Source organism: Polyodon spathula, chromosome 24, assembly GCF_017654505.1.
Source record: "Polyodon spathula isolate WHYD16114869_AA chromosome 24, ASM1765450v1, whole genome shotgun sequence".
Classification (NCBI taxonomy): Eukaryota; Metazoa; Chordata; class Actinopteri; order Acipenseriformes; family Polyodontidae; genus Polyodon; species Polyodon spathula.
This window is the reverse complement of record NC_054557.1, coordinates 18,288,292-18,355,973: the sequence shown is the minus strand read 5'-3', so window position 1 is coordinate 18,355,973 and position 67,682 is coordinate 18,288,292. Positions and strand designations below refer to the sequence as shown.

General features: G+C 54.4%; 7 protein-coding genes across 7 annotated transcripts; 5 read left to right on the top strand and 2 right to left on the bottom strand.

Moving 5' to 3' along the window:
• Positions 1–2,629: 2,629 nt before the first annotated feature.
• Positions 2,630–7,062, bottom strand: LOC121298565 (myb-related transcription factor, partner of profilin-like). The gene is made up of 5 exons (XM_041225692.1): positions 7,003–7,062; positions 5,304–5,887; positions 4,606–5,084; positions 4,216–4,277; positions 2,630–3,613 (listed from the first exon to the last, which is right to left on the bottom strand). Exons 2-5 carry the CDS (start codon positions 5,848–5,850, stop codon positions 3,004–3,006), a joined length of 1,698 nt encoding a protein of 565 aa, XP_041081626.1. The 5' UTR covers positions 5,851–5,887; positions 7,003–7,062; the 3' UTR covers positions 2,630–3,003.
• Positions 7,063–7,428: 366 nt separating this feature from the next.
• On the bottom strand, positions 7,429–11,962 carry LOC121298992. The gene is made up of 9 exons (XM_041226412.1): positions 11,876–11,962; positions 11,379–11,517; positions 10,733–10,923; positions 10,229–10,279; positions 9,497–9,950; positions 8,847–9,174; positions 8,554–8,624; positions 8,152–8,442; positions 7,429–8,011 (listed from the first exon to the last, which is right to left on the bottom strand). The coding sequence occupies exons 2-9, from the start codon at positions 11,509–11,511 to the stop codon at positions 7,710–7,712; spliced, it is 1,821 nt and encodes a 606-aa protein (XP_041082346.1). The 5' UTR covers positions 11,512–11,517; positions 11,876–11,962; the 3' UTR covers positions 7,429–7,709.
• A 641-nt stretch (positions 11,963–12,603) lies between these two features.
• LOC121298991 (zinc finger protein 2-like) lies at positions 12,604–16,449 on the top strand. The gene is made up of 3 exons (XM_041226411.1): positions 12,604–12,727; positions 13,957–14,156; positions 14,473–16,449. The coding sequence occupies exons 2-3, from the start codon at positions 13,970–13,972 to the stop codon at positions 16,179–16,181; spliced, it is 1,896 nt and encodes a 631-aa protein (XP_041082345.1). The 5' UTR covers positions 12,604–12,727; positions 13,957–13,969; the 3' UTR covers positions 16,182–16,449.
• Positions 16,450–21,939: 5,490 nt separating this feature from the next.
• On the top strand, positions 21,940–24,403 carry LOC121298993 (zinc finger protein 345-like). Its single transcript, XM_041226414.1, has one exon. It carries the CDS (start codon positions 21,940–21,942, stop codon positions 23,743–23,745), a length of 1,806 nt encoding a protein of 601 aa, XP_041082348.1. The 3' UTR covers positions 23,746–24,403.
• Positions 24,404–25,952: 1,549 nt separating this feature from the next.
• On the top strand, positions 25,953–40,507 carry LOC121299007. Its single transcript, XM_041226433.1, is given in 4 exon segments — positions 25,953–26,093; positions 30,752–30,812; positions 31,608–38,084; positions 38,087–40,507. Coding segments are annotated over 2 exon segments (8,598 nt in total). The 5' UTR covers positions 25,953–26,093; positions 30,752–30,812; positions 31,608–31,637; the 3' UTR covers positions 40,238–40,507.
• Positions 40,508–47,053: 6,546 nt separating this feature from the next.
• On the top strand, positions 47,054–57,042 carry LOC121298563. Its single transcript, XM_041225688.1, has 9 exons — positions 47,054–47,135; positions 47,228–47,376; positions 48,425–48,579; positions 49,874–50,090; positions 51,049–51,352; positions 51,720–51,779; positions 52,141–52,527; positions 52,894–53,043; positions 56,645–57,042. The coding sequence occupies exons 1-9, from the start codon at positions 47,054–47,056 to the stop codon at positions 56,893–56,895; spliced, it is 1,755 nt and encodes a 584-aa protein (XP_041081622.1). The 3' UTR covers positions 56,896–57,042.
• Positions 57,043–63,819: 6,777 nt separating this feature from the next.
• LOC121298562 (zinc finger protein 358-like) lies at positions 63,820–65,140 on the top strand. The gene is made up of 3 exons (XM_041225687.1): positions 63,820–63,853; positions 64,149–64,364; positions 64,593–65,140. The coding sequence occupies exons 2-3, from the start codon at positions 64,211–64,213 to the stop codon at positions 65,138–65,140; spliced, it is 702 nt and encodes a 233-aa protein (XP_041081621.1). The 5' UTR covers positions 63,820–63,853; positions 64,149–64,210.
• Positions 65,141–67,682: the final 2,542 nt, after the last annotated feature.

Genomic DNA, 67,682 nt, shown 5'->3' with positions numbered 1-67,682 from the left:
TGCTTGTGTTATTATGGGAGCGATGCTTGTATTATGGGAGCGATGCTTGTATTATGGGAGCGATGCTTGTATTATGGGAGCGATGATCGTGTATTATGGGAGCGATGCTTGTATTATGGGAGCGATGCTTGTATTATGGGAGCGATGCTTGTATTATGGGAGCGATGCTTGTATTATGGGAGCGATGCTTGTATTATGGGAGCGATGTTTGTATTATGGGAGCGATGTTTGTATTATGGGAGCGATGCTTGTATTATGGGAGCGATGCTTGTATTATGGGAGCGATGCTTGTATTATGGGAGCGATGCTTGTATTATGGGAGCGATGCTTGTATTATGGGAGCGATGATCGTGTTACTGGAGCGATGCTTGTATTATGGGAGCGATGTTTGTATTATGGGAGCGATGCTTGTATTATGGGAGCGATGCTTGTATTATGGGAGCGATGCTTGTATTATGGGAGCGATGTTTGTATTATGGGAGCGATGATCGTGTTACTGGAGCGATGCTTGTATTATGGGAGCGATGATCGTGTTACTGGAGCGATGCTTGTATTATGGGAGCGATGCTTGTATTATGGGAGCGATGCTTGATGGGAGCGATGTTTGTATTATGGGAGCGATGTTTGTATTATGGGAGCGATGATCGTGTTACTGGAGCGATGCTTGTATTATGGGAGCGATGATCGTGTTACTGGAGCGATGCTTGTATTATGGGAGCGATGCTTGTATTATGGGAGCGATGCTTGTATTATGGGAGCGATGCTTGTATTATGGGAGCGATGCTTGTATTATGGGAGCGATGTTTGTATTATGGGAGCGATGATCGTGTTACTGGAGCGATGCTTGTATTATGGGAGCGATGATCGTGTTACTGGAGCGATGCTTGTATTATGGGAGCGATGCTTGTATTATGGGAGCGATGCTTGTATTATGGGAGCGATGCTTGTATTATGGGAGCGATGCTTGTCGGTTGTTGTATTGCGAAGGCGATGCACTCCGCTAATTAAATAATTTGAGGACAGGCTGCTTTCATTAGAGAAAAATGTTTCTCTTTAGCTATATTGTCATGATAACTGACCACGGTTTTAAAGTTCATAACTAGAAACAAAAACCAAACAAACATTACTGTATTTAATAAACTACATAACACGAGTCATTCATTCTGTTATCAAGTCAAATAAAAACACAAACAAACAACCCCATGGTCACGCCCACCCTGGGAGCGTCACCAGTCCGAGCCACGCCCCCTCACACAGGACCGGCGCTTCCATCCGCGACCAGCAGGGGGCAGTCGGGCACCGCAGAGAGACTTTGAGAAGCCGGATCCCCGATTCCGATTGGCTCTTTCTGAGGTTGAGAAAATACAGAATATTCAGATGCTCCAAAAAGAAAAAGTCCTAAATCAGAGTTTTGGTTTTTTTGTCGCTGTTGCGCTCCTCGGCTGTGGATCTCAGGGTGAAACATTGGATTATTTTAGAAATCTAAAATTGATTTATTATTATTATTATTATTATTATTATTATTATTATATTATTATTATTATTATATTTATAATATGCACAAATGAAGTGCTGTTGTGAACTTTGTGGCACGACCTGCATCCTTTGGACAGGCGCGTGGGTCTTCAGACGTTTAACGAAACAGGCTTGTAACCAGCAGGACCCTGATTCAAATCCCAGCACCCGCCATCGACTCCCCTGTGTGGACACACCTGAGTCTGAAGACAAGGCTTCCCGTTCTAGGACCCCTAAGCAAGGCTCCCCGTGTGGGACCCTAAGCACAAGGCTCCCTGTGTGGGACACCCGCAAGACTTCCCTGTGCGTACCCTGAGCAAGACTCGCTCCGATGGCACACCCTGGACTCGTTCCGAGCAAGGCACGCTGGATTCGGACCCTGAGCACAGTTCTCCCTGTGTGGACCCGTTGAGCAAGACTCCCTGTGTGGGACCCTGAGGCTGTGTGGGACCCTGAGCAAGACTCCCTGTGTGGGACCCTGAGCAAGGCTCCCTGTGTGGGACCCTGAGCAAGGCTCCCTGTGTGGGACCCTGAGCAAGACTCCCTGTGTGGGACCCTGAGCAAGACTCGCTGAGCGGGACCCTGAGCCTGCTGTGGGACCCTGAGCAAGGCTCCCTGTGTGGGACCCTGAGCAAGACTCCCTGTGTGGGACCCTGAGCAAGACTCCCTGTGTGGGACCCTGAGCAAGACTCGCTGGGCGGGACCCTGAGCAAGGCTCCCTGTGTGGGACCCTGAGCAAGACTCCCTGTGTGGGACCCTGAGCGAGCCACTGAACCTCCTTGTGCTGCGTCTTTGGGGTGAGGCGTTGTTGTGAGTGACTCTGCAGCTGATAGCTCACACACCCTAGTCTCCTATCTTGTAAAGCGCTTTGTGATGGTGCTCCACTGTGAAAGACACTATATAAAAATAAAGATGATTTAACAATAACCATTAAATACAAGGAAAAAAAAGAGGCACAGCACAGTTTCTAAACTCACTGGAATAGAAATCCAAACACATTTATTGTTCAAACAGTTAAATTAATGCAACATGAAGCCTCAAACTGAACTGTACAGCACAGGCTGCTCTGACAGGCGGGGAAATCACAAAGCGATCGTTCTCTCTGCACAGGGGGGGGGTTGGGGGGGGGGGGGGGGGGGGCTGGTCACTGCGGTCCATCGCTTCTGATTTACCGCTCGGAGCGAATTCAGAAACAGCCACTGGGGTTTGTGGCGATCGATCGATCGCTTTTCATAAAGACTCCGCCGAGGAGAACAGCGATCCTCACAACCCCCCCTCCCCCCTCCCCCCCAGCGGCCATTTCGCCTGGAGCGGAAAACCTGCCCCCGATCAACAGCAGCGAAGACCCTCCCCCCACGGAGACCTCAATCTGGAACAAATCGAAAACAAAATCTATTCTTACAAAGGAATTGGAATTGTTTACATATACAAAAAAAAACAACACACACACACACAAAGGAATCCCCCCCCAACTAGACTAAATCTCCGCTAGAGTCTGCCGAGCCTCCCAGCTCCGGGCTGTGAGGAGAGGGAGGCGTAGGGGAAGGAGGGAGGGGGGAGGGGCGGTGAGGGCAGAGCTGGGTAGGAGGGAGGAGCGGGCGGTGGGGGGAGCAGCGGCTGCAGCTTCCTCTCCCAGTACTGCTCCTTGTGTCTCAGCACCCTCATCCTGGCACGGTGCTCCTCCTCCGCCAGCTCCCCCGCTCTCCGGAGCTGCTGCTTCTTCACCCCGTGGAGCTCCACCGCCTGTCTGATCTGCAGCCGGACCAGGGAGAGCTGGAGCTGATCCTCCCTGCGAGGGGGGGCCGCACCGGGGGGGCCCAGGCCCCTGCCCAGACCTTTCCTCTTGCCCCTGGCCCCCTCCGGTCTCCCTGCGTCCGGGGCGGGGCTGGTGAAGAGGTGGGGCGGTGGGGGCAGGGGCTGGTTCCCAGTTTCTCTTCTGCTGCTGCTCCCTGCCTCACCCGGTCTGGCCATGGGGAGAGCCGGGGGAGAGGAGGAGGAGGAGGAGGGGGCCGAGGACCCCCCCTGAGGCTGGGGGGTCTGGGGGTCCTTTTCTTCAGCTCTGAGACACCACATTCCTCCTTGCAGAGATCCACCACTTCTAGAGAGAGGGAGAGAGAGAGAAGGAGGGAGAGGGAGAGAGAGACACAGAGAGTCATTTTTTTTTTTTTATTCAGTAGTCAGCAATTGTTATAATTTATTATTATTTTCTCCCAGTTTAGAAAATCCCATTATTTTTAGGCTCACTGCTACCCCCCCCGCGCTGCCCTCCGAAGCGTGTGCTGTCAGCTGCCCGCTTCTTTACACACTGCAGACTCACCCTGCAGCCACCCAGAGACAACGCAGCCCTGGGCAGCTTACAGGTCAAGCCCGCAGTCGCCTGCCAGCCTACAGGGGGCGCTGCTTGGCAGTGGAATAGCCTGGACTCGAACCGGCGACCTCCAGGCTACAGGGCGCATCCTGCACGCCACGCGGAGCGCGTTTACCGGGATCGCCAGGAGCCCCGAGAGAATCAAACAATTTAACATAATGCTAGGTGTTTAATGCAACAAGCCCCTTGCTTTTTAAAAATGAAAGGCTTTCGGTCAGTGTGTGTGATTGTTATGCTGCTGAGCCCGGGGTCCAATAATTCACTATTGCCTCTGCAAGGCTGTCTAAGACGTGTTGTTAATTACCGCATCACAGCCTCACGTGATCTCTTACCTTCCCCCAAGCTGCATCGCTGCTGACTGGCCGAGCCGGGCTCCTGCGTTGAGGCGCCGGCGCTGAGAGAAAGTGGGGGGGCCCCATTCACGCTCCTCTGCGGTTTCAGGGTGTCGGTCGACTCCGGCCCAGCTCCCAGAGGATCCCCTCCCCTTAACGCCAACCCAACCCCGAGCCTCGACCCCCTTTGAACCCCTGCACCGCTCCAGCCAGGGGCCCTCAAGCCCCAATCACGCTCCTCCCCCAACCCGTTGGGGTTGAGAGAGAGGGGGAGGAGGAGGGAGGTGGGAGGACCTGGCCGCGAGGAGTCATGTCTCAGACGCTGGGGACCGCTGGACGAGCCCGGGGCTGTGGATGAGGGGAAGTGGGGGGGGGGGCCTTGGGCGGAACCTTCCCCTCCCCAGGCTCCCCCTTTCCCCTCGGCCCCGGCTCCCTGCTCTCCTGCTTCCCCTTGGCTCCTGTCTCCCCTCCTCCCCCGGCCCCAGCCTTGGCTCTCCTCGCCTGGGCGGAGGAGCGGGCGGTCTTCTTGGCCCGGGCCTTGATGTTCTCCCAGCACTTGCGCAGCTGCTTGGCGTCGCGGTGGAAGACACAGGGGTGCCCGTTGAACTCGGCTCCCAGCTGCTGCCACGTGCGCTGCTTGCGCAGGACGGTCCCCGCGTCGCCCTTGCGGCTCTCCAGCACCGAGCGGTGTCTCTCGATCAGCCCCAGCAGCACCCTCTTCTCCAGCTCCGAGAAGTGACGGGAGGCCCTGGAGCAGGGGGGGGAGGAGCCCGTGGAGGGGTGGGGGGGAGGATGGGCTGCTGCCCAGACCTGCCCCCCCCCCCCCCCCCCCCGCTGCTGAGAAATCAGACTGCTCCCACACGGCCCTTCTGTACAGGGGAGACAAGGACAGCAGGGACGGGAATCAGACTCCTATTGCACAGCAGCGTCACCCAGGCCAGGTTTGATCAGCCCACAGTGTGTCTAGATAACAAGCTCAGGTGTGTCTGATTATTAAACAGTAAAAAACAGGACTGGACCGGACTGCTCTGCAGTAGGAGTCCTACTGACATCCCTGGATGACTCCTAGACAGTGATATTGCACTCACCTGTGCCTGACCCTGAGTTGCTCCCCTGGGGTACCTCCTCTCTCGCTGCGGGGTGCTGGAACTGCGTGCAGCCTTCATCGCCTGGCACCGCGAAGAGGGGGGCCCCCATCTCCCCCATTTCTCCCATCTCTCCGATCTCCCGCATCTCCCCCATCTCTCCGATCTCTCGCATCTCCCCCATCTCTCCCCCCATTTCGGGGTAGAAGGGGTAAACGTTCCCCTCCCTGCCTCCTTCCTCCTGGGGCAGCTTCGCAGTCCACGCTGCTTTGCGCTTCCGGGACCCTGTGAGGAGCGCGGCCCCCGCCTCACAGCCGCTCCCCGCAGCTCCGTTCGGAAACAGCTGCCCCTCCGTACCCCAGGGGTCACCCTCCTGCACCCCCGCTCCCTGGAGGCTGGACTCAACGAGCTCTGCCTCCTGCTCCTCCTCCTGTTTGATGACGGTGGTCTCCCACTCCCAGTCCTCCTCCTCCGGCTTCACCTCCCCAGGAACGAAGCTCTCCGGCTGGGCGAGGGCCAGCGCCGCCCCCGTGCCGGGATCCAGCTCCATCCCCGCGGTCCCTGGAAGCACAGCCGGGCTCGCCTGCCTGTCAGGGTCGGGGGCAGGTGGTCAGTTACACTGAAAAGCAGGGGTGCCTGCCCAGTCAGTCCTGGGCTTGCTCCAAATCACCCAAGCAAGCAATGCTAATCACAGGCACTACAAACACAGAAACACACGGCTCAGAACTGTATTATTATTATTATTATTATTATTATTACATGATAGGATCATCAAAAGAGGTTGAAAATACAAGAGTAACGATCGCATCACAAACAATTAATGATCAATGATAATGATGTCATCAATTACACAGGCGTGCCAGGATTCAATTGCAATTACATTAGAGCTGGAATTAATTATCGAATAGCACGGCTACAGCTGTGACAGACCCCCAGGTCTGGTGCCTGTGGTTTAGAGTAAGGGTGGCAACTAGACTCCCATTGCACAGCAGTGTGATCCAGTCCAGGTTTTACTACCAGCCTGATCAGCCACCAGTGTGTCTTATTATTAAACTACCAGTGAAACCAGGAATGGATCACACACTGCTGTGCAGCGGGAGTCTTATTCCCATCCCCGTGGAGTTTGTACAGCAGACAGTGAGCGGCTGGGTTCACTCGCCAGCAGTGTTACTCCGAGGTTAGCGCGAATCGGGTCTGTGAAACCAGCCTTATAGGGTTAGGGGTTCGTCTTCACGTTATGTGCGATACGGGCGCTACAGATCTATCAATTCGGGCCGCTTGCATCGCCAGGGATGAGACTAGCGAGCAGAAGCATACTGTCTGGAAATTACAAATCAAATTAAATATTTTTAAAAACCGCTCAGGCGTTTCTATGCGCTCGTCCGCTCCTCCTAGCGCAGCGCGGTAGATTTGTACTGTCGGGACTGCAACTCTTACACGAAGGGATGATTATTATTTATTTATTTATTTATTTATTTATACTCATGAAAGGAAACTCACAACAAACCGCGGCGTTTTTAACATTTTCATTTGAGATCAAATTATTTAAAAAGTTTTCCTTGGGAAATACACTCGCACACAGCGCAGTTCAGGGTCTGTTATTGCTAGATTATTATCGTTATTATCGTTATTATTATTATTGTTATTGTTATTATTATTATTGTACCGTTGTTTAAAATAAATAAATAAAATTCAGCGTTACCTTTTATTTATCCGTTCTTCCCGTCTTTAGCTGTAAAAAGCGTCGCACAATGATGCGCTGTTACTCCACAAAGGCTGCTGGGAATTGTAGTCCCATGGCGGTTATCGCTAGTCAGTTTTTAGTCCAAGTCTTTATATATTTATGTATTTAGTTATTGATTTATTTATTTATTATTACTACCAAATTTCTATTGGCACTAAGGCAAGTAGCTGCACAAAAGTACATGGATTTAACTTTCTCTAAACTAATGACTTTATATAAAATAATGACAACTGGGGCTCAGCACAGAACTCTTTATTCAAAAAGCACCACAATCATTTTATTTCACTTTGTGCACCTCAAACATACACACACACACACACACACACACACACACACAGGGATGGGAATCAGACTCCTGCTGCACAGCGGTTTGATCCATTCCTGGTTTCACTAGGAGTTTAACAATAAGACACACCTGAGCTTGTTAGCTAGACACACTGGGGGCTGATCACTAGGAGTCTGACTTCCATCCCTGTATGTATGTATATACAGTGAAGAGGAGTGGTAATGGAGACACTGATTGCAAGACAGCAAGACAAGCACCAAACCCTCCTCTGACTGAGACAACGTCCTCCCCACTGGGGGTGGGGCCTGCTGGGGGGTGGGGCTGAGTCCCAGGGGGCGTGGCCTTCCATTACTACAAGGTTCTGTGGGTGGGTGTGGCTTCAGGCTGAGTTCTGGCGGTGGGGGTGGCCTCTGCTTGTGGTCTGTGTTCCAGTGTGTGTGACTCCTCCTCCTCCTCTTTTGCCGGGGGGCGGGGCCTCCGGTGTGGCCACCCCCCCCTGCAGCTGCCTCAGCAGGGTGATGCTCTGCTCCTGTGTGCGTGCCGTCCGCTCCAGTGCGGCTCTCAGCTCTCTCTGTTCCTGCAGCAGTTGTGCATGGAAGCTGCGCTGCTCCTGCAGAAAGTCTGACAGCAGCGACAGCACCCTCTCCTGGAAGCCAGCGGTACAGCCCTCGGGCGGGGGAGCTGCGAGGGTGGGAGAAACATGCGGTAAAACAATCAATCAATCTCGCATGGACTAGGAATCGGACAAGGTGTAACTGTTGCTGGTTGATTTCTTAATTGTGATTATTAATAATAATAATAATAGCAGTATGAACACAAACCGGGCCCCTGGCTGTGTGAATCCATCTCTGTTTTTCCACTGTAGGGGAGTGAGGTTGTGGGATCCCCTGTGTCCAGCAGGGGGGGTTGGAGAGCAGACTGTCCCCTGCCCGTGCTCTCCCTCGCCCCGTCCCCCTCAGTGTCTCTCTGGGCGTCTGACCCCCAGTCCCGCTCTTTCGCGAATGGGGAGGAGTCCAGAGAGGAAGGGGAGGAGCCAGGGTCCGGGATGGGGCGGGGCAGGGGGTGGGGAGGAGAGGGGGGCACGAGGCCGGGGAGCGAGGGGGAGCCTGAGCCTGAGAGAGCGAGAAATCGACACGTCAACACCATGAACCTCACTAAAATAAATGAAAAACTGGGTTAGCAGAGACCCACCCCTCACCCCTCACCCCCCACCTCAGACTCACCGGAGGAGCTGTCCTCGCCCCGCGGCTCCCGGGGGGTCCTGGTCAGCAGGACATCCATCGTCTTGAAGAACCTGCTGAGGACAAGCAAGAGACGAGGTGAGTGTGCGACAGAGCAGGGCTCAGGTACAGTGTAACTGCAATTCAGAGCGGGGCTGTAATTGTAATTGTAAATGTAATTGAATCCTGGCACCCTTGTGTAATTGGTATTATAATTACTCCACATCACTGATCCACTCCAGTTCAGCTGTGGGTTTGCTTGTCGTTTGACGCCCCCCTTTAAGAGTCACACCCACCTGCTGTTGCTGCCTGTCGCTCCACACTGCCTCCTCCTGGCCTTCTCCTTCCAGTACATCTGCTTGAGCGCGCTCCAGCGGGAGCGGATGAGCCCCACCTCTCTCGGGACCCCGCGCTCCGCCAGGGCCAGCCGCACCCTCTCCCAGAGTCCCACGCTGCTCCGACACTTCCTGTCCAGCTGGCGGGCCATGCCCAGCCGCGCCACCACGGACAGCATGGCGAGCGTGTCTTCATCAGACCACCGGGCGTGGGACCGCTGGAGACTGCGGGATGCCAGGACCCCCTCCGTCGCGGGACCCCTGAGCCGGTCAGCATCAGAGAGAAAACCTGCAATGAGAAGAGAGGAGCCCGTCATCATCATCATTATCATTATTATTCTTATTCTTATTCTTATTCTTATTATTTTTATTGTTATTATGAGTTTACTGGGTGGCACACAGGTGTCACAGGGCAGCGCAGGGTTACAGTGCGAGATTCAGATTGAAACACAGTGTCGTTTACAGCCAGTGCAGTTATTATACTGCTGAAATACAATATGAACTAGGATGTAACCGGACAGGATTACAGAGAGTTCTAGGGTCAAACTGAATGCGCTATGCAGTTCCATGCTGTGCCGCCCACAACAGTCCCCATCACTCCCAGTACCTACCAGCTCTGCTACCAGCCCCTGCACACCAGTCCCCATCACTTCCAGTGCCAGCCTGCCTCCCAGCCCCCTCTGGCCCGGCAGCGGGGCCCGTGACAGGGTCGCTGTGCTGCTCCGGCTCCTGGTCCCGCTCCAGCTTCGGGTCAGCCTCCATGTAACTCTCGCGGGACTCGTGTTTGAACCCCCCCTCTCCCTCTTCTTCCTCCTCCTCCTGCTCCTGCTGCTCCTCCTCCTCCTCCTCCTTCACGCTCAGAGCGCTGGGGCTAGAGACGATGATGACCCTGAGGTGCCCCTCTGTGGCTGGGGTGAGAGTGTCGCAGTCCCCCCCTTCTCCCTCCCGGCTCTCTCCCTCGCCCTGCCACTGCCTCCAGGGAGCGCTCTCGCCGGCCGTGACGGGATCCAGCTGAGGGCTCTGCGGGTTACTGTGTCTGGGCAGCACGGCGCCTGGATAACAGAGCTGTGTGAATGTCAGTGTCAGGGGTGGGTGTGTGTGTGTGGGTGGGTGGGTGTGTGTGTGTGTGGGAGGGAGTAAACAGAAAGCGATTAATACAAACCCACTCCTCATGCGTGCTGTACCAGTTTCAATGCAAAGTTCAAATTAACTTGAACTTAAGAAGAGTCTGCTAATTGAATCAACACAAAGCGGGCAGGTTTAAGACCTCGGGGTGATCAGGGGGCACACAGAGCTCCAGACCTCGGGGTGATCAGGGGGCACATGCACTGAAGAGCTCTTACCCTGAGACTCTGCAATCTCCGAGCTGCGCGGCACTTCTCACACCTCTCCACCTGCAGTATCAACACAGGGCACGTCAACAGCAGAGCGGGAATGCATGCTGACCCAGTCTCAGCCTCCTCCTGCTGTCAAAGCCTCACGCAGTCACCCTCCCTTTGCAAACGCCTATCCCTGCCTTTGTGTATATTCACTGTGCATAGAGATTGCACACACATGTGTGTTTGTGTTTGTTTTGCATTTTTACTGCCTGTAACGCAGATAGTTTTTTACATTTAATTTTCTGCAATTTGCTTTGGATAAAAGCATCTGCTAAATAATTAAACAATGAATAATAATTAAATACATATGGAAATTACATGAAAATGTATTTTTATATATATATATATAAATACACACACTCACATATAAGAATCACCTATCAAACATAAGAAATAACCAACATTCTAACCCTAACCCTAACCCAATGACGTCACAAAGACGCCGATAATGCCAGCTGTGTGACGTACCATGTCCTCGATGTCCTTCGACATCCCGGGCCAGTAGAACAGGGAGGAGATGGCCTCTCTGGTTTTGACGATGCCATTGTGATTGCCCGCTGCAGACGCGTGGTGAAACTCGTTAAACACGGCTTGCGTCTCCAGCAGCGTCCTGACCACCCTGCGCTTCTTACCTTTAGAGTAGTGATAAAGCGTCCCATCTGAGAAACGCAAAAAACAATAAAAAAAATTTAAATTAATAAACAGAGCTTGTATTTAACAACTAGAAGGCTTGGTGGGGGTCCAGCGGCCAAAGAAAAGGGCTCGATAGCAGGAGGTTCAAATCCCGGCTCAGCCCGACTCCCTCTGTGTGTGTGTGTGTGTGTGTGTGAGACTGTAAGCAAGTCACTTCACCTGCTTGTGCTCCATCCTTCGGCTGAGACGCAAAACAAACGCGGTCCTATTGGAAGCGACTCTGCAGCAGCAGCAGCAGTTGATGATGATGCAGAGTTCACCCTCCTGGTCTCTGCAAGTCGCTTTGTGTAAAAGCGTCTGCTGAATGACTCATATATAATAATTGTAGTAATAACCCTGCCACTGTTTAAAGGCTCTTGCCTCAGCCCCAGCAGGGCAGCCCCTCTCTGGAGAGCCGCGGCGCTGTGGGAACGATACTCACCGATCAGAGAGAACTTGCTGCTCAGATGGCGGAGGTTTTGTTTCTGTGAGCTGGAGTAATTTTGAGGATAGGTTCGTTTTGAAAGATAGTTACAAATTCGGGAAATTTTTTCCTCCATCGGGGTGGTAAACATCCAACTCTGGAAAAAGAAAAGATAATCAGTTAATAAATTCGAAAAATTAATATAGAACATTGAATCATTTTTAGTACAAGCAAAATACCATGACTGCAACATTTTTATTCCTGTGTGTCAGTGTGTGTGATTGTGTGTGTGTTTGCAGCCAGCTCGCATGAGGCTTGCTATTAATCTTCCACGTGTCCTCTCTTCTCGCCCCCCCCCCAGCAGAGTTTGTTGCGAGTCTCCTCGCAGGACACGGTCTCGCGTGTTTGTCTCGACTCTCGCACACACAGTGCGGTGCTGCTAACACAGCTTTGCGAAAGAAAAGCATCCGAGCATAACCTGCATTTAACGCACACGGCTACGGAGAAACGCTTACCTGAAAAACCCCGAGACTCCGCTCCGAAGCACTTTCGCTGTCTACCAGCTTGCAATGGGCGTTTCCTGTAGTCGGACACCAAACAGATTGTGCGCATGTGCGGCTCAGTAAGTGGGCAAGCGCAGTAGTTTGTCTACCACATTCTGACGTATACCACAAAATGACACGACGCCGTTTAAACTCCCCCCCCCCCGCCCCCTCCCTGAGGAGAGTCGCTTTAACTTACCGATTCAGAGTAAACAGATTAAAAATAATAATCACTGTATTGATATCTGTATTGCTTATAGTTGTATCGCTTTAGTTAGTCCTCGTCTGCGGGTGCTGTGTAATATTTTACACTGTTTGCGATTAAGCACCTTGACAGTACATTAAAACAAATACACGCCTGGATCGCTTTGCAGCGCAAGATGCGTCGCCTTTATCGATTATGACAGGATTTCATCATTTATCATTATTATAAACTTATAGGTCAGTCTCACTTTATAACTTTTGCCTTGTGAATTATATATAAACTCTTAAACCCGACACCTCTCCCCCAACCACCATTAATAATAATAATAATAATAATAATAATAATAATAATAATAATAATAACTCTCTCGATGGCCTCTGGTTGGCATGGCAACAACCTCTGCTGCTTGACAACACTGCCCGCCCAGTGTCGTGACATCATAACTGCTAGCCCGTTGTGGATCTTCTCAAATCAGCGACTCTGCAAAACCGTGAGTACATCGATCAGTCGATCGATCGATCTGTTAATCTGTCTGTATCGATCTACATACCAGCGGTTTGTGCAGCGCAAGCAGATAAAGCCTGCGCTGGGAGGGCGAATGGAAACCGTCGTGTTAAAGAGTTGAGTTTTATTTTGACAAAATGCGGGGGGGGGGCATCAATACCAAGAGAGCAGCACCCACCCCTCGAGTGGAGCCCAACAAAGCGCTGCGTGAAATGCAAGAACTGTATTACATATACATCTCATATATATAGATAGAAATACACACAGGACCTGGAGACCCGAGCGGCGTGAACCACAGGCTCAGCGAAGCGAAATCACGGGGATTACTGGAGATCAGACACCCGCAGGGGCAGCGTTGTCGTTGTTGTGTTGTTGTTGTTGTTGTTGTTGTTGTTAATGCTAGCGCCGGCGGCACTGTGCTGTGTTTGTTAGTCACGGTTCGCCTGTTCCTTAAGGGCGAGGCTATGTTGTTATTTCAACACATGAATTCAAAACGAACCTCTTTGTAAGCGGGACCGGAACGTGTCGGGTCTGGCGGCAGTCTGTACAATCTGTGCATTGAAAACATGAAGACCCCCCCCCCCCCCCTAGATAGCAAAGCAGCGAATAAACCCTCCCACCTTTACAACAGCCCTCCGTGCACCTGTGCAGGTAAACCCACGACTCCAGCGCGCTTCGTGTGCTTTACCAGCGTCAACACGTTGAGAGTGCTGGACACGGACACCAGTGTTTTTTAGATATTTGTAAACGGTTTGTGTGAACTCTGGAGTTCGGGCAGCTGCCCTGCCGAAACTCTGAAGAAAAATAAAATAATTATACAAATACACGCAGGTAGGAAACATAACGAGGTACAGCAGGGCTAGTGTGAGTTACTAACCCTGCTCAAACTCAATATTAATAATACTAGACTTCATTGAGGGGAGCTCTGAACCCCAGGACTGGGTGCAGCAGCAGCAGGGCTAGGGTGAGATCCATCGCGCGGTCTGAGCGAGGGCTGACTTTGAGGCATCCTCAGTACAGGTCCCTCGCGCAGTCTGAGCGAAGGCTGACTTTGAGGCATCCTCAGTACAGGTCCCTCGCGCGGTCTGAGCGAGGGCTGACTTTGAGGCATCCTCAGTACAGGTCCCTCGCGCGGTCTGAGCGAGGGCTGACTTTGAGGCATCCTCAGTACAGGTCCCTCGCGCGGTCTGAGCGAGGGCTGACTTTGAGGCATCCTCAGTACAGGTCCCTCGCGCGGTCTGAGCGAGGGCTGACTTTGAGGCATCCTCAGTACAGGTCCCTCGCGAGGGCTGACTTTGAGGCATCCTCAGTACAGGTCCCTCACACGGTTGTTTTGTTTTTGCAGAGAAAGGGGGGGCATGTCCGGGTCCGAATCCACGAGCTTCAAACAGGAACCCCTGGACCTGACGATGGAGGCCTGCATGCAGAACCGGGGGGGCACCGAGGAGGGGGCCCCGACCCCAGAGCCCGACCCTGGAGACGAAGAGCAAGACACTTCCGACGAGGCAGAGGAGCCAGCTGAGCTACGCCAGCAAGAGCCTGCTGGTGAGTAAAAACACGAGCCCTGCTGCTGCTGCACCCAGTCCCGGGGCTCAGAGCTCCCCTCAATGAAGTCTATTATTATTAATATTGCAATGATCAGGAGCCAGGAGTTTGAGCAGGGTTAGAAACTCACACTAGCCCTGCTGCTGCTGCACCCAGTCCTGGGGTTCAGAGCTCCCCTCAATGAAGTCTGTCTCCAGATCATTTCAATAATAATAATAATAATAATAGACTCCATGGAGGGGAGCTCTGAACCCCAGCGTGAGTTTCAAGACATGCATCTTCACGTAACCCTGCTGCTGTGTTTGTGCCTCGGTAGGTCTCGGAGCTGGAGAAGGTGAAGATGTATCGGGATTGGGAGGAGGAGGGGGAGGGGGGGGAGGTCTCCACGCCTGCCCTCTCTGTGGCAAGTGTTTCAGCACGCCGTGGGTCCTGAAACTCCACCAGGAACGCCACGGCCCGCTCCCCTACAGCTGCCCCGACTGCGGGAAGAGCTTCGCTCGGCGCGGCAGTGGCAGCTACTCCCTGCACCTCGAGTCCTGCTCCTGCCCGCGCGCCTCCCCCTCCCCCTACCGCTGCGCCGACTGCGGCCGCAGCTTCAAGGACTTCACCTACTTCACCAACCACCAGAAGATCCACCGCGGGCTCAGCCCCTTCTGGTGCCAGGTGTGCGGCAAGAACTTCGCCAAAGCCTCTCACCTCACCTCCCACCAGAGCACCCATTGCTCCCTTCGGCTGTACTCCTGCAAGGGCTGCGGGGAGAGCTTCCGGACCCCCTCGCTGATGGGGGAGCACCAGTGCAAGGCTGGGAACAGGGCTGAGAAGGGAGGAGGTGGGGATGGGGATGGGGAGGGGGCGCTGTACAGGTGCCCCGACTGCGACTCCCTGTTCGGTTCCCTCCCCAGCCTGGTTTCCCACCAGCAGTTGATCCACCAGCTCTCGGATGAGCTGCCCTACCACTGTGAGACCTGCGGGGAACGCTTCGCCGGGGCCAAGGAGCTGGGGCGCCACGGCAAGACCCACAAGGCCAAGCGCCACGCCTGCGGGCAGTGCGGCAAGAGCTTCAGCTACTTCGCCAACTACTACACCCACCAGCAGCTCCACAACGGCCGGCCAGACCTGGAGAGCAAGGGGCGCTGGCGATACCGCTGCCGGGACTGCGACAGGATATTCTGGGATGCCCAGGAGCTCAGGGAGCACAGGAAGGTCCACGGGGAGGCTGGGGGGCAGCAGCAGCAGCAGGAGGAGGAGGAGGAGCAGCAGCTGGAGGGGGAGGGAGGATCAGAGAGGAGGAGGAGGAGGAGGACCAATGATAAGAAGGGGAAGGTAGCTCCCAAAGCAGCCAGCTTGGACAGCGGCAACAGCAAGGGGAGAGAGGAGCCGGGGATGGGAGGAGAGGAGGAGGAGAGGCAGGACCGAGGAGGAGATGCAGCAGCTGGTAATGATGCTGACGAAATGGAAGAGGCGCAGGAAGAGGAGGAGGAGGAGGAGAAGGAGGTGAAGAACAAGAGAGAAGGGAGGAAGCCGCTGAACGAGGGGCAGCACAGGTGCAGCTTCTGTGGCCTGAGGTTCAAGAAGAAGTGCCACCTGGAGGACCACCTGCTCTTCCACAGCGGCCAGAAGCCTTACGTGTGCAGCGAGTGTGGCAAGATCTTCAGCCACTACCCGTACTTCAAGAGCCACCTGGCGGTGCACCGGGGCGCCCGCCCCTTCGAGTGCCCGCACTGCGGGAAGGTTTTCTGCGTGGTCTCGCAGCTGAACCGCCACGCGCGCATCCACACGGGGGAGAAGCCCTACAGCTGCAAGGTGTGCGGCAAGAGCTTCGCCGACAGCACCAACTGCAAGAGGCACCAGCGGTCGCACCTCAAGGACAAGCAGCTGGCACAGCGGCCCCCGAGCCAGACGCAGCTGCACCGCGCCGGCAGGAGGAGGGGAGAGGGGGCCCCTGCTGTGCCCATGCTGCCGTCTAAGAGGGGCCGCCCATCGCGCTCCAAGAAGGGAGCGGTAGAGCCCCCCCTCCCCCAGTGAGACATCCCCCTCGTGGAAGGGGAGGGGAGCTGCAGGTGTGAGAGGTTGAGTCCGAGGACTCTGTGCTGACACAGAGGGGGTGTGATGTGTAAATATCTATAGAATAGCCTTTTTTTTTTTTAATCAGCTGTTATGTTTTTGCTCAGATAACCCAGCTTCCCAATGTTTCAGTGTGTTTGAAAACAAACAACAGAAACGTATTTATTATTCTCTTAAAAAAGACACCCCCTAGCAAATCAGACACGTGGTTTCAGACGAAGAGATGATACAATAGATCTTTTAAGCCCCCCTCTCTCCTCCCCCCCCCCCCTCTCCCTCCCCCTTCCCCTGATAACTAACTCTGTCTCTCCCCCTCTCCCTCCTCTCCCCTCTCTCGTGTGTGTGTGCTGCTGTGTGGTTAGATGATTGTAAAGCGCTATGATCCCTCTCTCTCCCCTCTCTCGTGTGTGTGCTGCTGTGTGGTTGGATGATTGTAAAGCGCTATGATCCCTCTCTCTCCCCTCTCTCGTGTGTGTGCTGCTGTGTGGTTGGATGATTGTAAAGCGCTATGATCCCTCTCTCTCCCCTCTCTCGTGTGTGTGCTGCTGTGTGGTTGGATGATTGTAAAGCGCTATGATCCCTCTCTCTCCCCTCTCTCGTGTGTGTGCTGCTGTGTGGTTGGATGATTGTAAAGCGCTATGATCCCTCTCTCTCCCCTCTCTCGTGTGTGTGCTGCTGTGTGGTTAGATGATTGTAAAGCGCTATGATCCCTCTCTCTCCCCTCTCTCGTGTGTGTGCTGCTGTGTGGTTGGATGATTGTAAAGCGCTATGATCCCTCTCTCTCCCCTCTCTCGTGTCTGTGCTGCTGTGTGTTTGGATGATTGTAAAGCGCTGTGATCCCTCTCTCTCCCCTCTCTCGTGTGTGTGCTGCTGTGTGTTTAGATGATTGTAAAGCGCTGTGATCCCTCTCTCTCCCCTCTCTCGTGTCTGTGCTGCTGTGTGGTTGGATGATTGTAAAGCGCTGTGATCCCTCTCTCTCCCCTCTCTCGTGTCTGTGCTGCTGTGTGGTTGGATGATTGTAAAGCGCTATGATCCCTCTCTCTCCCCTCTCTCGTGTGTGTGCTGCTGTGTGGTTAGATGATTGTAAAGCGCTATGATCCCTCTCTCTCCCCTCTCTCGTGTGTGTGCTGCTGTGTGGTTGGATGATTGTAAAGCGCTATGATCCCTCTCTCTCCCCTCTCTCGTGTGTGTGCTGCTGTGTGGTTAGATGATTGTAAAGCGCTGTGATCCCTCTCTCTCCCCTCTCTCGTGTCTGTGCTGCTGTGTGGTTGGATGATTGTAAAGCGCTATGATCCCTCTCTCTCCCCTCTCTCGTGTGTGTGCTGCTGTGTGGTTAGATGATTGTAAAGCACTATGATGAAATGTCTGTCTGGATGCATTGAAAGACTGACTGGCCACTGCTGGACTGTGCTAATAAAAATATCAGCTGTTACTGGGTCTCTCTGCCCTCCTTCTTCTGGGACCTGCCTGCAGGATTCGGGGGGGGGGGTTCCATTAAAACAGAGCTGCTCCGTGCCGGGCTTCAAACGAACGCAGCTGAAAAAATAAATAAAAACCTCATTAATATATATATATATAAGTATATATATAAATATATATGAGATATATATATTAATATATAATAAAAAATAGTTTTATTTTGTTTAATTTTTTCAAATAAAAAGGAATTTTTTAATTGCTTTTGTTTTGAATGTGTTGAAAATGATTAAAAAGCGAAGGGGAATTTGGAATTGCTTTTAAAAATGGATTTGAAACCCCCCCATACAGCCCCTTAGGATAGATGTGATTATTATTATTATTATGAAGAAGAAGAAGAAGAAGAAGAGAAGACTTGACTAGTATTACACATGCATTGCATGCCCGCAGTCCTTGCATCGTTATGAAGCGGGTCAGACCCTGGTGAGCCCAGTCGGCAGCCGAACCCCACGTTTAAAAAAACAAAAAACAAACGGGGGTGGGGGGCTTTACCCGGACCCACAACCCTGCTGCCCCTGCCCGTCTGCCTGTCACTTGTCAGCAGCCTTTACTCGAAGCTGTATTGCACGCTGCGTGCAGCTCCCGGTGCGGGTTTGCCAATGCATTTCACCGTAATTAACCCGTGACGAGCTCCCGGTCCGCCTGTTCCTTTTATTTTACACCGGGGGTTTGCAAACGTCATCACCGTGCACCCGCTTTTTTTTTTTTTTTTTTTTTTTTTTTTTAAATGTTGTTATTCCTTTGCAAGAAAAAAAAAAAAAAAAAAAAAAACGCAGCGTCCGGCTATCGGTGCGCAGCGGCGTTTCTTCAGCATTGCACACACTCTAACCCAATAAACATGTGTGTTAAAGCATCGACGGTAACACCGTGCTGTAAGTGCAATTATTATTATTATTATTATTATTATTATTATTGTTTAAACAATAATCAAACTATACTTTGTGCCGACTTAACGTAACGTAAATTAAAGCAACGTTTCGCCTGCGCAGCCCGTTGACCTTATTTAAAACCGAATAAAGCTAGCGCAGATTTTACAATAAATAATAAATAAAAACGCAATTTTAATAATTAAAGAAACAAAAAACAAATTTCTTTGTTTTTTGTTTATTATTCTGGTAACAGGAAGACTTTCGGTCCCTTCAATAAGCTAAGACTATATATATATTATATATATATATATATATATATATATATATATATATATATATATTTATATATTTTTTTTTTTTTTTTTTTTTGTGGATGGCAAGAAGCGGCGCGGTGCGGTTCCACAGTGTCTGAAGTCAATCATTCTCCTATAGATTATATTACACAGAAACGATCCCCACGCAATGCAGCGCCACTGCCCACGCTGGCAGTGCCAGGGCTGGTGCCCTCCTGTCGTGTAATAATCACGGAAAGGACACCGGTTGCAGTGTTTGGTCTCTTGTGCCTGCACAGCTGTCTCTTCAAGCCGCTATGAGCAACTGCAATTAGCGATATAATACCGAGAGGCGTGTCCTTCGTTAATGAATTACTAATAATAATACTGTTAATAATGATAAATACACAAATAACTGAAGACAGGGACGCGTGGGTACCCGCCTGCAGCCGGACCTGTTTCGCTGTTGCGCTCCTCGGCTGTGGATCTGTATTCCGGTTCATATCGTCTCTGAGCAGGGTGAAACATTGGATTATTTTAGAAATCTAAAATTGAAAACATTATTATTGTTATTATTATTATTATTATTATTATGGGCGTGAAGGGAGGGCGCTATATTAAAACGCATTTGTATTGCGTTGTGTTGTACTGTATTGTGGGTGTTTTGTTACCGCTTATTTCAAAACATTAATTTAAAACCGACTGTAGGCAATTTTGTAATGAATCTCTGTACAGTAAATTACAATGGATTAAAAATGTACAAATTATTTACAGAAAATGTTCTAATGAATACAGCGGCTCATTGTCATCTCTCTCTCTCTCTCTCTCTCTCTCTCTCTCTCTCTCTCTCTCTCTATATATATATATATACACATCCAGTGGTTAAAAACAATGAAGTAAATAATATAGTAACCGTAATTCTGTCTTTAATTTCCGGTAATAATTACATTATTGTAATAGTTGTTTAAATGCATCCGTAACTTCAAAACTCTATCAGAATCAGAAGATAAAACTGCAAGAAACTCGAGTCAGGTAGACTGAAACTTCAGCTAGTGGTGCCGTCATCAGCTTTACTGAAACTAAACCGAGTCAAGCAGACCAGCGTTTGGGCTCTAGTGCCTTCATCAGTGTCAGTTAATCTCACAGCTCTGGGGGTCGTGGGGTGAACATGTTTCACTTGTTTGTAAAACCAGGACTTGTTTTTTTTTCCCCTCTCTGTTGTTTCAGTACCTGCTGTGCAAAATCTCCACCCCTGACAGCGCAGATCACAGACAGGGTGCAGCAAATTCACACCAGGGACCAGATTCACCCCCCCTTCAACCACCCCACCTTAAAACAAGGACCAAAGAGCCCAGACCTGTCTGACCAGGACAGGACAGAATCCTGCATCCTCGGAACCAGGCTCTCCAGGACAGGACAGAATCCTGCATCCTCGGAACCAGGCTCTCCAGACAGGACAGAATCCTGCATCCTCGGAACCAGGCTCTCCAGACAGGACAGAATCCTGCATCCTCGGAACCAGGCTCTCCAGACAGGACAGAATCCTGCATCCTCGGAACCAGGCTCTCCAGACAGGACAGAATCCTGCATCCTCGGAACCAGGCTCTCCAGACAGGACAGAATCCTGCATCCTCGGAACCAGGCTCTCCAGACAGGACAGAATCCTGCATCCTCGGAACCAGGCTCTCCAGACAGGACAGAATCCTGCATCCTCGGAACCAGGCTCTCCAGACAGGACAGAATCCTGCATCCTCGGAACCAGGCTCTCCAGACAGGACAGAATCCTGCATCCTCGGAACCAGGCTCTCCAGACAGGACAGAATCCTGCATCCTCGGAACCAGGCTCTCCAGACAGGACAGAATCCTGCATCCTCGGAACCAGGCTCTCCAGACAGGACAGAATCCTGCATCCTCGGAACCAGGCTCTCCAGACAGGACAGAATCCTGCATCCTCGGAACCAGGCTCTCCAGACAGGACAGAATCCTGCATCCTCGGAACCAGGCTCTCCAGACAGGACAGAATCCTGCATCCTCGGAACCAGGCTCTCCAGACAGGACAGAATCCTGCATCCTCGGAACCAGGCTCTCCAGGACAGGACAGAATCCTGCATCCTCGGAACCAGGCTCTCCAGACAGGACAGAATCCTGCATCCTCGGAACCAGGCTCTCCAGACAGGACAGAATCCTGCATCCTCGGAACCAGGCTCTCCAGACAGGACAGAATCCTGCATCCTCGGAACCAGGCTCTCCAGACAGGACAGAATCCTGCATCCTCGGAACCAGGCTCTCCAGACAGGACAGAATCCTGCATCCTCGGAACCAGGCTCTCCAGACAGGACAGAATCCTGCATCCTCGGAACCAGGCTCTCCAGACAGGACAGAATCCTGCATCCTCGGAACCAGGCTCTCCAGACAGGACAGAATCCTGCATCCTCGGAACCAGGCTCTCTAGACAGGACAGAATCCTGCATCCTCGGAACCAGGCTCTCCAGACAGGACAGAATCCTGCATCCTCGGAACCAGGCTCTCCAGACAGGACAGAATCCTGCATCCTCGGAACCAGGCTCTCCAGACAGGACAGAATCCTGCATCCTCGGAACCAGGCTCTCCAGACAGGACAGAATCCTGCATCCTCGGAACCAGGCTCTCCAGACAGGACAGGATCCTGCATCCTCGGAACCAGGCTCTCCAGACAGGACAGGATCCTGCATCCTCGGAACCAGGCTCTCCAGACAGGACAGAATCCTGCATCCTCAGAACCAGGCGATCCAGGACAGGACAGAATCCTGCATCCTCGCTGCAGGAAGCGATTGATGGGAAATCGCTTTAACCATTGTGAGAATTCAACCCTGTCTTGTCGGAGGAATATTCCAGGAACCCTTAATTTCCGATCGAATTCAAATCGCCTCTCTCTCTCTCTCTCTCTCTCTCTCTCTCTCTCTCTCTCTCTCTGTATTGTCTTTTTAAAAGCCCACCCCCCCCAGCCTTGTTTTGTTTGTTTGAAATGAACTCCAGCGATTCTACTGCATGTGAAAGCAGACTGCTAATAATTCTCGTGGCACCTTCTAACTAACGGACAGAAATTAAGCCCGGTCTCCAGCCATGGACCACTCTCTAAACATCAATGGTTACCCCGGCTCCCATTCGCAGCAAGGGCTGGCGGACTGTACCAACAGTGCCGAGGGGGGCGCCTACATTTGTACAGAGTGCGGGGAGGGGTTTGGGGTTTACGCGCGGCTGCAGGATCACATGACCGCGCACGGGCAGGAGCAGCTGGCCCTGCAGTATGGCGGCTTTGTCCTCCCACCCCCGGCGCTGCAGCGCGAGTACGACAGCGCCTTGTCCTACGCCCGGCCCATGGAGCTCGCGCTGCAGGAGAACGGTACGCTGGCGATAGTGGAGAGGCCGGCGCCGCATGAACCCTGCAGACCGCAGGCAGAGAGCTGGGCGCCACAAACGACCGTGCAACACCTGGAAGAAAGCGCAAAGCAAGCAGTGGAGAACGGGAGAGGAGGAGTGGGCGGGGCAGTGGGCGGAGAGTTGGGCGTGGCAGTGGTTGCCCCGCCCAGGTTTTCCTGCGAGGTCTGCGGGCGGCTCTTCAATACCTCCCAGGGCCTCCAGAGGCACCAGAGATTCCACACCTCGGAGCGCAGGTTCAAGTGCACGGTGTGCTGCCAGAGCTTCTCCCAGCGGGGTGAGCTGCGGGCCCACCTGCCCGCGCATGCCAACCTGCGCTCATACGGCTGCGGCCGCTGCGGGAAGCGCTTCACCCAGGCGGAGGGGCTGCAGGCTCACCGGGAAACACACGGCCCCCAGTCGGGCTCCCCGGAACGCTCCTACCCCTGCAGGGACTGCGGGCTCCGCTTCTTCTGGCTGTCGGACCTTCAGAGCCACGGCCGCAGCCACCACGCGGCCCCCCTTCCCGGGAAGAAGTTCACGGAGCTCTTCGTGGACCCCCAGACCAGGCAGATCCAGGTGCGGGAGCGGAGCCTGCAGTGCGAGGTGTGCGCCAAGGGGTTCAGCCAGCCTTCCGACCTCAAGAGGCACACGGCCACCCACGCGGGCGACCGGCCCTTCCGCTGTGGCCTGTGCGGGCGACGCTTCACCCAGGCGTCCGACCTGAAGCGGCACCAGAGGGTGCATCTCGGGCAACCCCAGGACCCGCCAAACTGGGCACAGGGGCTCCCCAGTAACGCAGACGGGAGTAGGAAGATGACGCCGCTGCAGCAGCAGCAGTCCTTCCCTTGCCACGTGTGCGGCCGCAGCTTCTTCCACTCCAGCAGCCTCTCCCGGCACCAGCGGTACCACACTGGGGACAAGCCGCACCGGTGCCGGCAGTGCGGGAAGGGTTTCGTGCAGCGCTCCGACCTCCTGAAACATGAGACCGTCCACGTGGCGGTCAGGAGGAGAGAGGAGGAGGAGGAGGAGGAGGAGGGCGGCGGGACCCACCAGGACGGCAGCAGCTGGCTCCCGTGCCCTGACTGTGGGAAGGTCTTCGTCCAGGCGGCCCGTTTGCAGAACCACCGGCTGACCCATGCCGTGGGGCCCCGACCGCCGAGCTACCGCTGCCCCCACTGCAGGAAGGGCTTCAGCCTGCTGAGCGTCCTGCGCAGACACCAGCGCTATCACGCCAAGGAGAGGGCCTTCCGCTGCCCCGAGTGCCCGCGCGGCTTCCGCCAGTCCTCCGATCTGAACAGGCACCTGCAGACTCACGCGAGGAGGAGGAAGAGGAGGAGGTGGAGGTGGAAGGGGGAGGCGGAGACCCCCGTTCCTCCCCAGCGAGGGGAGGGGGGTCCCGAGGAAGCGGGGCAGGTTCTGTACGAATGCCCCGATTGCGAGGAGACCTTTGCCTGCCTGCAGAGTTTCCTTCAGCACCAGAGCTGCCACGTGAGGAGCGAAGCTCAGTAGAGTCAGAGGGACGGACCCCCAACCCCCCAGGTTTTCTAAGCATAGTTAAAATAATCCCATGTGTAACTCTGTAGCACTGGATGTAGAAAAGTTTAAAGAAGCCTTTTGAATGAAATTCAACTGGTAACATTTTCTGGTAGACTTTGACTGGGTCGAGCTGGACCGGAAGCTGGTTGGGTTGGGGGGGGGACCCCCGGTCCTGAGCTGGTAAAGTGGACCAATGAGACCGAAACCTGGTGCTAAATTAATGTATTTATCTGTAACCCCCCACCCCCTCGAGTGGAATGGTTCAACCCAGAAACAGCCCGTCCTCTTACAGGACCCGTGTCAAGTTCTGTCCCAGAGGAGTGTTATAAAAACAAGCAACAATCGCGAAAGGAAATCGGATCTCAGAAGGGGTGGAGCGCACTCAGTCAAGCCGAGCCCTGCCCCATTCCACCCCACCCCCCCGAGCCACTCCGAGGGGCACAGTCGCCAATGCAGAGACCCCCCCATTCAAGATGGGCAGGAGCATCAGGCTTTGTGCTCATCCTGCCTTTGCTCCGAACCCCCCCGCGGGTGACTTTGGGGACGCAGTGAGATGGGAGGGTGCGGGTTTGTAAAGACATCAGCGCTTCTGTTACCGTTCAACAAAAAAATCAATCAATCAATAAATACATAGAATAGAAAAGATTTGAGTATTCCCATTTTGTTGTGCGTGCCTGCCCGTGTGTGCGTGCGTGCCCGTGTGTGCGTGCCTGCCCGTGTGTGCGTGCGTGCCCGTGTGTGCGTGCCTGCCCGTGTGTGCGTGTGTGTATATGTTTGAAATCCCTGTGGGAATCCTGCTCTCCAGTAACCATGCTGTTGTTTCGTATAAAAGGCTGTGGGTACAGTCTGGTTGCTGCCAGGCTGGTATTGACTGCAGGAAGCGCCTGGTTCTGTGTGTGAAGCAGTCTCGTCACTGTCAGAAAACTCCAAAACATCTGCATGACAACATCTCCTCCGTACTGTCTGCGCTCCAGCAGGACTACACTTCCCAGAATGCACTGGGGCCCTTGTGCACATGGGAGTCACATGATAACCCTAAGTCGACCCCAGCGCTTCTCAACCCCGGTCCTGGGGGAGCCCCTGTGGCTGCTGGTTTTCATTCCAACCGAGCCCTTAGTTACTGAAGCAAGCCCTTCATTGAACTTGTTTTCAGCTCTGAAACAGCTCTGTAACATTTTAGAACTTGGTAGGGTCTGAGAACAAGTGAAAAGGTCTAAGGGGTCTCGGTCAGTAATTGAGAGCTCTGCTGGAACGAAAGCCAGTCGATACAGGAGGGGGTCCCCCGGGATCGGGGCTCTACCCGCTCACTACAGCTCCACAGGCTTTCCTCCTCGTTGTCCTCGCTCTGATGGTCAGAGGCTGAGAGGAAGCCTGGACCTGCTTCAAGGTCTGGGGTGGGGGGGTTCAGTGAACCGATGCAGAACACAGCTGGGTCAAACACCAAGACTGGAGGCACACTCTTGAGTCGGAGGCGAGGATCACCATGCTGTAGCACAGGGCTGGCCAGTCCCGATCCTGGAGGGGGATTCCACTCAAGGCAGGTTTAACATGGGCAGCGAGATCTCAGACGACTTCAGGGTCTGGACTGGACCGAGGTTTAATCGATTCAATTAAACAATTTAGAACCGGGGAACAGAGACCAGGAGTGGGAGGGCTGGTTCACCATGATAGGGCTTTTAACACACACCCACACAGGGCTACAGCAATGCATTCTGGTGCTAGTTGTAGTCCTGCGTTGTTACACGTTACCAGAATGCACAAAAACCCTGAACGTTTCCAAAGATCTCTTGAAACTCAATTCTGAATCTCCCCCCCAAAAATATATATATATATATATATTTTAAGTTAAACAAAAATACATTAACAAATATACCATATACACACACACCTTATGCTTCGGTTATATAGTATAGAGAGCCCTTACCTACACTAAGACAAATACTTATATAACAGTGTCCTTGTTCACTGCAGGTTGCATTGAATATCCGACAACATGCATCCCTTCATCTTCTCAGTGCATGAAACATATTATAGACACGAAAACACCGGGACGGGGAGGTGGGGGGAGGAAGACCCGCCCGATTCCTCTTAAAAATCATCCCCTGTTGGCTCAGGCTAGGTCACGTCATCAAAACGAGCAAGGGTATTTTTTTTTTTTGGGCAGAAACAGTGCCTCGCAAACACAGAGTGCGCCTGGACGGTGCAGCCCCGCTGCGTGTGGAGTGCATAGAGCAAGGGAACCGGGCTCGGACTGCAGCCACTCAGAAACCGAACCGAGACACGGGCGCGGCGCTGATGAGGGAGCCGGGCTGTGCTGCCAGGTGAGAGGTGTCGATTGCAATGGCACGGAATAAACTAACAGACCCCCCCGCCCCCCCCCCCGCCGGGAATAGACGGCAACACACACCTAAAAAAAAAAAAAAAAAAAAAAAAAAAAAAAAAAAACAGCGCTCCTTTTACACGCGGGCTGGGAGCGGAAGTCTTATGTTTTTTTTTTTTTGTTGTAAAGTCAAGGTGTTTTTTTTTTTTTTTTTTTTTTTAATGCTGTATTCAATTCTTAATCTGCGTTCAAAATGTGATGTGATGTGATGTGTGTGTTTTTTGTTTTTTTGCACGGCGCGTAGCGTGCTGTCTCAAAATCGCGTAAAATAACAACGGGGCCTACGTGAAATCTTACACAGAAAAATACCCCCCAACCCCCCCAACCCCCCCACCACACTGTGTATTCAAACCGAGCGTGCATATAGACATGGCAGTGACCCCGCCGGCCGTGCAGATTTTTTGGGCAGATTTTTTGGGGAGTTTGGGGGGGGGGGCATTTTTAAACACACGTTTTTAGTTTGTGTGCATTTATTTAAACTTTACTCGTTTTGGAGCTTCAATTAGTATTATTGTTTTTGTGCACAGTGTACCATAGGCAGTCAGTATTGTTATTCATTTATTAGGCAGTACAGGGTTACCATGCGAGATTCACATTTAAACACAGTGCAGTTTACAGTCAGCGCAAATAATAATAATAATAATAATAATAACACCACAAGAATACACTGTGAACGAGGATGCAACACGTTCGGATTTCAGCCTGTCACATCTCCAAAGACACAGTGGTACCCCATTGCCCTCCATCATCTATGCAAGTATTTCCAGTGAATTGAACCATTTGGAAGAGGGGTCACACGCATGCGTTTTAAAATTCTGCGTGCCCCCCCCCCCCCCCCCCCCCCCCCCCCCCACGTGGGTGAAGCGTGACACTCACAAGGGTCTTGTTGGAGGAGAATGCCAGCCCCCCCCCCCCCCTGCGGATGCTCCACTTGCGAGGGGCATGCTTTATCGAGGTCTGTGCACTGTGCACCCGTTCATATTGATCTTTATTTAGTAATGTTTTTGTGGAAGCTACACTAATGGCAAGGGCGCTTTCTTTACACCCTGGAGTGCTCCTGCTTGACTGGGTCTCTCTTATTCTCTGCCGCCTGTCCTGTGTTGGCCGCTCTGTGTTGTCACAGCGCTCCCCCCACCCCCCCGGGCACGGAATATTCTGGCAGAGTGCGTCCGGGGAAGAACCCGAATGCGGAGTGAAGACTTAAGAGCTTGTTTATTTTAACGAGCGGTTTCGCGAGAGCTGCTGAAAGTGTCAGTGTTTCTGCTTCCAGATTGCACGCCTGCTGTCGTCTTTTAGAGGGATGTTGTGGTTGCTTGTGGGTTTTTAATGATGAAGTGACCGCTCTGTCTGTCTGTGTGCCTGCCTGTCTGTCTACGTGTAAGTGTGTCTCTCTGTCTTTCTTTCTGTCTGCCTGTGTGTCTGTCGCTGGTCACCTTGCCGGGACACTCTTGTAAACAAGTCCTCTGTCTCGATGGGGTTATTCTTGGTTTAAGAATTGAACTGATAGATCAATAAATAACATGTTGTGTTGATATGTGTTGAGGCCGGGCGCGCTCCAGCGACCCCGCGCACCGCGGAACCCTGTTCGTTCTATCCACGTAGAGCGTGTTTGCGCAGTTCCTAAGCGTTGGGGTTTGTTCCTAGCAGGAGGTGAGGGCTCCTCTTCACACAGTCCGTGTCTACGGGTGTGATTTCATCAGCCTTTTTATTCCAGTTTCTTTTTAAAATCTGTTTCCAATTCCAATTCCAGTCCCTTTTTTTAATCCAATCCTTCAAACCACACCCAACCTCTGATCAGCCACAGCTGGCTTTCACAGCCCGAATCACATCAACCCTTTATTTTTAGGGCTGATCCCAGGATATCCACGGATCGGTGCTTTGATGCAACCCAGCCTGATCCTTTAGTGCCGTAAAAGGCTCCAAAAAACCCCCAAAAAGTCACCTAAAACAAATCCAGTTGTCTCTTACCCTGGCGAGGGTCCGGACTGGTGCAATCGGCCCCAAAGAGCAAAGCGCTTTGTGTACCGCCTGTGCCCCGGGCCTGGCTGAGATCCAGCCCCGCTGGTGAACCGATCGAGTCGTTCGATGGCTGCACTGCTGAAGATCTGTCACTCCGACACGAACCAAGACTCCGCAGGAGGCTCGGGGGGGGGGGGGGAAGAGAAAGGTTAGAGAAAGGGCTCTGGTTTCCAGGAGGTTCCAGGTTCAATCCCAACTCGCTGTGTGTGTTCGTGACCCTGAGCAAGTCCTATTGGAAGTGACTCTGCAGCAGCAGCGGTTGTTGATGATGCAGAGTTCGCACCTCTAGTCTTTGGATAAAAGCGTCTGCTAAACGACTCCATTAATAGAACACAGTCCTGCCCCCCAGTGTCTCCCCTGGGAAGAGCACTGCCGCGTGGAGTGCAGTCAAGGAGATTGGGTTTTGAGGAGGAGATGGGCGAAGGTCCGCTTCTTTTATATAGTTTAGTCTTCGCACAAACTCCCCCCAAATTCTTCTTTGTCCTAGGGGTGTCAAACTCAGTTCCTGGAGGGGTCTTCGGTCTCTTCCGGCTTTTCGTTCAACCCCCTCCCTGACCTCGCCGTGATTTTAATTTGGTCAAATTATTCTATTAATCGGGTAAATGTAAAAATGTAACCCTCCTCTCCCAGGCCTGAAAATATTTTGTAGCTTGTGTACCTTGAGTGGAGAGTTTGTTTTTTGTTATTTTTAAATCAACTTTAAAAGACCTTAGCAAAATACGAAATGTCTAAGTGAACACTTGGTTGCAAAGAAAACCAGAAGACCCCCTGTGCCCCCCCCCTCTTCCTCGGGGACCGGAGTTTGACACTCCTCTGTTCCAGGCTGAGCAGGAGTGCTGCCGTCAATTCTCTTGATGAGAGGAAAATTCTGTCAGTTTTGCGGCGCCGTGACTTCCTTTATATGCGGCGAAGCGGGGGCTCCCTGCCGGCAAAGCGGGGGCACCCTGCCGGCGAAGCGGGGGCTCCCTGCCGGCGAAGTGGGGGCTCCCTGGCGTCTCGCTTTCGTTCCGTGTGAGGAGACGGCACTTCAGTAATTAAGCAGCGAGGGGTGCATCCAGTAAGAGTTCTCCGTGAGGAGTGTCTGATGCGCCCTATAGCCTGGGCGTCGCCGGTCTGAGTCCAGGCTTTGCTGACCGTGACCGGGGGTTCCCAGGGGGTGGTGCACAGGGGAATCCGCTGTTCACCGCGCACCAGCGCCTCCTATGGTCGATTGGGATCAGATCTGTCTTGTCCCCCGGCACTGTAGGTGGCCTCACTGTGGAGCCAATCCAGCCTCCGTTTCCCGAGTGGGGGGGGGGGGGGGGGGGGGGTTTGCAGCGGTGGGGTTCGGAAGGGGCTCAGTAAATTCAGACAGACAGAGACCCAGCGGACTGCGGATCTCGAGGGCCGAGACAGAGCACAGACACAACAAACAGCAAACAAGAAGAAGAAGAAGAAGAAGAAGAAAGACCATTTCAAAATCAGTTAGTCATTGTAATACTGATGAAGACCTAGCTAGCCAGAGGTAGAAACATCAGGAGCTTCTGAAGCTGAAATGATCAGATACAAGCCTGGACTTGTCAGACCTTCTTTGTTTTTGAGAATGCAGCGATATCCCTTTAAGGAAAAAAAAAAAAAAAAAGACTTCACTCGTCTTGAATAGAGTGTGACATGGTGCATATCTGCTGTGCTGATTGGAGGAGGTGAGGGGGGGGGTTCTGATTCCATGGTAACAGTGATCACATGGCCCTGTGCTCAGTGTGAGACTGCAGGACCAAGGGCTTGTCTGGCAGCCAGCGGGCGTTCCTGACTCGCTGGCAGAGGAAGCCGTGGGAGCAGGCCGCAGTGCTGATGAGCTTGTGTTGTCAAAGCAGGCCTTCATTTTGCAGCTGCTGTAAGTAAGACTGGTGCGCCAGGCCTTGCTCTCAGAAAAACCTGCTTTGTTTGCGTGCGTGTTTGTTTATTTATTTTGTATATTTATTTGTTTACTGGCTGTATCAATTGATGTTTTGCGAAAGCAGGCTAATCGACTGTGTTTTTTTTTTCTCTCATGTGAACCTGAAGCTAGAAGAGATTTATTGAGAGTGCTTTTTTTTTTGCTTTTGCTTTCTCACTGTGTGACCATATGGGAGTGGAAAATCTGTGAGTGTGTAAGTTTCCTGTCTCTCTCTCTGTCGTTCTGTCTGGTTGAGTAGCGTTCGTCTCATGAACGGGCGCCCCCTCCGAACCCTAAACCGTTCCTGGTGCTCCATTAACAAATCCTGAAGGAAACGTTTCCACTAGAAAGTCTTCAGTGTGAATTCTGGCACGTTTCCACTAGAAGTCTTTCTCAGCGTCTTCAGTGTAAATTCAATGGCAAACGTTTCCACTAGAAGTCTTTTTAAAAATGTCTTTTTAATGTTTTAGTCCATTTTAGATAATTATATACAAATACAACAAAAAAAAGACAGCAGCTGAGTATTTGCAATAAGAATGATTTGATAAACCTGATGGGACAGGAAAAAAATATAGTTTGGCACTACTGTCTATTACAGTGCATTGGGACTTGTGTTTGCATGTGCGTCCGTTTCTTACCTTCCTTGCTTCTGTGTTTTCTTGCAGCTCTCCTGCACACACCTGCTTGCCGGGACTCTAGCAGGCTAGTGCTGGCCCGTTTCAAAAGGTTGGTTCAGAGTCTCTGTTTGTTTTTTAAGTCACCCTGTTGGTACCCGTAGAGGGCAGGGGGCGGCTGCGGTTTTGATCTGGGAGAGGGGTTATTGGCAGGGAAGCTTGGAATCTGTTCTGGAGTCTGTGGGAGGTCGGGAGTGGATTCGTATCCTTGTGTGCAATGTGTGTTTTAATAATTTTTTTATTATATTTTATTTTTTTTTATAATGAAAGTGCACACGCAGGAGTTGTATTTGTTCACGTTCCCCGAAGGAAGTTTGACCTCCGGGGCCACGAGTCTTGTCAATCTGTAACAATCTCTTATCGAGAGAGAGAGAGAGATGTGAATGAAAGGGTGGTCTCCAATCTGGAGGAAGACGACCATTGCTCTCTAGAGGGTTCCATCCTGAAAGTCTGTGGGGAAAAAAAAAACCTCATTGTGGTATCAAGCAGGCCAAAGTGCCCCCCTGCGGTGCTTTTTAAATTGTGTGTCTGTTTTGGGGGGGGGGGGAGTGTTTTCTGTCCTGTCTTGTGTAGCCTGCTTGGATTTGTCTGTCAGGGGTCTCCAGCCCTGGTCCTGGAGAGTGGCTGCGGAGTCGTCATTTGAGCTGAGCTCTTGGTTACTTTGATTAAAACAGTTGTCTTTAGCGGAGATTGCCGTGCGTTCAGACCTTTTTGCTGCCGGCGATGTAAAGACACCTATAAAACCAGCTGGACTGGGGCTCTCTGGGACCAGGGCTGGAGGAAAAATAAATGCAGAAATCTAAAGTCAAGTTGCTGATACTTCCCTTCTGATTCCTTCTCTTCGCAGAGGTCAGTGATCACCCCCCTTCCCCGGTCGATGGCACGCGGCGCGGGAACCGATTCAACCTGGCAGGCGAACGCCGTGATGGGAGAGGAGTCCACATCCAGCGGCTCTCCCCAGAACCTGCCACCGATCTGCAGCCCTGACGAGGACCTGACCCGGCACATCGAGAACCTGATTGCGATCGAGCTGGGCGCCTGCTGCCTGTCCGACCTGGAGAACTCCGTCGACTTCTGCGACCCAAGCCTGGGGGTCGAGGACTATCCTTCCACTGGGGAGATGGAAAAAACCCTCACCGTGGCCACGGATGGCTTGTCACAACTTTCTCGCCCTGCTGATGCTCCCGGCTTGCCTGGGGAAAGCGTGGACGGTAAATCGAACAGCGGCGTGTCTTCTTCGACCACGTGGCTCGCTGCCAGCTTGCTGGACCCGGCTTCCTCCTCGGCAGGCTGCTGTCCCGGGAAAGGAATCGTCCCGGGTCTGACCGGCCACTTAATAAACTTTGCGGAGCAGAGCGGAGGGGAGTTTCCCGCGGGACAGAGGGACGCGCCCCCCCACAACGACGCGGTGGGCTTCCCCTCCTGGCACGCCAGCGTGCTGGAGCCGTATTCCGATGTCAGCAGCTGCTCTGGGGATGAAGCGCAGGATATAGAGGCCGGGCGAGACGGGAGTCTGACGAGGGAGGGGTGGGATTCCAGCCCCCCCTCCCCGGAAGACGGCGGAAGAGGTGGAAGAACCGGGGGCGACTCGCCGGCTTTTGACGCCGATAACGAGGAGGAGTCTGACGGCAGCGGCTCTCCGGCGAATCCCGCCACTCCTCGCACGGCTGACGGAGGCGGCTTTCCATGCCAGCAACAGGAAAAAAACGATGCCGTGAAACCACAGGACTCTGAGAGCTCCCCAGATAGTGAGGCTCACCCAGAAGGGGGTTCGTCCTCCGAAAGCAGAGACAGATTGTCGGAGCCGCAGCAGAACGATCGTCACACGGGGGGCGGTATACTGGAAGAGTATTCGAACATCGGCAGCCCTGTGGAGGATGTGGCTGAACCGTCCGCTCCCTGTAATATAGACGGTGTACGGGACAATCAAACACAACAGATACTGGTGCCTGTCTCCAATCACGTCGCCATCTCCTCGGAGATAGAAATAGAAACAGCCAGCGGCCCAGGGCACACTCCCATCCAGGCTACGCAAGGACTCCAGGAAGCTGAATTGAATGCAAGCAAGTTGTGGGACAAGCCACCCGCACACGCCGAAAACTCTCTGCACCACTCACCCATGCGTGAAGCGACTGCAGCCCCAGATGATGCAGGACTCCTTGCTGCTGCTGCTACAGCAGAGCTGCCGGGACGCTACTCGGATGTGAGCAGCTGTTCAGAGGACGAGACGGGCAGCCCAACCCACCGTGCCGCAGAGGACGATCCGCCCCAGCAGCGCGGAGAAAACCCGGCCAGGGAAACTGACTCGGGACCCCGTACCGGAGAAGGTCCGACAGCTTCGAACGCAGAAGATCCAGTTCCATGTGACGGACCACTGGGTTGGGGCTGGAATGCACCCGGCTCTCCAGAGGCAGCGTCCGACGCAGATCCCAGCAGTCCGCTCCTGCATGATGGAAGTTTACCAGATCAGGAATTGGAGGAGCCAGAGCTCAAGGAAAGCTTGGCGGAGACCAGCGAGTCGCAGGAGCCGAAAGAGATGGAAGACTGGAATGCCTGTCTGCTGGAGGGGGAGCCCGAGCGGGAATCGGAGGACTCTGCAGCCGGCGTGATGTCCGAAGAGAAGGAGGCGTACAGCCGGAGAGGCTCTGAGGAGAAAGTCGGTGGCTCTCAATACATGGACCTGGCTTCCTCCCTGAGCATGGGGAGGATTCTCTTTCCCGTTGTCGCGCTGAAAAGACCCCGCGGCCCCGGCACCCAGGAATCCTACGACTGCGACGCGTGTGGGGAGAGTTTCAACAACGCGGAGGCCGTCATCGCACACCACCACGGAGCCCACACCGAGCAGCGGCTGTACAACTGCCGGGAGTGCGCCGGCTTCTTCACCAGCAAGAGCTTCGTGGAGAGTCACCGGTGCAGGGAACCACCGGACTCCGGACCGCCGCCCGGCTTCTCCTCCGGGAAGAAGTCTGACAGCACGAGAGAGCACCTGAAGAAGTGCCGTATGGCAGACGGACGCTACAAGTGTAGCCACTGCAGCGAGACCTTCGTGAAGACCTACGACCTGTACAGCCACGAGCGGAAGCACACAGGGACCACGCCTTTCCGCTGCCAGGACTGCGGACGCTATTTCTCCCAGGTGCCCAATCTCAAACGGCACATCGAGACCGCCAGGGCAGGGGGGCGGAAGACCGGGTGCGTCATGGGAAACGGAACGAAGAAACCGGACGAGGCGCCTGTGAAAAAAAGGCGTCCTGGCCCCAGGTCTTTCCAGGAGTCGCAGCAGCGGCTCCTGGCAGAGACAACGGCGAAGAATGACCTCTACGAGAATTGCTCCCGCTGCTATGTCAGGCTGGTCGATTTCAGGAAGCAGAAGGGTCGCAGGAATGCGCAGCAGGCGCTGCAGGGAAGCTGCCCGCTGGCCGGGAAGGGTCCGTACGAGTGCACGGTGTGCGGGCTGAGCTTTCACGTGAGGAACTCGCTGCTCGCGCACAGCCTGGCGCACGGGGACGAGCCTCCCTTCAGGTGCTTCGCCTGCGTCAAGACGTTCGAGACGTCGTCCAACAGAGCGCGGCACGTCGCCATGAACTGCCGGGCCGGGGAGGGCAAGCAGGGGCAGCTGCTGGCGAAGATGAAGCGGGCCAGGGACGTCGACGCCAACCTGGGTCCCTACAAGTGTCCCAGGTGCCCCATGATTTTTAAATACTCCTTCAACCGGATTCGGCACGTGCGGCACCAGTGCCCCTACTCCTTGGCAAACAAGGCGGACCTGGTGGTGCCCAACCCTAACGGCACGGGCGACCTGTATAAGTGCGCCCTGTGCCCCCAGCTCTTCACCCACCCCTCGAACAGGACCCGCCACATGCGCCTGAGCTGCAAGAACGCTCGCGGGAAGCGGGACGGGCAGAAAGCCGGGGCGCAGAAATCCGTGGCCGCGGCTGCAGAACGCATGAGGAGAGCGAAACCGCAGGACAGCTCCGTCTTCCGCACCTCCGGGGACCCCGCCCAGCCGTACGCCTGCGAGTTCTGCCAGAAGAAGTTCCGGACGGGGCAGGAGTGCCGGGTGCACCGCCGCATACACACCGGGGAGCGGCCTTACCGCTGCTCCTTCTGCGGGCTCCGGTTCATCCAGTCGGGCCACTTGAGGGGCCACCTGCGCGTCCACGGCACGAGGTACCAGTGCGACAAGTGCAAGAAGGTGTGCGCCACGCTCGCTGAGCTGTTCAAACACAAGAGGGTGCACCGGAAAGGAGGACCCCAGGGGGACGAGGCGGAGGCGAAGAGGAAGGGGGTCCCCGACGAGGGACAAGGCGAGGACAGGCTGTATGAGTGCGAGACCTGCAAGAAGCGCTTCTCCCTGGCCAGCCACCTGCAGCGCCACTTGCGCTCCCACGCGGGGCAGACCGCGTTCAAGTGCTCGGAGTGCGGCCAGGTTTTCGGCACCGCGCAGTCGCTGAAGCTGCACTGGCACAAGCACCGCTCCTTCAACCTGACGTGCAGGTTCTGCAGCAAAGCGTTCAGCCAGAGAGGGAGCCTGGTCCGGCACATTCGCATCCACACGGGCGAGAAGCCCTTCCCTTGCAGCCGGTGCGGGGAATTCTTCCCGCGCTGGGACGCCCGTAAAGTGCACCAGCTTAAGTGCGCGGGCAGCATGGCGGCAGCGGCAAGCGAGAGCGGCCCTGAGGAAAAAAAAGCGACGACGAAGGGGAAGGAGGCGCGCAGCGGAGCGGTTCGGAAGCTTGCGGGAGCGAGCGATAACAGATGCAAGATCTGTCTGAAGAGCTACAGCAGCTTCCACAGCCTCAGCCGGCACCTCAACACCCACTCCCCTGTCAACCGATACTTCTGCAGCAAGTGCAACAAGGGCTTCTACCGGAAAGACCACCACCTGAGCCACGAGGTGAGGTGCAACGGGGTCCCGAGGAAGCCGCGGGGCTCCCTGAAACCCTTCAAGTGCACCGTCTGCAAGAAGAGCTTGAGCCGGGTCGACTACCTGAAGTGTCACGTGAAGAAGTGCGCCGCTCGCCGGCTCCTCGAGGGAGGGGGGAAGCTGGGGGGCGACTCCGGTGCGTCGGGAGATCAGCCTTCCCGGTCCCAGAACAGCACGACCGGCAGCGGCGGAAAAAACGGGCTGCCACCTCTTCTCCGCGTGAAGAAAGAACCGGTGGACGGAGGCGAAGGTCCCGGGCAGGATGTCGAGCGTCGGCAGCACAAGTGCCCGCACTGCCACGTGACCACGATGAGCCGGCAGAGTTTGGTGAAACACTTGTGTTTGCACGCCGGGGTGAGCCCGTTCCACTGCAGCCGGTGTGGGAGGGGCTACAACCGGAAAGACAGGTGGCGCCTCCACGAGAGTTACTGCACGGGTCAGGGTGGCGCTGCTGCTGCTGCTGGGAGGCAATGGAAAAGAAGTAAAGACGGGCGCTTCATGAAGCAGACGGGCACAGGAGGAGAGCCGCCAGCCGGGCAGTACCAATGCAAGTTCTGCACCAAGAGCTTCCCGGGACCGAAAGGGTTGCGCCGGCACATTCTGACCCACACGGACGTCAAGCCGTACCGCTGCGAGAAGTGCGAGAGCTGCTTCACCCGCTACGACTACCTCAAAGTGCACCTGCTGAGGTGTCGGGGCCAGCGCAGGTGGGCGAGGGCGGTGGAGCGCGGGGCGAGGGAGGAACCCGCCGACAGAACCCGGGAGGAGGAGGAGACGGCAGGACAAAAACCCGGCGACGACCGCCTGCGGAAGAAAGCCCCGGAGGGCAGCGGCGGCAGCAAGGACGGCGAGCCGGTGCGCTGCACCTACTGCCGGAGGACTTTCGACAGGAGGTCGGATTTGGGGAGGCACGTCGCCATGATGCACTTGACCAGCAAACCTTTCAGGTGCACGTGGTGCGCACACACCTTCACGCAGCAGAGAGGCCTCCGCTTCCATCAGAAGACGTGCAAGTCCGTCAAGCCTGTAGCCTCTGCGGCTCCTGCCGCCGGGGGGAAAGTAAACCCGAAACGCGTCGGACTGCGCTCGGCGCAGCAGGAACCTAGGAAAGCGGGATCAGAATCCCCCGGGACGAAAACCACCCCACAGGGGACTGGGGGAAGGGTCGGAGTCGGCAAGACTTGCCGGGAGACCTCCAAGCTCCTGCAGAGGATCCAGACGCACTACGCCAGTCCGTACGAGTGCCAGTTCTGCGCCAAGCGGTGCATAAGCAAAATGGTTCTGATCCGACACCTGCGGATTCACACCGGGGAGAAGCCTTTCGGGTGCGGCCGCTGCGGCCAGCGCTTCATCCGGAAGGACTATCTGAAAAACCACCTGACAAAATGCAGCCTGCGGCGAGAGGGAGCCGGGACCCGGGAGTCCGCGCTCTGTGATAAGTGCGGAGATTTCTTCGCCTCTCAGAGCAGCCTAAAAGCCCATCAGAAAAGCTGCGTGGTGCTGCTGAAGCCCCCGGAGAGCGCGAGCAAAACCGGCGCCAGCGCAGCCGCTGCGGAAATCCAGCAGGTCTTCATCTGCGTGGAGTGCGGGGAGGGCTTTCAGAGTTTCGTTGAACTCCGGAGCCACCTGCAGCACGAGCACTGGAGCCGCGTCCAGTCCGACGAGCCGCCGCAGGGGAGCGAGCGGCAGGCGAAGGTTAACGGGCTTCTCCCCCGCGCCGTGACCGTCAAGCAAGAACCCGAGGACGACGGGTATGAACTGCCGGCGAAGAGCGCTGAAAACGAGCCGAGGAAAGACACGCCCGTCCCGCTCCCCGCTCCCGTTCTCCCTCCCTCCTCGACGCCGAATAAGAGGGCAGCGGCGGCTGCAAACACCACCTGCCCATACTGCTTCATGAAATTCCGTCACAACGGGTCCCTCGTCACCCACATCAGAGTGCACACGGGCGAGAAGCCGTTCGTGTGCGCGTGCTCGACGGCGTTCCACCGCAAGGACTACCTGCTGAAGCACGCCAAGATCTGCAAGGAGGCGAGGCCTTTCCGGTGCGCTAACTGTCACCAGGACTTCAACCGGACGGACTTGCTCAAGAGACACTTGAGGAGATGCGCCGCCCCCACCCCCAAGGGAGGGGCCCCCCGGGCCGAGGGGGGACCGGTGAAGGTGAAGGAGGAGCCGCAGAACGAGGACGACTGGCTGAAGATCTACTCCAAGAACACGGTGCTGGTGATCAACAGCGGCCCCAAAGCCACCGGCACTGGAGTCCTGCAGACACAATTCTCCTGCAAAATCGGGGACCAGCAAAACGGTGAGACAGAGGCCCCCGCTCCTTCCTCCTCTCCTCCTCCTCCTCCTTCTCCTCCTCCTCTGCAGAACCACGGCACTCCCCTCGCCGGGCGGAGAAGCGCTGCGGGCTCGATCTCGCGAGCCCATCGGAGACGCCGAGGAAGAAGCTGGAATGCAACCTGTGTGGCGAGAGCTTCGACTTGCACAAGCAGCTCCAGAGACACAAGCGCGAGCACTCGGGGCTCGGCCCTTACAGGTGCGCGCAGTGCCCCCGGACCTTCCACTACCCCTCCGACTTGAAGCGCCACACCCACATCAGGAGCTTCGGCAAGAGACCCAACAAGGACCCCGCCGAGACGGTGACCCACACCTGCATCTTCTGCGAGAAGCAGTTTTCCAGTCGGAAGCTGCTCTTCAGACACAGGGAGGTCCATCGGCACCAGATCCGGTTCCAGTGCACCCGGTGTGAGAAGAGCTTCACCATCCGGAAGTCTTACCTGCAGCACCGGCGCAAACACCTGTCGGAGGAGGAGGAGGAGGAGAGAGACAAAGGCAAGAGCCGGTCCTACGAAGACGATTCGGATTCCGAGCCTTGCCTCCCGTGCCACGTCTGCGGGAAGAGCTTCGCCTCCGTGGCGGCGTTGGAGGAGCACCAGCGCAGCCACCTGGGCAAGCAGCCCCACGAGTGCGGGCAGTGCGGACAGAGCTTCCTCCAGGAGTCCCAGCTGCGGCATCACCAGCGCAGCCACGAGAGCCCGTTCCAGTGCGGCCCCTGCGGACGGGGGCTCCCGTCCCTGTTGGCACTCCGCAAGCACCAGAAAACCCACAACGTGCAGCGGCCCATCCCCTGCCCGCAGTGCCCCCAGCGCTTCATGTACCAGTCCCACCTGCGCAACCACCTGGAGACGCACTCGGGGGAGCCCTTTCCTTGCGACCTGTGCGGCAGGACCTTCGCCTGGAAGAGCACTCGGGACACTCACCGGAAAACGCACACGCTCCAGGAGACCGGGGCTGACCAACCACGGGAAGAAAGTGCAGCCCCATCTCAACCGCCCCCGCCGTCCGCCACTGCCCCCCCTCCGTCTCCCCCTCCTCCTTCTCCATCATCTAAAGACAGATCGGCCCGAGCCACGGGGGGGCTCCAGAGGGAGCTGGCCCAGCTGCAGCAGCCCGGAAGAGGAGGAGAGGAGTGGAGGTTCTCCTGTCAGATCTGCGGCAAGGGTTTCCGGTACCGGAGCAAGCTGGCTGAGCACCAGGGGCACCACGGCGCCGAGCGACCCTTCACCTGCGTGGACTGCGGCCGCCGCTTCGACCAAGGGTTCCAGCTCCAGGAGCACCGGCTGAGCCACGCGCCCAGGAAACCAGAGCAGAAGGAGGAGGAGGAAAAGGAGAAGCCGTACCAGTGCCACACCTGCAACAAACGCTTCCAGCGCAAGAGCAACTTCACGGTGCACCAGAAGAGCCACGTGGAGCCCACGCTGTACGAGTGCACGGAGTGTGGCGGCGGCTTCCAGGGGATGGGGGCCTTCAAGAAGCACCGGTGCGTCCGCAAGAAGAAGAAGGACTCCTCGCACCGGCAGTCAGCCGGGGTCCAGCTGGGATCGGACTCCGACGAGGAAGGGTTCTCTTCCCGGTTCCCATGCCACGTCTGCGGGAAAAGCTTCTCGACCTTCCGGAAACTGGAGGAGCACCAGCGCTACCACACCGGGGAGCGGCCCTTCGAGTGCCAGGAGTGCGGCAAGCGCTTCTACCAAGCGGGGCACCTGAGCAAACACCGGAAGACCCACGGGCGGCAGCACCAGTGCGAGCAGTGCCCCCGCAGCTTCAGCACGCTGCAGGCCTTCCTGCAGCACCAGGGTCTCCACGACAGCGCGCCCCCGCGCCGCCGCCCCCTCCGCCACCAGTGCCCGCTCTGCCTCAAGTGGTTCGTGTCGCCCTCCGACCTGGCGCGCCACGAGAGGACCCACGCCCCCAAGGGCCAGCCCGTGTTCCAGTGCGACGTGTGCTGGATGACCTTCGGACAGGCTGCACAGCTGAGGGTCCACCGCGAGAGCCACGTGGGCGAGGTGGTGTACGAGTGCCCGGACTGCGATATGGTCTTCGCCTCCTTCCAGCTGCTGGAGCAGCACCAGAGCGTGCATCAGGACGGGGCGGGGGGGTCAAGCCTGAACGGGAGCCCCCCGGACCCCCAGAGCCTCGGCGCGTCGGGCTATCTCTCCGCGGACCACGCCCACGGGGGCGGGGCTGTTGTGATGGCGCAGGTTTGATAAGGAAGGGGTACTTTAATTCCGAGCTGTGAAACGGAAACTCTGCCCCCGTGCCGGTGTCCGCTACCCCGCCTCTGTTTTTAATGATCTAAACGGTGGCGGATCTTAATACCGCCACCCTAAGAGGTGTGTCTACCCGCCATCTTCATTGCACTTTGTTTTTGAGTGTTTTTTCCCCGAAAGTACTGTTGATAAGAATCTGCTTTGCAGCGCGCCCTGGAGACTGCAGCTGTATTCATGCAGAGGTGAAGAGAGACTGTAGAGATGGGATTACATCATTTAAATAACCCCCCCACCCCCTATATATTTAGCAAATAAATCCTGCTGCGGGGCGGGCGGGCCGCCCGCCAGCGCCCCGTGTGTGATTTAAGCAGCGGCCCTGTGTTGGGGGAGGGAAGGATTCTCTGAAAGGGTGGATGGGGTGGGGGAGCAGAGTGTGGAAGGGACCGTTTGCGTTACAACCAGCCAGCAGTTCAGTTCGAAAAACACTTTATTTTTATTTTTTTTTTAAACATTTGTAATGCGTTTTATTTTTCCTGGGAAGGAAAGTATTTGTTCGAGTCGGTGGGGAGGGGAGGGGAGGGGAGGGGGACTTTTGATCCTAAACCAGAGAACTTGTACCTGATGTTATGTTATGCTGTGTTTTGTTTTGTTTTTTTTAATAAATAAATCCTGTGGGAGTAGAAAAGGAAAAAAAAACTAAATCTCTCGTGCTGTTCTGTGTGTGTTTTTTTTTTTTTTTTTTCTTTTAATTCATCATTAGGTACGGGAATCAGACTCCCACTGATCCAGTCCTGGTTTCACTAGGAGTTTAATAATAAGACACACCTGAGCTTGTTCCCTAGACACACTGGGGGCTGATCAAGCTGGTAGCAGTGAAACCTGGACTGGATCACACTGCTGTGCGATAGGAGTCTGATTCCCAGCCCTGTTGATCTCTGTATTATGTTGGATGATCTCTGTATTGTCAGTCTCTCGTAGAAAACCATAGGGAGGGGAATCAGACTCCAGCTGCACAGCAGTATGAACCATTCCTGGTTTCACTAGGAGTTTAATAATAAGACACACCTGAGCTTGTTGCCTAGACACACTGGGACTAATCAAGCACCCCATTAATAATAATAATAATAATAATAATAATAATAATATCACTTTGGTCATTCTCACTCAGATTTATCAGTCATCATCCCTTTGTTTACCCCAATCCACCCTGCCTTCCCTGCTAATTCCCGCCCAGTGTCTCTCCCATATTCTCTAAGCTAGTCCACTCGCGCCTACCACCCCTCCCCTGGCCGCAACACACACCTGCCGTTTCCATCTATTCAACATCTGCAAAATACACCCCTCTGTTTCCCTTTCTGCTACTAAACTCCTGGTCCACTCTCTCATCTTCACCCGTCTTGACTGCTGCAACTCCCTCGTCCTTGGCCATCCCTCCTACGCCTTTACACCATTGCAACAAATTCAAAACGCCTCTGCCGGTATCATATCCAACCTCCCCTCTCCTCCTCCTCCTCCAGCTACACTGTTATCGCTGCCTGTTCAAATTCCTTACCCTTGTGTAGAAATCTCTCCATGGTCTTGCCCCACCTTATCTGGCTGCATTGATTACTCCCTATATTCCCTCACACTCCCAATCCTTACTATCCCTCTCTGTCCCACCCTCCCCCTCTGCCCAATTTCTGTTCCTTTTCCCTTTTTGCACCCCTTCACTGGAATAGACTCCCACTTACTGTAAAACAGTCGTCAACACTGCGTAGTTTCTGTGCCTTCCTGAAAACTCGTCTCCTCTTCCAGCCCACCCTACTGATACTCCTGGCCCCTGACCTCCTGTTACGGCCCTGATTAATCATGATTAACACAGGCTAGGTCAGCTGTGATTTCATTTAATTTTAATTATTTTTTTTTTAATTATTAAGAAAACAAGTGATGAATAAATCAGATGTGTTCTGGAGGTTTCGGACAAAAAAAATAACCAACCAAACCCACAGTCCCTCAGCGATGGAAATACAGACTGTGATGTGATGGAGCGGTCTCTTCCATTGCAAGTAATTAGCAGTGAATCCACCTGCAGCGTTTCTCTGACAGTGCAAATCTCACTCGCGGTCAATGAAAAAGCTTTCTACACAAACTGTTCTAATGTAAACATGAACAATAATAATAATAATAATCTTTATATAGCGCCTTTCATAGTAGAGCACCATCACAAAGCGCTTTACATGATACAAGACTAGGGTGTGTGAGCTATGCATCAGCTGCAGAGTCAATCACAACAACGTCTCACCCCAAAGACGCAGCACAAGGAGGTGAAGTGACTTGCTCAGGGTCCCACACAGGGAGTCTTGCTCAGGGTCCCACACAGGGAGTCTTGCTCAGGGTCCCACCCAGGGAGTCTTGCTCAGGGTCCCTCACAGGGAGTCTTGCTCAGGGTCCCACACAGGGAGTCTTGCTCAGGGTCCCGCCCAGCGAGTCTTGCTCAGGGTCCCGCCCAGCGAGTCTTGCTCAGGGTCCCGCCACAGGGAGTCTTGCTCAGGGTCCCGCCCAGCGAGTCTTGCTCAGGGTCCCAGCGAGTCTTGCTCAGGGTCCCGGAGTCTTGCTCAGGGTCCCACACAGGGAGTCTTGCTCAGGGTCCCGCCCAGCGAGTCTTGCTCAGGGTCCCACCCAGGGAGTCTTGCTCAGGGTCCTGCCCAGGGAGTCTTGCTCAGAGTCCCACACAGGGAGTCTTGCTCAGGGTCCCACACAGTGAGTTGATGGCTGAGCTGGGATTTGAACCAGGGACCTCCTGGTTACAAGCCTGTTTCTTTAACCACTGGGTTTCAGGTCACTGCATGGCACACTAGCCTGGCAAACAGACTAGGTGGCTTCCTGTCCTCTCAGCTTTAAAAACAAACAATACATGGTGACAAACTCTGCTAGCAACCTATGTTATATATATATGAAAAACAGTAGCTGTGTCTTGCCACTACACACAGCAACAACACAAACTCCAGCCGCTAGGTGGCGCCACTGAATGAAACGCCACCCCCCCCAAAAAAAAACAAAAAAGTAGCGTGCTGCCACTGGAATCACTTCCGGCTGAGCCTGCATGGTGGCGGATGCGGGTTGCTGCTGTAATGCATATCCGAGCTGCGGGCTTTGCAAAGGGACCGCTGGTGGATGCAATCCACAGACCGCAGCATGGTGCAGGCAACCCGGCCACTGCGTAGCGCGCAGTCCGAGGAGCCCGGCGCTGCACGGTGAAGCCGGTGCGCTCAGAGCAGACTGTGGGGGAGAGGCGTGCTCAAGTTTAGCGCCATTCCGCCCGGGACAAAACAATAGGGAATATTGAGTGGAGGAAGAGGCATCTGGTCGGGGCTCAGCTGCGGGAACCCCGCGCAAGCTGGGGAGATAGGCTGCTGGTCTTTGTTATTTAGCATCGCCAGCTGGAAGTAAGCATTGCGTTTTGTAAAGATTGCATGCTGTGTTGTGATTGCTAGACGGTGCGGGCAGAGGCGTTACACTGCTGGCCACGGTTCTGCCAAAAACAAAAAATAATAATTAATCCTAAAACTTCAGTAAAGCGCGGAGCGAGAAGGTAGCGAAAATATACATCTGGCAACGAGACCCGTGTGCGAGTAAGCGGCGTACGCAGGCAATTAAAAAACAAAACAAACGAGATTAGGTTATTGCAATTAAAGAGCCAGTGTTTTATTTATTTACCCAAGTGGACACAGCTAGAATGTTCGTGGCAATCACAAAACTGTGTGAGAGAGAGGGTGAGGGTGTTCATTTTAATATTGTTGTAGTTAAAATTGATGGTTTGTCCATTTTAAAGAAGCGTGGATGTCTGTGTGTGTGGGAGAGTATTGAGTCAGGGCGTGGGGGTGCGCTGCAGTGTAAGTGTACGTTTGGAAGGTAAACGGTGTGTTTGAGTGAATGGATAAAGCGACTGATCGCTTCTAATAGGAACCCTAACGGCTTCTGTGGTCATGCAGTACCTTACAGATGCACAGCCTGGCTTTATTAATCAAAACATACATACATCGCTCTGCAGAGAGGAGACCGATTATTTCCCTCGCTGCCCTCCACATCGGTGTGAGGCAATGCACTGCTTACAGACTGGCAGTGCATGGAGCAGGAAGGCATTCTCTTTCACACCCAGTGCAGGAACGCATTCTCTTCCACACGCAGTGCAGTGCGCTGTGATTGAAGTGGAGGGGATGTGTGCCCCGCGGTGGTCTGTGCCCGCGTCCCTAACGCTGTGCCAGGCTGCGAACCTTCCAATGTCAGGCTTCCGTTTCCCCAAGGCGATATTAACCCTTTAGTGCATGGCGACCGCCTGTGAGGACAGATGCAAACTGTTGTCTAGTTTATAGGGGATGTGCGGAAGACTAGCCAGCCAGTGTGTGATGGTGTGTGAGCCCGATGCTGTTTTTTCTTTCCCCATATAAATGGGATATGGAAAAAAAAATTTAATATAAAAATATATTCATTATGTGGCCAAAATGACTTCAGGTTTTTTTCCCTCCAGATATTTTCAATATTTCATTTCGTGCCTCGTAAGGGTTAAGTGTATGTGGCTGTATAGTGATCCATGCTTACCTCTTCTCTTTCTCAGAGCCCGGAGTGAATAGATGCGGGCCCCAGGGGTCCCTCCTGATCACTGTCTGGTGTCGCTTCTGACACGTCGTCTTTGTCCTGGGGGGGGCGGGGGGCTCGTCGAGGAAGTAGGTATTAGTAGCAGTGTTGCGAACGTCTTAAGGTTGCAGAGAGGAGAGGCAAGCGGGGGGCGGGGGGAGGGCAAAATGTAGCAGATGTCAGTTTTAAACCAACCACAAGAACCGCAGCAGCCCCCCCCAGCAGCGCCCCCGTCGCGATGCCGCCGCCGCCCCCCCTCATCAAAGTGTACCGCTGCCACATGTGCGAGGAGAGCTTCAGCGCCATGGGGCTGCTCATCGAGCACCAGTCCGCGCACGCCGGCCAGGGGCTGCTGTTCTGCGGGAAGTGCGAGGGTCTGTTCTCCTGCCGAGACCAGCTGGAGCAGCACCAGTGCACCTCCTGCACCTACATCTGCACCTGCGGCAACGGCTTCCCCCAGTACCCTGCCCTGCTGGAGCACATGCGCTCCCACGACGAGGGGCTGCCCCCGGGGTACCCCGACCCCGCCGACCAGGCCCGCCGCGCAGACACCACCAGCTCGCACACACTGGTGGCTGACTTGGTGAAGCAGAGGCAGCAGGAGAAGGGAGGAGGAGGAGCTAGGACCGGGGCCCCTGCGGGCTTCGGAGAGATGGTCGACCTGAAGCTGCGGTTTCTCCCCGTGGTCAGCATCAGGCGCCAGGAGGAGGAGGAGAGCGTGAGGGGCCACAAGTGCGGCATCTGCGGCTGGACCTTTGTCATCCTGGACCTGCTGATCGAGCACCACACCAGCCACAGCGCGGACGCCGTGTACGGCTGCAGGAGGTGCCGGAGAGCCGTGAGCAGCAGCGTGCTGCTGGAGAGACATGCCTGCGCCCCACGGGACCTGCTCGGGAACGGAGGCTCCTTCCGCTTCGACGGCGTGGCGGTCATGCAGGGGCAGGGGCAGGGACAGGTGCCGCTGGGCTACGTGGGGGACGTTTGGCACCGCTGCTCCATGTGCCCCATGGTGTACCGTCGCCGGGCAGATCTGGAGAAGCACCAGGTCTCCCATTTGGACAGCAAGCCCTTCCGCTGCCACAGGTGCCACAGGTTCTACCTGCGGGAGTACAGCCTGCGGAAACACAGGTGCCCCGTGAGCGACAGCGATGCCAGACAGGGTCCGGGGAAGAGGCAGGGGACCGGCAGCCTGCCTGTCGGCTTCAATCACCGGGTGGAGCAGACCGTGTTCATCTACAAACGCAGCGAGTGCGCGGGGCCCGGCGGGCTGGGCCACGGCGTCAAGAAAGTCAGAAATCAGGTGGAAGTGACATTCCGGGAAACGCAGAACCTGACCCAGCCACAGCCCCTCTCCCTGACCCAGTTTCAACCACAGCCCTTACCTCCGCTCCAGCCACAGCCTGAACCTCGACCGCTGCTTCTGATCCAGTCTCCGCTCCAGTCTCGGCTCCTGCCTCAGACTCTACCTCATTTGCAGCCTCAGCTCTGGTCTCAGCCCCTTTCTCATTTCCAGACTCAGGCTCAACTCCAATACCAGCGCCAGTCTCCGCTGCTGCACCCGAGCCAGACCAGCAAGGCTCTGCCTGCTGACCGGCCGAGTCAGAGCGCGGACTGGCACAAGGACCGGGGGCCGGGCTGCGTCCAAGCGAAGGGGCCCAGCTGGTTGGACTCCAAGGCCCAGCTGCTGACCCATCTCAGTCCTGAGCCCGAGCCGTCACTTCCCCTGGAGGACGAGTTTGTGTTCCGCTCGGCGCGTGGGACGAGGACTTACCAGCGCAGAGACTGCAGTGCTGGTGTCGCCCGGCCCTTCGTGATGCCAGAGTCGGAGCAGAGCAGCAGCGAGGTGGGGGCCGGGGGGAGACTGGCAGAGGAAGAGGAAGAGAGAACGGAGCCCCCTCCCCCCCTGGCCAAGAGGAAACTGGAGCTGCAGTTTTCAGATGAGGAGGACGATGACTGCGTGATCATCGAGCCCAACCAGCAGAACAACAAAGAGGAGGAGGGGAGGAGGAGGAGGAGGAGGAGAGTGGAGGAAGAACACGAACCTCAAAACCCCCCAGCTCTCCCAGCCTCCCGGGACTGCAACGGCACGGACTCCAGGGAAACGAATCCGCCCGCGGGGTCCCGCGACCAGGAGGTCCTGCCCCGGAGGAGGAGCTGAGTCCCGGGCAGGAGCAGCGAAGCGAGACCCCCGGCTCCCAGATGCTGGAGGCGGAGAGTGGCAAGACGCTGAACCAGAAGAGGTGCTTCCTCAACGTGGCCAGGATCCGGGAGGAAGAGGAGGGTGAGGAGGCGTGGCACGAGCCCAACCACAAGAAAATAAAGAGCCAGGCGGAGCCCTCAGCCCGTTGAAACCCTCCCGGCCACTCGGGGCAGCACCGGCACAGACTCCCGGAAGGCTGTTTACCATCGTCATCGGCACCGACGCTGCAGGACGGGCGCATGCTGGGCTGGCGGACGCCGCGCTGAGACAGGAGGAGTGGAGGTACGGAACGGGCTTCTGTACCGTGCTGTACTTCCCAGGGGTGAGAGAGGAGGACGGACGGACAGACAGGCGGACGCACTCCTGGTTTAGAAGTGAGGCGCGCTCACGGTTCTGTTTTTTTTTTTTTTTTTTTTTTAATTGTTTAATTATTTGAGGCCAGCCTGTCGGACTGAGAAGAAATAAATCTTTGACTTTTTGTTTTGGATGTGAAGGACTGGCTTTCAATGTTCGTATTATTTCTTCTTGTATGTGTGTTTGCCTGTACATACTACGAGCTGTTCTTTTTTGTTATTTGTGTTAGTTGACCACTTGCAAACCTCTGTGATTAAAGTGTGTGTGTGAGAGAGAGAGAGAGAGAGAGAGAGAGAGAGAGAGAGAGACTCTAACTGACAGTGTGGGAGATACTGACTCTGTGTGTGTGTCTAGTTGAACCTGCTCATACAATGCTGTTTACAGACTCTGAGATACCAGCAGGAGTTCTCTGTCAGCGCTGCAGTTCTTGCAGATGCTGCAGGACTCGGCAACACTTTACAATAGCCTCTGCAGACAGTGACTCACGACCCCTGGCCAGCTGAACTCGCGTCATGTGTGTGAGAGACAGTCTCGTGTCCTGTAATCATTTCACGACGGACCCTTCTGTCACGGGTGCGAGTCCAGCTCAGCGCCCAGGAGGGGGCGCTGGCACCCTGGCATCTGTTAAATACACAACGCTGCAGTTCACAGGCTGGCATTGTTACCACGTTGAAAACCATTTAAAAATGCTTTCAGTGTTCCATTAGGGTTGTTGTTATTTGTGTTTTATAAATGTGTGTAATCCAGTTTTTAACAGGTTATTAAAAGCAGAAAAATGAAGCACATGCTTATGGTTATTTTATAATCCAGAGAAAGGAAGGTCCAGCTGTTTTTTTTTCCTCTAAAGGACAGTTAGGTAATAACGCCAGCGTGATCCAGTCCGGATGGGTTCACATTGAAAGGGTCCTGCAGGAGCCCGGGGTCCAGTTCTGTTTTTTCTGTTCCGGTTCCTTCGAAGGCGTCGGGTCTGATCTTTCCAGAGACGCTCGCTCGTAATCGCTGCCCTCGCTCGACAGCTTTCGTCGGAAGTCCGTTCTAATCGACGGACAAACAGCGACTTCCATCCAAGTGGATTTGCTGCCCCTGAGAAGGAGGAGCTGCATTTCGACAGCACTCTGCTGCCGGTGTCGAGCGACTGTGTGGGAATGGATTCAAAGACCGAGTTTGACCCGTGTGAGAGAGTGTGTGTTAGTGAACATCTGTCCATCCGTCCATACTCTGGGCTCCCACACGTGAAGGGTGCTGATCATGGGGTTTATTAGAGCACTGTTTAAAACACTTTTCATAAGAGCAAACTTTATTTAGAATCTGGCTCGAGATACTACAAAAAAACTCAAGAAAGTCCGGGTCTGTGTCCAGCACGGCATGGAGCAGGACTGAAAGCACAGGAATGCACCCCAATCCTGCTGCTGGCTCTCCTGGGCCTGGCTGGTGGGCTGCCCAGCTGACTCACTCGCTGGCTGTCTGTCTCTCTGCCCGGCTGGCTCGCTCTCTGCCTGGCTGGCTGGCCGGCCGGTTGGTTGTTTTAAGGCACTCTGTGATGACCCGCTCGGTTGCACAGCGCCTTTTTGATGCCGTTCAGAGATGCATCAGTGTGCTGAGAGGAGTCTGTTCCTCTGCCTCTGCACTGCTAGTGTGACGTCTCCCTGGCAAAATAATACCAGCACTGTCTTATTAGGAGTCGCAGTCAGGGTATTTTTTAAACTTTAACTTTAAAAATGTGCATTTATTAAATGTTTAAAACACACACACACACGCACGTAACTGTAGAATTCAAAAGGCCCGTTTCACAGCCCCCTGACGAGCACTGATCCTGGACTGCCGTACCAGAGATCGCATCCCGAAGTCTGGGATCAATGTTGTGAAACCAGCCTGGAGGCTTGGTTCGGTGTAACTGTGTGTTGTGTGTTCACTAAAACGCACAAATATTTTCAGTAACTTTTTTTTTTTGTCTGTTTTGGGAAGAGAGATTTGTGCAAAACATTGAAAAAGGGGTTCTATATTCTGTGTGTGTGTGTCTCTCTCTCTCTCTCTCTCTCTCTCTCTCTCTCTCTCTCTCTCTATATATATATATATATAAGGGTTTGCAAACAAAAATAACGGATTTTGTTGCAGCACACGCGTGTCGCTTTACTTCTGAAGCTGGGGGGGGGGGGGGGGGGGGGGGGGGGGTTGAGGCCCCATCCAGTCACCCCCCCTCTTTGGCTGAAAGGGCGTCCTGTTCTGAGCTCATCGCAGTAGGAAGCGGTCAAGGCATTCTCCCCTAGAGGGGACGGGTATAGTCAGTTACGGGCAGTCTGCTCCTGGGCTGTGGTGTGCTTGATGATGGCGTCACATTTACCGGGGCACAGATCCACGCAGGTATCGCTTGACAGGTTCACTGTATTTAATGATAGCAAGTCCTAATTAAAGCACACAGTTGGCAGCTAATGTAATGCTCAAGTCGAATTGCGCTGTTGCTGTAGCATCGTCAGCCTCGGCATGTCGTGCCAGGGCGGGGAGAACGAGGGCTATACCGAGACCCGACCCCGCCGAACCAGACTCATCGAAACGGACCTGAAGCGAATCAAGCAGGAGGCGGGTTCCGAGTCCGGCTCGGATATCGAGAAAGTGGTTCTGGGACTCGATAGCGAAGGAGAGCCCGGCATACGAGCCCTGTGTGAAGAAGGGGATAGTGAACCTGTATGTGACTCCGCGCAGTCTGAATTTAAAACCTTCCAAAAGACCGGTTAGAAAAATTACATGATAGATAGATAGATAGATAGATAGATAGATAGATAGATAGATAGATAGATAGAGAAAGAGACAGATAGATAGATAGATAGATAGATAGATAGATAGATAGATAGATAGATAGATAGATAGATAGATAGATAGATAGAGAAATAGATAAATAGATAAATAGACAGATAGATAGATAGATAAATAGATAGATAGAAATAGATAAAGAAATAGATAGAGAAATAGATAGCTAGCTAGATAGATAGATAGAGATAAGTAAACACACGTGCGTGTGTTCCCCTTGTGTATAAATGTGTGTCGTTGTGTCGTGTTTATTACAGCTAGTGTTTTATAGTGAAAGCCACGGTTTGTTTGTTTGTTTGTTTGTTTGTTTTTCCTCTTGGCCGGAGTCCCCGCCCAGCTCCCCTCTTACTGGCTGCATATCTGCGTTCCATTCGGACGTCACAACTGCGCGCTGCAAAGCTTCCTCGGCGGTGCTGGTACTAAAAAAAAATAAACTACAAAACATTTTGAGAAATAATCTTTCAAACGCCGCTCATCGAGAAGCAGACGCGGGCGGCGTCGCCTCCCTGCGGCGCACCGTGCGGGTGAGAGGTGCCCGTTGTAAATGCAGGCTGCGTTTTGCAAAGCATTTTTTTGCAAGCCTTGAGACGCTTTAAAAAAAAAACCAAACCGGGGGTGAGGATCTTGTGCATTGCACGCCGCTGCAGTGTTAACATGCGCCGCACCGGCACCTCCTATACTACTAATAATAATAATAATAAGAAGAAGAATCATACTCCCGCCAGCAGAGGCACGCTGCACATGGAATGCACGACAATCAAACAGGAGAATTTAGAACCAGAACGCGATGACTTCCATAAAGGGGAGGTCTGCCGCGATTTCGATGAGCCGATAGAAAAACGGATTAAGCAGGAGGAGGAGGAGGAGGAGGAGGAGGAGGGGGGGGGGTTCGGACCCGGGTGACGTGTACGAGGATGACGTCACCGCCGGGCTGAACATCGTTTCTGTGAAGCAAGAAGACCCGGTACCGGTGGATTCGGTCCAGATCGTATCGGATTTGAACGGGCCCGTGCCCGGCACTGCTGTTAATAGCAAACACAACACGCCGACAGCCTGGGCCGTTTCCACGGCAACGGCTAGCGCTGACGGGACGCTTGGAAACGCGGCGTGCCTCCGCAGAGGTGGAGCTGCTGCGCGGGGTAAGTGTGCAGAATATATCAATACACGCCATTCAGAACAGGGCAAAGGGGGGACCTCTTAAACACACGCACACACACGATTATAGAACGAACTTTGCTTTTCAAAAGTGGTTGGGGGGGAAAATAGAATAATTAATAATTGAGTGACAGGTAAACGCATTATAATTACAAGTGCAATTCATTCCGTGGCCCTGGGTCCGGCTGGCTGGCCTCTCCCTCTCCCTGTGTGCTGGGTGGTCCTGGGTCCGGCTGGCTGGCCTCTCCCTGTCCCGGTGTGCTTGGTGGCCCCCTCTCCCTCTCCCTGTGTGCTGGGTGGTCCTGGGTTCGGCTGGCTGGCGTTGTTGATTTCTCTCTTCTGTTTCTTCAGCTGCGGCCCCCCTGCTCTCCGACGGCCCTGGGTTCGGACCAGCGGGCCACGCGCCCCCCCGTAAGTAGCTTTGTGAGGTCCCGCTGTGAGCAAGCAGCTGCAGGCAGAGCCACGGTTCTTTCATAGCTGACCTGTCCGTGGCTCTGATGCTGTGTTCACAAGCCGTGGCAGAGAATGTGTCGCCAGTGACCTTTCTGAGCTGCCCAGGAGTTTGAGTTCCAGGTGGAATTGGTAGCCTCAGGAGTCCTTATTCAGCTCATCCTGCCTCCCATTCTCCCCACCCTGCTCTGCTGCCTCCTTCTCTGTCCTCCCTTTCCACCTATCTTCTCCTGTCTCTCTCCCTCTCCTCCCTCTTCCCCTATCTTCTCTCCTCTTCCGTATCTTCTCCGCTCTCCCCTGTCTCCCTCTCTCCTCTCCCCAGGTAAGATCGCTGCTCCCTGGGATCACGATGACATCACGGCCCTGATCTCGGTGTGGGGTCAGGATCGGTTCCAGGCGGAGCTGAGCGAGACATTCCGGAACATCCAGGTGTTCGAGCGCATCGCTGCGGCCCTGCGGCGCATGGGGGTCCAGCGCAGCGCCGTGCAGTGCCGGGGCAAGATCAAGAAACTGAAGCAGGAGCACAAGCGCTGCAGAGAGAGCCTGGCCAGGGGGGGCTGCGAGCACAGAGCCTTCCGATACTACCAGCAGCTGGAGCGCGTCCTGAGCCGCAGGAGAGCCCCTCGGGAGCCAGCCGGAGCGCAGGGGGGGGGCCCCGGGGGGGAGGAGGAGGAGGAGGAGACGACGCGGGACAGCTATTTCATGAGTGGTGTGTGGAACGGAGTGTGTATGTGTGTTTTGCTCCTCACTCGGAGCCCTTCCTCTCTGAACACCCTGCTCTGCACACATGTGCACTTTTCAATGCAAAACAACTAGGAGTGATAGATACCCTTCAAAACAACACTCCTGCACAGCAGTGTGATCCAGTCCAGGTTTCACTAGCAGCTTGATCAGCCCCCAGTGTGTCCAGGTAACAAGCTGAGGTGTGTCTTCTTATTAAACCAGGGCTGGATCACACCGCTGTGCAGCGGGAGTCGTATTCCCTGCCCTGTGTCACACGCTCAGTGATACTTCCTGTTACAGTGGGGGCGTTGTTTTCACCCCTGTATATTTTTTTGTTATTTTCTTTCCCCAGACCCCACTGGCTGCCCCCCCCTGGAGCCCCTGGCCCCTCCACTCTGCATCCCGGGACCCCCCCTGGAACCGGGGACCCCCACAGCCCTGGAGGAGGCGCCCAGCTCCAGCAAGGCAGAGGCACCGGCTCCCACGCCCACAGCGCCCCCAAGTGAGTGGAGGTTCACATGAGGTTCATAGTGAATTCTTAGAAAGCCAGTTATTATTATTATTATTATTATTATTATTATTAGGCTCCAGTGCTGATGATTATTATTATTGTAGTTATGAGTATTAGTGTTAGTGTTATCATTATGATTCATGTCGTTATCGGCGGTGTCAGTGTCTTCGCTGTGGTTCGTGTCGTTATCGGCGGTGTCAGTGTCTTCGCTGCGGTTCGTGTCGTTATCGGCGGTGTCAGTGTCTTCGCTGTGGCGCGTGTCGTTATCGGCGGTGTCAGTGTCTTCGCTGTGGCGCGTGTCGTTATCGGCGGTGTCAGTGTCTTCGCTGTGGCGCGTGTCGTTATCGGCGGTGTCAGTGTCTTCGCTGTGGCGCGTGTCGTTATCGGCGGTGTCAGTGTCTTCGCTGCGGCGCGTGTCGTTATCGGCGGTGTCGTTATCGCCGGTGTCTCTTCGCTGCGGCGCGTGTCGTTATCGGCGGTGTCAGTGTCTTCGCTGTGGCGCGTGTCGTTATCGGCGGTGTCAGTGTCTTCGCTGTGGTTCGTGTCGTTATCGGCGGTGTCAGTGTCTTCGCTGTGGCTGTGGCGTGTCGTTATCGGCGGTGTCAGTGTCTTCGCTGTGGTTCGTGTCGTTATCGGCGGTGTCAGTGTCTTCGCTGTGGCGCGTGTCGTTATCGGCGGTGTCAGTGTCTTCGCTGTGGCGCGTGTCGTTATCGGCGGTGTCAGTGTCTTCGCTGTGGCGCGTGTCGTTATCGGCGGTGTCAGTGTCTTCTGGCGTGTCGTTATCGGCGGTGTCAGTGTCTTCGCTGTGGCGCGTGTCGTTATCGGCGGTGTCAGTGTCTTCGCTGTGGTTCGTGTCGTTATCGGCGGTGTCAGTGTCTTCGCTGTGGCGCGTGTCGTTATCGGCGGTGTCAGTGTCTTCGCTGTGGTTCGTGTCGTTATCGGCGGTGTCAGTGTCTTCGCTGTGGCGCGTGTCGTTAGTGTCTCCGCTGTGGCGCGTGTCGTTATCGGCGGTGTCAGTGTCTTCGCTGTGGCGCGTGTCGGCGGTGTCAGTGTCTTCGCTGTGGCGCGTGTCGTTATCGGCGGTGTCAGTGTCTTCGCTGTGGCGCGTGTCGTTATCGGCGGTGTCAGTGTCTTCGCTGTGGCGCGTGTCGTTATCGGCGGTGTCAGTGTCTTCGCTGTGGCGCGTGTCGTTATCGGCGGTGTCAGTGTCTTCGCTGTGGCGCGTGTCGTTATCGGCGGTGTCAGTGTCTTCGCTGTGGCGCGTGTCGTTATCGGCGGTGTCAGTGTCTTCGCTGTGGTTCGTGTCGTTATCGGCGGTGTCAGTGTCTTCGCTGTGGCGCGTGTCGTTATCGGCGGTGTCAGTGTCTTCGCTGTGGCGCGTGTCGTTATCGGCGGTGTCAGTGTCTTCGCTGTGGCGCGTGTCGTTATCGGCGGTGTCAGTGTCTTCGCTGTGGTTCGTGTCGTTATCGGCGGTGTCAGTGTCTTCGCTGTGGCGCGTGTCGTTATCGGCGGTGTCAGTGTCTTCGCTGTGGCGCGTGTCGTTATCGGCGGTGTCAGTGTCTTCGCTGTGGCGCGTGTCGTTATCGGCGGTGTCAGTGTCTTCGCTGTGGTTCGTGTCGTTATCGGCGGTGTCAGTGTCTTCGCTGTGGCGCGTGTCGTTATCGGCGGTGTCAGTGTCTTCGCTGTGGCGCGTGTCGTTATCGGCGGTGTCAGTGTCTTCGCTGTGGCGCGTGTCGTTATCGGCGGTGTCAGTGTCTTCGCTGTGGTTCGTGTCGTTATCGGCGGTGTCAGTGTCTTCGCTGTGGCGCGTGTCGTTATCGGCGGTGTCAGTGTCTTCGCTGTGGTTCGTGTCGTTATCGGCGGTGTCGGTGTCTTCGCTGTGGCGCGTGTCGTTATCGGCGGTGTCAGTGTCTTCGCTGTGGTTCGTGTCGTTATCGGCGGTGTCAGTGTCTTCGCTGTGGTTCGTGTCGTTATCGGCGGTGTCAGTGTCTTCGCTGTGGCGCGTGTCGTTATCGGCGGTGTCAGTGTCTTCGCTGTGGCGCGTGTCGTTATCGGCGGTGTCAGTGTCTTCGCTGTGGCGCGTGTCGTTATCGGCGGTGTCAGTGTCTTCGCTGTGGCGCGTGTCGTTATCGGCGGTGTCAGTGTCTTCGCTGTGGTTCGTGTCGTTATCGGCGGTGTCAGTGTCTTCGCTGTGGCGCGTGTCGTTATCGGCGGTGTCAGTGTCTTCGCTGTGGCGCGTGTCGTTATCGGCGGTGTCAGTGTCTTCGCTGTGGTTCGTGTCGTTATCGGCGGTGTCAGTGTCTTCGCTGTGGCGCGTGTCGTTATCGGCGGTGTCAGTGTCTTCGCTGTGGCGCGTGTCGTTATCGGCGGTGTCAGTGTCTTCGCTGTGGCGCGTGTCGTTATCGGCGGTGTCAGTGTCTTCGCTGTGGCGCGTGTCGTTATCGGCGGTGTCAGTGTCTTCGCTGTGGCGCGTGTCGTTATCGGCGGTGTCAGTGTCTTCGCTGTGGCGCGTGTCGTTATCGGCGGTGTCAGTGTCTTCGTTGTGGTTCGTGTCGTTATCGGCGGTGTCAGTGTCTTCGCTGTGGCGCGTGTCGTTATCGGCGGTGTCAGTGTCTTCGCTGTGGCGCGTGTCGTTATCGGCGGTGTCAGTGTCTTCGCTGTGGTTCGTGTCGTTATCGGCGGTGTCAGTGTCTTCGCTGTGGCGCGTGTCGTTATCGCCGGTGTCAGTGTCTTCGCTGCGGTTCGTGTCGTTATCGGCGGTGTCAGTGTCTTCGCTGTGGTTCGTGTCGTTATCGGCGGTGTCAGTGTCTTCGCTGTGGTTCGTGTCGTTATCGGCGGTGTCAGTGTCTTCGCTGTGGCGCGTGTCGTTATCGGCGGTGTCAGTGTCTTCGCTGTGGCGCGTGTCGTTATCGGCGGTGTCAGTGTCTTCGCTGTGGCGCGTGTCGTTATCGGCGGTGTCAGTGTCTTCGCTGTGGTTCGTGTCGTTATCGGCGGTGTCAGTGTCTTCGCTGTGGCGCGTGTCGTTATCGGCGGTGTCAGTGTCTTCGCTGTGGTTCGTGTCGTTATCGGCGGTGTCAGTGTCTTCGCTGTGGCGCGTGTCGTTATCGGCGGTGTCAGTGTCTTCGCTGTGGCGCGTGTCGTTATCGGCGGTGTCAGTGTCTTCGCTGTGGCGCGTGTCGTTATCGGCGGTGTCAGTGTCTTCGCTGTGGCGCGTGTCGTTATCGGCGGTGTCAGTGTCTTCGCTGTGGTTCGTGTCGTTATCGGCGGTGTCAGTGTCTTCGCTGTGGCGCGTGTCGTTATCGGCGGTGTCAGTGTCTTCGCTGTGGTTCGTGTCGTTATCGCCGGTGTCAGTGTCTTCGCTGTGGCGCGTGTCGTTATCGGCGGTGTCAGTGTCTTCGCTGTGGCGCGTGTCGTTATCGGCGGTGTCAGTGTCTTCGCTGTGGTTCGTGTCGTTATCGGCGGTGTCAGTGTCTTCGCTGTGGTTCGTGTCGTTATCGCCGGTGTCAGTGTCTTCGCTGTGGCGCGTGTCGTTATCGCCGGTGTTAGCAGCCCTCCAGGCAGGGTTCCCAGGTCCTCTCTCTCCGTGTTGCAGAGTCCCAGCGCAGGAGAAGGCGGCGCGGTGCTCAGAAGACCACGCTGACGGAGCTGCTGGATTACCTGCGCGAGTCCGACGAGAAGCTCCTCGCCCTGCAGGCGGAGTTCATGGCGGCGGAGAGGGAGGAGCGGCAGAGAGACCGCGAGGCCGCCGCCCACGACCACGCCCTGATCTGCGGGGCGCTGCACAGGCTGGCGGAGGCGTTCAGCGGGTACCTGCCCTCGGACAAGGAGATAGAGCTGGACTGAGACACGGGCTCGCTTTCTTTTTTTTGTGTGATTATTATTATTATTATTTTTTAATGTATAGTGTAAAAAAATTAGAATCATAACTGAATCAACATTTATTGCAGTTTTTTGTGTATATTGTGTATGAAAATGTGTCTAATGCTCTGATATAATAAAACAAAAATTGGATGTGTGTGTGTGTATTATTATTATTATTAATTAATTAATTATTTTTTTTAATGTTTACTATGAGCTGGTCCAGCAGCAGGGACAGGCTGGGGTAATTGAACTGGACTGGGCAGGGACAGGCTGGGGTAATTGAACTGGACTGGGCAGGGAGAGGCTGGGGTAATTGAACTGGACTGGGCAGGGAGAGGCTGGGGTAATTGAAGTGGACTGGGCAGGGACAGGCTGGGGTAATTGAACTGGACTGGGCAGGGAGAGGCTGGGGTAATTGAAGTGGACTGGGCAGGGACAGGTTGGGATAATTGAACTGGTCAGGGAGAGGCTGGGGTAATTGAAGTGGACTGGGCAGGGACAGGCTGGGGTAATTGAGGCTGGACTTGGCAGGGACAGGTTGGGGTAATTGAACTGGGCAGGGAGAGGCTGGGGTAATTGAAATAGACTGGGTGCCCCACAGTGAAGCCAGTTACCCAAAACGTTCTTCAGAGCTGTTGCTGTCTTGACAATCTTGAATTAAACTGACTGCAGGAGTGTAGTCAGGGAGAGGCTGGGGTAATTGAATGTAGTTATGTAATAATAATAATAATAATAATAATAATAATAATAATAATAATAACGAAAAACACGCGATACATGTTTTTCGTGTTTTTGTTCTTTATAATATGTTCCCTAGACCTGCCATGCATAGAGCCGAGACGCCGGTATCGATCCCACAATGCTCCCAGCGCACCGAGCGGCCGCTCTATCCCGCCCCCCGCACTCTGTTGTCTTTGCAGCCCGCAGCCGGGGGGAAGGTGGGCGGTCGCGATCCCGGATCCGGGCTGCCTCTGACGGTGTGTCTGATAATAAAGATCCCCGAGTCCGGCTCGAAATCAAGCAGCTTACAATCACGCAGTGATCACGGAGCGTCTCACTGCGCGACACGCCAGCCCGGAGTGTGCGGGACGTGCTGAGAGCAGGACACGCAGGGATCGGGAGACTGCAGACAGGCGGACAGACAGACAGACAGACAGAGGTACAGTACAGTTATTGCAATGACAATAACAACGGGAAGAAGAATTGCATACCGTAATAACTAACGACTGCGCTGCGTTTTGAAAGCCCTTTTTTGAATCGGTTCTCAGACGACCAATGTGATGCTTAAATTGATTTATTTATTTTACAAAAAAAGGTGAATTAATAAACTGAAGAATCTAGAAAAGGGCTTATTATATTAGCTACCGCTAAGCAGGTGGTAAATTATGACGTTATTATTATTATTATTATTATTATTTGTACATTGCCCGTCCTGCACAGGACTCCCTCTACACGGGCGCAGCTCGGACTTTCCAACTCGCCCCGCCCTCCCCCGTGACGTGTGCAGGCACGTTTCACAGCAGGACTACACTTCCCAGCATGCATTGGGGCGGGGTGGGATACCCCGAGACCACAGTGATAGGTAAACTGCATTTATAATCGGTTTGAACGTCTCCCCTATTCAGGAGCAGGGCTGGGGACCCCCCGGCAGCGCCCCTCGGAGAGCATGGAGGAGGAGAGGGACCCCCTGAAAGGGGAGGAGCTGAGCACGCAACCCCACGCCCTTAAAGGGAAGGTCCCGGAGAAGAAGGGAGCGGGTGAGCGCCCACTGTGTGAGTGACATGTTCTTTTTGTGTTGTCTGTTAATTCATTATTTATCAGGTGTGCTTTATCCCAGGCTGCTCACACAGGTGTCACAGGGCAGCGAGGGTTACAGTGCGAGATTCAGATTGAAACACAGTGTCGTTTACAACCAGTGCAGTAATCATACTGCTGAAATACAATATGAACTAGGATGCAACTGGATAGGATTACAGCAAATTTTATCTGCAATGAGATTAGCAGTGCAGTCGTGCAAGGATAGTGCATTAGCTGAGGATCCAGTGGCGTGGTGCTGAGGGCAGGCCAGTCCAGTGCTTTGGCTAACAAGTTCAGGTGTGTCTTATTATTAAACTCATAGTGAAACCAGGAATGGATCAAACCGCTATGCAATGGGGCGACCCTGGTCCTGGGGAGCTGCAGTCCAGCAGGTTTTATCAGTGACCCTAAACTCGTCCGTTCTTGAAGAATGCAGGCTGTGATCGATTTAGCAAGTTCGTTTGTTCAGTGGAATCCAGTCCAGGGCATCTGCAAGCTGTTCAAGTTTTTGTTCCAGAATGATCTCTAAATCCCTTAATTGAGCAAAGTGCTGCTTCAAAGTGACCTGCGTAACTCAGAGTCTTTAGAAACGGCTGATTGAGGGTTACCTGGTAAAAAGCAGCTGGACTGTGGCTCTCCAGGACCTGGATCAGCTGGCAGTAATGGGCTGCTGTTTCCATCCCTGTTAGTGCCTGCGGCTGGCGCGCCTCCTCTCCCAGCGGCCGAGCCCTCCTCCCAGTGCCACCAGTGCATGGTGGTGTTCGGAGACGCCCGGTCGAAGGAGCGGCACATGCGCCGGCACCACCCCGAGGAGTACCTGGACTTCCTGCTGGCCGTGTCGCGGCTGAGCTGCCACGTGTGCGCCCTGCCCTTCGACTCCTCGCGGGAGCTCATCGACCACCAGCGCGCCCAGCACCCCCAGGGCCGGCCCTTCCTGTGCCCCGTGTGCGGAGACAGCTTCGTGCAGTCCCATGCCCTCATCAACCACAAGCGGCGCCACCTGGGCCAGTCCCACTACGTGTGCCGCGACTGCGCCAAGACCTGCCGGACTCTGAAGCAGCTGCTGAACCACCGGCGCAGCCACGGCAAGGGGCAGGGGCAGGGGCAGGGCAGGGAGACCTGGGGGAGAGGGAGGCAGGGACACCCTGTCAGCACCACCCCCGACCCCTCCTCCTCATCACCCTCATCATCCACAGCAGCAACAGCAACCAGCGAGGAGGACGGCAGGCAGAGTGAGTGTCAGTGTGTGTGTGATCTCTCCTCCCTCAGACCAGTCTCTCCAGTGATCTCTCCTCCCTCAGACCAGTCTCTCCAGTGATCTCTCCTCCCTCAGACCAGTCTCTCCAGTGATCTCTCCTCCCTCAGACCAGTCTCTCCAGTGATCTCTCCTCCCTCAGACCAGTCTCTCCAGTGATCTCTCCTCCCTCAGACCAGTCTCTCCAGTGATCTCTCCTCCCTCAGACCTGTCTCTCCAGTGATCTCTCTTCCCTCAGACCAGTCTCTCCAGTGATCTCTCCTCCCTCAGACCAGTCTCTCCAGTGATCTCTCCTCCCTCAGACCAGTCTCTCCAGTGATCTCTCCTCCCTCAGACCAGTCTCTCCAGTGATCTCTCCTCCCTCAGACCAGTCTCTCCAGTGATCTCTCCTCCCTCAGACCAGTCTCTCCAGTGATCTCTCCTCCCTCAGACCAGTCTCTCCAGTGATCTCTCCTCCCTCAGACCAGTCTCTCCAGTGATCTCTCCTCCCTCAGACCAGTCTCTCCAGTGATCTCTCCTCCCTCAGACCAGTCTCTCCAGTGATCTCTCCTCCCTCAGACCAGTCTCTCCAGTGATCTCTCCTCCCTCAGACCAGTCTCTCCAGTGATCTCTCCTCCCTCAGACCAGTCTCTCCAGTGATCTCTCCTCCCTCAGACCAGTCTCTCCAGTGATCTCTCCTCCCTCAGACCAGTCTCTCCAGTGATCTCTCCTCCCTCAGACCAGTCTCTCCAGTGATCTCTCCTCCCTCAGACCAGTCTCTCCAGTGATCTCTCCTCTCTCTCCTCCCTTAGACCAGTCTCTCCAGTGATCTCTCCTCCCTCAGACCAGTCTCTCCAGTGATCTCTCCTCCCTCAGACCAGTCTCTCCAGTGATCTCTCTCTCCCTCAGACCAGTCTCTCCAGTGATCTCTCCTCCCTCAGACCAGTCTCTCCAGTGATCTCTCCTCCCTCAGACCAGTCTCTCCAGTGATCTCTCCTCCCTCAGACCAGTCTCTCCAGTGATCTCTCCTCCCTCAGACCAGTCTCTCCAGTGATCTCTCCTCCCTCAGACCAGTCTCTCAGTGATCTCTCCTCTCTCTCCTCCCTTAGACCAGTCTCTCCAGTGATCTCTCCTCCCTCAGACCAGTCTCTCCAGTGATCTCTCCTCCCTCAGACCAGTCTCTCCAGTGATCTCTCCTCCCTCAGACCAGTCTCTCCAGTGATCTCTCCTCCCTCAGACCAGTCTCTCCAGTGATCTCTCCTCCCTCAGACCAGTCTCTCCAGTGATCTCTCCTCCCTCAGACCAGTCTCTCCAGTGATCTCCTCCTCTCCTCCCAGACCAGTCTCTCCAGTGATCTCTCCTCCCTCAGACCAGTCTCTCCAGTGATCTCTCCTCCCTCAGACCAGTCTCTCCAGTGATCTCTCCTCCCTCAGACCAGTCTCTCCAGTGATCTCTCCTCTCTCTCCTCCCTCAGACCAGTCTCTCCAGTGATCTCTCCTCCCTCAGACCAGTCTCTCCAGTGATCTCTCCTCCCTCAGACCAGTCTCTCCAGTGATCTCTCCTCCCTCAGACCAGTCTCTCCAGTGATCTCTCCTCCCTCAGACCAGTCTCTCCAGTGATCTCTCCTCCCTCAGACCAGTCTCTCCAGTGATCTCTCCTCCCTCAGACCAGTCTCTCCAGTGATCTCTCCTCCCTCAGACCAGTCTCTCCAGTGATCTCTCCTCCCTCAGACCAGTCTCTCCAGTGATCTCTCCTCCCTCAGACCAGTCTCTCCAGTGACCTTTCTCTCTCTCCTCCCTCAGACCAGTCTCTCCAGTGATCTCTCCTCCCTCAGACCAGTCTCTCCAGTGATCTCTCTCCTCCCTCAGACCAGTCTCTCCAGTGATCTCTCTCCCTCCCTCAGACCAGTCTCTCCAGTGATCTCTCCTCCCTCTACTCCCTCAGACCAGTCTCTCCAGTGATCTCTCCTCCCTCAGACCAGTCTCTCCAGTGATCTCTCCTCCCTCTCCTCCCTCAGACCAGTCTCTCCAGTGCTTCATCTGCTTCATCACCTTCCAGGACCTGCAGACCAGCTCAAAGCACATGCGCTTCAAGCACCCTGCCGAGTACGAGAGGCAGATGCAGGGGCGCACCGTGTTTGCCTGCCGCCGCTGCGAGCGCACCTTCCCCTCCTCCCGCCAGCTCAGCACACACCAGCGCACGCACCGGAGCCTGCCCCCTGCTGGAGAGGAGGCCCCCAGCCCGGAGCCGGAGGATGAGGAGGAGGACGGGGAGGAGGAGGAGGAGGAGGGCAGCGAGGAGGAGGGGGAGGCTGAGAAGGAGCCCTTTGCAGAGACCAGTGAGTAAGCTGAGGGTTTGGAAACAAGCAGACAGCTTGATCAATACATGATAAATTAAATATATAGCTAATTCCTGTTACAATTGATCCTGTCCAGGTTTTACTGCCAGCTTGATCTGCCCCAGAGTGTCTAGGTAACAAGCTCAGGTGCGTCTGATTATCAAGCTGCTAGTAAAACCAGGCGCGGATCACACACCCAGTCTATCCTTTGTGTTCCAGAGCCCGGCAGCTCCTCCCACAAGTGCCCGCACTGCAACTTCCTGTTCAGTGATCTGAAGACCAAGAACCGCCACATGAACGCCAAGCACCCCCCCGGCTGCAGGGAGCCCCCGCACCGCCAGCCGCCCCCCCTGCTGTACAGCGAGCGCCCCGCCCCCCCGGGGGAGGAGGGGGAGGGGGTGGGGGAGGTGCTGACCGTCCAGATCAAAGAGGAGCCGGAGGATTCCGCTGCCTCTCCTGAAGGTGCGGCTCCACCTTCGCCTGGAGAGTCACTGCCATCGTTTCCATTTAAATATCTTATTCCATTCCTGAAATGTGATTCCAGCGCAGTCTGATTGCAGTGACAGTGCGATTCCAGTGCAGTCTGATTGCAGTGACAGTGCGATTCCAGTGCAGTCTGATTGCAGTGACAGTGCGATTCCAGCGCAGTCTGATTGCAGTGACAGTGCGATTCCAGCGCAGTCTGATTGCAGTGACAGTGCGATTCCAGCGCAGTCTGATTGCAGTGACAGTGCGATTCCAGCGCAGTCTGATTGCAGTGACAGTGCGATTCCAGCGCAGTCTGATTGCAGTGACAGTGCGATTCCAGCGCAGTCTGATTGCAGTGACAGTGTGATTCCAGCCCAGTCTGATTGCAGTGACAGTGCGATTCCAGCGCAGTCTGATTGCAGTGACAGTGTGATTCCAGTGCAGTCTGATTGCAGTGACAATACAGGGATGGAAGTAAGACTTCCATTGCACAGCAGTGTGTGATCCAGTCCTGGTTTCACTATGAGTTTAATAATAAGACACACCTGAGCAGTCTGTTGCATTCTCTAGATTACACTGGGGGCTGATCAGTGCTGCTAGTAAAACCAGGACTGAGTGACACTGCTGTGCGATAGGAGTCTGATTGCAGTGACAGTGCGATTCCAGCGCAGTCTGATTGCAGTGACAGTGCGATTCCAGTGCAGTCTGATTGCATTTGTATTTGGAAGTAAGACTTCCATTGCACAGCAGTTTGATCCAGTACTGGTTTCACTTTGAGTTTAATAAGGACACATCTGCTTGTTACCTAGGACACTGGGGGCTGATCAAGCTGGTAGTGAAACCTGGAGTGAGTGACACTGCTGTGCGATAGGAGTCTGATTTATATATAATATATATAATTTATAGGGAGGCAAGACTATTTAGATATATAATTTATATTATATAATTTGTATTTAGAAAACCTATCATTTTAAAATACTTTTTCTGTTTGATTTCTAAGGATCTGCTGGAGAGGAGGCCCCAGGCTTGGAGAGAGAGGGGAGTGAGGAGGAGGAGGGAGAGAGAGAGGGAGCGGGAGAGAGAGAGGGAGCTGAGAGAGACACGTAAGGATTGAGACGCAAGCTAGTCTGTTATATAGAGTTAGTGAGCTGCGTTATTTAAATCTGCCACTGTTTCACATCTTGAAAACACAGCCTCCCTTTACCAGAATCAGACTCTCCCGCTGCACAGCAGTGTGAACCAGTCCTGGTTTCACTGTGAGTTTAATAAGAAGACACACCTGAGCTTGTTACCTAGACACACTGGGGGCTGATCAAGCTGACAGTAAAACCTGGAATGGGTGCCAGTGCTCTGCAGCGGGAGTCTGATTTCCAGCCCTGTCTCCCATCCCTGTTTCAGACGAGAGCTGCCTGTCTCACAAGTGCCTGCACTGCAGCTTCCTGTTCTCCAACCTGCACACCATGCAGAGGCACATGAGCGCCAAGCACCCCCTGCTGAAGAGAGGGGGCCCCCTCCCCGAGCCCCTGGGGCAGCCAGCGCTGAAGCAGGCCTGCCTGGAAGAGGGGGAGGTGCTGACTGTGAGGATCAAAGAGGAGGAGGAGAGCCAGACCTCTGGTGAGTCACGAGGGAGACAGAAACACACCCAACTCTTACTAGTGTTAGGACACACACACACACACACACACACACACACACACACACACACACACACACACACACGCACACATTGTTATCTGGCAGCCGCCTTTATCCAAATAGCATTGTAATGCTGACCAGGATTGCTTGATCAGAAATGATCTTTACAATATAACTAACCCTCCCTCCCCCCCTCTCCCACTCCAGGAGCCTTCAGCGACTGGGGTTCGAGCGAGCACCCCCTGCAGGAGGAGGAGGAGGAGGAGGAAGAGGAGGAGGAGGACCGCCCCTTCGTGTGTCACGTGTGCTCCCTGCCCTTCCCCTCCCCTCGGGCCCTGCTGGCTCACCAGCCCTCGCACCTGGACCCGCGCCCCTTCAAGTGCCCCATCTGTGGAGACGGCTTCGAGCAGCCGGCTGCCCTGGCCAGCCACGAGCGCCGGCACCTGCGCCAGTCCCGCTATGTGTGCTGCGACTGCGCCATGGTGTGCGCCAGCCTGCCGGAGCTGCTGACCCATCGCCGGCTGCACACGGAGGAGCGGCCCTACAGCTGCCAGCACTGCGGCCGCACCTTCAAGAGAGCATCAGGACTGCAGAGGCACAAGAGCGTGCACCGGGGCGGGGCCGGGGCAGGGCTGGGGCTGGGGGCGGGGCAGAGACATGCACACACAGCCATAGTAGCAACAGAAGACAAGCATGGTGAGTCTCGCACACACACTGAGACATGTGTGACTCTGTGTTACACACTGATAGTTTGAACAAAGGTCAGACACACTCTGATTTTGTAAACACACACACTGTAGTGTACATGTACTCTGAGACACTGACTGAGACACACACACACAGACAGTGAGAGACTAAAACACACACACTTAGATACACATTCACATTGAGAGACTGAGACACACACACACACACAGAGACAGTGAGAGACTAAAACACACACACTTAGATACACATTCACATTGAGAGACTGAGACACACACACACACACAGACAGTGAGAGACTAAAACACACACACTTAGATACACATTCACATTGAGAGACTGAGACACACACACACACACAGACAGTGAGAGACTAAAACACACACACTTAGATACACATTCACATTGAGAGACTGAGACACACACACACAGACAGTGAGAGACTAAAACACACACACTTAGATACACATTCACATTGAGAGACTGAGACACACACACACACACAGACAGTGAGAGACTAAAACACACACACTTAGATACACATTCACATTGAGAGACTGAGACACACACACACACACAGAGACAGTGAGAGACTAAAACACACACACTTAGATACACATTCACATTGAGAGACTGAGACACACACACACACACAGACAGTGAGAGACTAAAACACACACACTTAGATACACATTCACATTGAGAGACTGAGACACACACACACAGACAGTGAGAGACTAAAACACACACACTTAGATACACACACACATTGAGAGACTGAGACACACACACACACACAGAGACAGTGAGAGACTAAAACACACACACTTAGATACACATTCACATTGAGAGACTGAGACACACACACACAGACAGTGAGAGACACACACAGGTACTCATACACTGAGCTGAGAGACACACACACACACACAGACAGTGAGAGACTAAAACACACACACTTAGATACACACACACATTGAGAGACTGAGACGCACACACACAGAAGACGCACGGAGGCTGTTCTCAAGGCACGGCATTGAGGTATCAGTCCTGATAAAGTCTGCTTCCTCCCAGTTCAGTTCCAGGAGCTGAGAGGAGAGGGGGAGAGGGGAGGAGCTGAGAGGAGAGGGGGAGAGAGGGGGGAGGAGCTGAGAGGAGAGGGGGAGAGGGGAGGAGCTGAGAGGAGAGGGGGAGGAGCTCAGGAGAGGGGAGGAGCTCAGGGGAAGGGAGACGGGGTCCTGCTGAGAGGAGCTGTGGACCTGGGGGAGGAGAGGGGAGAAAATACATCCCCCCCCACCTCTGACAAATCCATTCTTTGTACCACTTTTCTTGGGGGCTCCTCTCGTTTGTAAACTTTCTTATGTTATTGAGATGTGAAAAGGCCTGGAAGAAAGGCTGAGGATTATGAACATGTGCTCTGTGTTAATGGCTGTCATTGTCAATGCTCTTCTACTTGTTGTTGTTGTTATTATTATTATTATTATTATTATTATTATTATTATTTGCCTGTAATTCTTGTGTAAATTTGCTAGCTGTGGTAAGTGGTTCTCATCCACTCCAGTGCCCTTCTGTCCTCCCAAAGCACACAAATCATTCATCCTTGTAGCAGTTCATTACTGCAGTGTGAACAGCCCGCTAGATTTCTATTAAAACCGAACCAGGAGCCACACAGACTCGTTATCCTGTCATTCCTGTTCGCACCTGGACAGCACGATCTGTCAGCTAGCCCGCCAAACAACTCCAGCTTTGGCTGAACTCTCTACGGAGCTGCAACTCTGATAAACTGAACTACAACTCTGATGAACTGAACTACAACTCTGATGAACTGAACTACAACTCCCACTGCGCCGCGCTCCACCCTAGCCACGCCCCTGCCCGCCTCTTTCGTGGCGTCACAAAGCACCTTTCCCGGCCACACGTGGTGCGAAGCGCAGACCTCTTTATTATGCTAGCGCGAGAGAGGTGCGGTGGTGCAGGTATAGCGCAATAAACTGAAGGTAAGGGGTGGCAAAAAAACCCAAAAACTTAATATTGGAGAATAAAAGCACGATGACAGTGCTGTAGACTGCGCATTGTTTGTGATCTGGAACAAGGCGTGGGGGCGTCTGTGCGTGTTACACTGCGGTGGCGTGTTGTGGACAGAGACAGCAGCCAGTACGGTAGTAATACTAATATAGACGTGCAATTTTAACGCTGCTGTTGCAATGGGTATTTTACCGACTGAAATAGATAGCGTGCATTATTATTTTTATGTGTCTGAGCGCTATCGGATCGCGGAGCTGCTGTGCGAGGTTCACATTGTGACTGCGCTTGTGTCTGTGTGAGGCGCCCCCCCCCCGGATCTCTGAAATGTGATGTCATTGTCATCAGTTCGACTCGTTCGGTCAGTCTGCAGCGGGGGCAGCAGCGTTATGTAATCGAACCGAGGGACCGCTGGACCGGATAGAAGATCTACCGGCAGCCGCCTGTCCGGGGCTATATTAGGATTAGATTGGTGAAGCTAATCAAAACACCACGTCGTGGCGGTACAGCAGGGAGGGAAATAAGACTCTGATTGTAATATATATACATACACACTGTAGATGTTTAGTT

Bases quoted from the DNA above. Each gene is read 5' to 3' on its own strand.
- LOC121298565 (XM_041225692.1), bottom strand. From the start codon at position 5,850: ATGGAGCTGGATCCCGGCACGGGGGCGGCGCTGGCCCTCGCCCAGCCG. The intron at 5,085-5,303 runs GTGAGTGCAATA...TCCCCTGTACAG, and splicing joins CAACTCAGGGTCAGGCACAG to AAGGGCCGTGTGGGAGCAGT. The intron at 3,614-4,215 runs GTAAGAGATCAC...CCCTCTCTCTAG, and splicing joins GCGATGCAGCTTGGGGGAAG to AAGTGGTGGATCTCTGCAAG.
- LOC121298992 (XM_041226412.1), bottom strand. From the start codon at position 11,511: ATGTTTACCACCCCGATGGAGGAAAAAATTTCCCGAATTTGTAACTAT. The intron at 10,924-11,378 runs GTGAGTATCGTT...TGCGTTTCTCAG, and splicing joins CAGCAAGTTCTCTCTGATCG to ATGGGACGCTTTATCACTAC. The intron at 8,625-8,846 runs GTGGGTGTGACT...TGTCCTCAGCAG, and splicing joins GCGACAGGCAGCAACAGCAG to GTTCTTCAAGACGATGGATG.
- LOC121298991 (XM_041226411.1), top strand. From the start codon at position 13,970: ATGTCCGGGTCCGAATCCACGAGCTTCAAACAGGAACCCCTGGACCTG. The intron at 14,157-14,472 runs GTGAGTAAAAAC...GTGCCTCGGTAG, and splicing joins ACGCCAGCAAGAGCCTGCTG to GTCTCGGAGCTGGAGAAGGT.
- LOC121298993 (XM_041226414.1), top strand. From the start codon at position 21,940: ATGGACCACTCTCTAAACATCAATGGTTACCCCGGCTCCCATTCGCAG.
- LOC121298563 (XM_041225688.1), top strand. From the start codon at position 47,054: ATGCTGGAGGCGGAGAGTGGCAAGACGCTGAACCAGAAGAGGTGCTTC. The intron at 48,580-49,873 runs GTGTGAGAGAGT...CTGTTGCTGTAG, and splicing joins TCAAAGACCGAGTTTGACCC to CATCGTCAGCCTCGGCATGT. The intron at 51,780-52,140 runs GTAAGTAGCTTT...TCCTCTCCCCAG, and splicing joins AGCGGGCCACGCGCCCCCCC to GTAAGATCGCTGCTCCCTGG.
- LOC121298562 (XM_041225687.1), top strand. From the start codon at position 64,211: ATGCAGAGGCACATGAGCGCCAAGCACCCCCTGCTGAAGAGAGGGGGC. The intron at 64,365-64,592 runs GTGAGTCACGAG...CTCCCACTCCAG, and splicing joins GGAGGAGAGCCAGACCTCTG to GAGCCTTCAGCGACTGGGGT.